Source organism: Phyllobates terribilis, unplaced genomic scaffold, assembly GCF_046119375.1.
Source record: "Phyllobates terribilis strain yellow unplaced genomic scaffold, ASM4611937v1 Scaffold_10__3_contigs__length_209671492, whole genome shotgun sequence".
Lineage (NCBI taxonomy): Eukaryota > Metazoa > Chordata > Amphibia > Anura > Dendrobatidae > Phyllobates > Phyllobates terribilis.
Window position 1 is genome coordinate 134064430 of NW_027362770.1, and position 72089 is coordinate 134136518.

At 44.9% G+C, this 72089-nt stretch overlaps 1 protein-coding gene across 4 annotated transcripts; it reads left to right on the top strand.

Annotated features, from left to right (window-relative positions):
• The first annotated feature begins 1120 nt into the window (after nucleotides 1–1120).
• Nucleotides 1121–55056, top strand: LOC141164489 (cationic amino acid transporter 2-like). Of its 4 annotated transcripts, none has more exons than XM_073649817.1 (12): nucleotides 1121–1305; nucleotides 36008–36383; nucleotides 37740–37895; nucleotides 40179–40344; nucleotides 42937–43073; nucleotides 44139–44361; nucleotides 48210–48346; nucleotides 48678–48780; nucleotides 48861–48988; nucleotides 50875–51041; nucleotides 52683–52791; nucleotides 54909–55056. In XM_073649817.1, the coding sequence occupies exons 2-12, from the start codon at nucleotides 36008–36010 to the stop codon at nucleotides 54980–54982; spliced, it is 1776 nt and encodes a 591-aa protein (XP_073505918.1). In that variant the 5' UTR covers nucleotides 1121–1305; the 3' UTR covers nucleotides 54983–55056. The 4 variants fall into 4 exon arrangements, 3 of the variants coding, with proteins under 3 accessions (XP_073505918.1, XP_073505919.1, XP_073505920.1); XM_073649818.1 differs by lacking the exon at nucleotides 1121–1305 and adding an exon at nucleotides 1312–1446; XM_073649819.1 differs by lacking the exon at nucleotides 1121–1305 and adding an exon at nucleotides 20043–20181.
• The last annotated feature ends 17033 nt before the right edge of the window (nucleotides 55057–72089 follow it).

The window sequence follows — 72089 nt, forward strand, 5'->3', positions numbered from 1 at the left end:
TTTGCAATGTGCAGTAGCCTACCACCACAATTACATCGCCGAAAAGGTGGCCGCATAGGGTCCAGGGGACTGCACGTCGCCTGACAAGACCCGAGGCTACTGGCTTGGGACACTGATTGTGAGGCGCAGGGCAGGAGGGCGAGAGCCAGCGCAGGGAAAACGACTGGGAAAGGAACATAGAACGGGATCCCGTTTAAATACTCCTAAGAGACTTGAGCGTTGCTGAACCCCTTCCCTGGTGAACACAGGACGACGTGGGAGGTTACACACTGGCCCTGGTAACCTGGAGTCTTAAACAAACTGTGAGTAAACCTTGAAGACTGCACCCCACTGTGTCCTGGAATTATTGCTGCGCCATCACCAGCCCTGCACTACACAGCACCAGCAACATCTACCTCATAACATCATCTTACACTGCCCTGGAGCTAAGCTTTGCCTGTGGAGAGCTGAACCAACTCTGCTGCATCACCATCAGCTCCAGAGGATCTGCACCGCAGTAGCAGCCCCATATAGCCACATATCACAGGTGGCATCACGAACATTATCTCTAAAAACTTTACTCCCCTTTTACTTTCCCCTTTAATTGACCGCCCTGGGTGACGGACCGGGTCACTGCCACCGTGACATTCCCCCAGCATCGACCGGCCCGTCTACCGAGTACCCCACAGCCCAGGGGGGCGCGTCAGGAGCGGTGCGCTCCTAAAAACACTAACGGGTAGGGGAGCGGTGCGCTCCTAAAAACATTAACGGACAGGAGAGCGGTGCGCGCCTAAAACTACTTTTAAGGTTTGGTATAGTTGATGACGGGATAAACAGTACAATGCACTAAACTGGAGTTTTGTCATTTAACCCAAGATCACTTTTGTTAAAATCATGAAAAAAAGTAGATACGTTTTCCATATAAAAGAGTCAAAAATATAATGTCAAAAGTTATACACATTACACAAAACATGAATTCCAAGGAAAGCAGCGCAAGTGATAGAAATTTCCTACCACGAGTCTCTTCTAAATGTTAATTACAGCCTTAACCCTAGCTGTCAGCACATCAGCCCTCTGTTACTTGTACAGAAATTGGAAAGTCTTGTGGGAAAAAGTCTTTCTAGACAGATCTGCTTGTTGGAGCTGGCAGTAGGGGCTGATTAAGGGCATCAGTAGGTGGGGGATCCAGCAGAAAAGAAATCCGTTCTCAGGGAGTCTAATTATTAAACAGGTCTGCCCTCTCTCTCCGCTCACGCTGGACCACTCCACATCTCTGTGCGTCATGACTGCAGCCTGTATTAGTCAGTCTCTCCGAGCAACTACACAGTAAGTTTTAGATAGTACTCTAAATCTAGATTATAATTTGTGTTGTCCTGCTGTATTTCCTGGAGAACCTGTGGATTTCTTTTTGGAGAATGGAACACACCTATTAGTCTATTGATTGTCTACAAGACCCGGATTGGTAAGGTAAATACTTAATACATGATATTCACAGATTTATTAGCGTCTATTAAAAGGATTTACCAAGTTAAACGACCATTAATTTAGGGGCGTGAGACAGATCCACATTAACCACCTGAGGAAGCTTAAGGCGAAACGCGCATTGACAATGATTATTGGAGTGGATATGGAATAATGATGCAGTGACTGGATAGAATTAGACATTCTCTCTTTGTAGGCCGCAGGGCTGTGATAAATGCCTATTCAGCTTGTGTGCACTTGAGTTAAATGTTGTGACTGTGGTGTTTAATATCTGTAGTTCTCAATTTTTTGGACCTCATTAGTGATGAGCGAGTATGTTCTGTTAACCCTTTCGCTGAGTATGCTCGGGCGAGCACCGAGTAGTTACAACTGCTCGGTGTTATGTTTGAATCACTCCCGTGTGCATGATTTGCGACTGTTTGACAGCTTTAATACATGTGAGGAATGTCTGCTTCTTACACATTCCTGACATGTATTAGAGCTGTCAAACAGTTGGAAATCATGCACACGGGAGCGATTCAAACATAACACCGAGCAGCTGTAAATACTCGGTGCTCGCCTGAGCATACTCGCCGAAAGGGTTGACAAAACATACTCGCTCATCACTAGTCCTCATTCTCTATGGATTGCCAAAATGTTTTTTTTTTTCATTTAATTATGATTTATTAAAAATTAGTATTTTATTAATATAAAAGTACATGACTCCAATTCCTGTGTATATCATTTTTGGTAACAAGAGAGGACTAGAGTATTGGTTAAAGTCCTAGTCCATATGTTTAGATGGTGGCTTGAGAACGTAATAGTAGTCAAATTTATCTCCGAGACTTAGGCTACGTTCCTATGATGAGGTTTTGATGAATTTTTTTATGCCGTGTATTTTCGGGGGAAAAAAATGCAAGTAACCTATTTTACTTAATGAGTGCAGAAAATGTGCAAGATCAAAAACTCACCAAAAGCTCATCGTGGGAACGGAGCATAAGTTAGGCTTGCCTTCATCCACATCAACCAGTTTGCAGTCCTAGACCTCAATTTAAATAGCTTTTCCAAAAAATGTTCTTGTGCCCCACTTGTCCCTTTAGTTCTGCCCCTGCTGGTCGGTCTTCTGCAGTTCTCTCCAGTGTCTGCTGAACAATCTGGAAGTCATAACTCAATGTAAGTCTACGAGAGAAAGAACAAGGTCTGAACGGGGCCGTCATAGACTTATACTGAGAACCTGTGACCGTTACCTCTGACTTCTGGTCAATCAGAAGTTGTGGCTACAAGATTGAGGCGCAGAACTGTAGTGGTGCTGAGAAGATCTGAAGACTGCGGCTGGGAAGTGTAATACTAGGGGCAGGGAACTTAAATTAGGTGCACCACTCCAGCGTTAAAATTAAAAAAAAAACTGGAGTGGTGCTTTAAATGTGGCTAAATGGATCCACAGTTTCTAAAATATGGAATATGCCCTTTGTCCATGGGATCCACCATTAATTCCACAGACATCATCACTGTCCCCATTGGGGCTCACAATCTAGTTTCCCTATCAGTATGGTCTTTGGTGTGTTGGAGGAAACCATGGGGAGTACAGACAACTTCTTGCAGATGTTGTCCTTGCTGGGATTTGAACCCAGGACCCCATTGCTGAAAGGCTGCAGTGCTAACCACTGAGCCATGGTGCTGCAGATATATTGCATAATCTGAGTTATCTTTCAACTTCCATACTATTTTCTACAGAAAAAGAAAGCGACTTCAAATGTGAGACACAAATAGGTGCAGTATAATTAGATCTTCTACAGGTGACGCTGATCTTCTGGATGTCCAGGAGGTGGACACCATTTGTGTTAGTTCTCTTTACTTGAAAGCTCCTAGTATAGCAGCCTGACCTCTGAGAGACAAAGGTAAGCACTAGGAATAGGATCACTCTTAACCAATAATGTGTCTTGAAGCTCATGGTTCTGGATAGTAAGCAGGTGAGCAGTTACCTGCTGATAGGCAAGTGCATGAATCCATTGTATTTCTGGATTCATGGTGGAAGGAGTTCTTAAAGTGTCACCAACATATTGATGACTTCTGCACCTTAAAGTGACCACATACAGTAGGGAGCTGCTGATAGCGGCAGACCACGTGGCCACTATGGTGCCCGGTATTATACATTCACCTGTATCTGCATCCTGAATTCAGATATAGTTGAAAGCAATGATGGAACAGGGAGTCGTCCGCTCCCTCCTCCATCATTCTCCCTGCGCGTCTTGGCTCTGGTGTCTCACAAGGGTGTCACTGCGTCGTGCCCGCTCTGCAAAATTTCGGAACACATACTGCAAAAACTGACTTTTTTTTAAAGCGCCACTCCAGCATTTTTATTTTTCAGCGCTGGAGTGGTGCTTTAAATCTAATCCCCTGCTCACCCTCCGGTGTCTTCCCAGTTTTCTCTGTGCCGCTCCGGTCCTGTGGTGACGGTAGCTCCTGAGTGGCCGGAAGTCAGAAGCTAGGTCACACGCTCTCAATACAAGTCTATGAGAGCCAGAACGAGCCTCTCATAGACTTGTATTGTAAAGTGACCGCCATGCGGCTCCATGATACACTGGGGCTTCTGACAGGTCACTTTTCGCCGGAGACCAACGGGATCGGCACTGAAAAAGGATGAAAATGCCAGAAGGTGAGTATTACACGGGGGGCAGGGGACTTACATTTTAAAGCACCACTCGATCGGTGCAATAAAAAAAAGAAACCGCTGGAGTGCTGCCTTAATTAGTGGTCACAGTTATACAATTTGAGGAAGGTGTGTGTGGGAAGGGGGGGTCAATATAATGTATAGGGGGCCATTATACCTTATGGAGGGCTGTGTGTATGGGGGGTGGGGGGGCAATATGCTGAATGGAGGGCTGTGTGTATGGGGGGGCCATTATACCGTATGGAGGGCTGTGTGTATGGGGGGGCCATTATACCGTATGGAGGGCTGTGTGTATGGGGGGGCCATTATACCGTATGGAGGGCTGTGTGTATGGGGGGGCCATTATACCGTATGGAGGGCTGTGTGTATGGGGGGGCCATTATACCGTATGGAGGGCTGTGTGTATGGGGGGGCCATTATACCGTATGGAGGGCTGTGTGTATGGGGGGGCCATTATACCGTATGGAGGGCTGTGTGTATGGGGGGGCCATTATACCGTATGGAGGGCTGTGTGTATGGGGGGGCCATTATACCGTATGGAGGGCTGTGTGTATGGGGGGGCCATTATACCGTATGGAGGGCTGTGTGTATGGGGGGGCAATATACCGTATGGAGGGCTGTGTGTATGGGGGGGCCATTATACCGTATGGAGGGCTGTGTGTATGGGGGGGCCATTATACCGTATGGAGGGCTGTGTGTATGGAGGGCCATTATATCGTATGGAGGGCTGTGTGTATGGAGGGCCATTATATCGTATGGAGGGCTGTGTGTATGGGGGACATTATACCGTATGGAGGGCTGTGTGGGTGGGGGCATTATACCTTATGGAGGGCTGTGTGCGTGTGGGCGGGGGCATTATACCGTATGGAGGGCTGTGTGTGTGGGGGCCATAGTAACTGTAATTGTAATGAAACCATTAGGGTCCAACTGTAAGCAAAGTTTTTACCTAATGTATGCGTTTTACATTAGAGCCTGTTCACACTGTTTTTCTGTAGTGCGGCCAGTGGGTTCTGTCTGAATCCTATAGAGCCATTAACTGCAATGACAGAAATGGAGTTCACATTAAGGCACCCGCTCCACTATCAGTATTTGGTCAGTATTTTTTCTCAGGAGTGGGAGCCAAAACCAGGAGGGGGTGATAAATGCAGAATTGGGGACTTGTTTCTATTACACCTTTTCTCTGATTGTTCTTCACCTGGTTTTGGCTCCCACTCCTGAGAAAAAATACTGACCGAATACTGACCAAATACTGATATTGGGGCCATGGCCTAACTGCATGTGTTCCGACAGCCACAGAATATTGGTCCGCTACATTTCTGTGGCCATCTGAACAGACTGTCACTTTCTGAATAAGAAACACAAACTGAGACTTTAAAGAAGAAGAAAAAAAATTGAATTAATTTGAACTCCGTTTGTGTGATTGCAGTGTGTGGCACCATCAGGGATTTGTCTGAATCCTATTTTAATGGGATTTAGGCAGTTGCCCCAGACACACTGCAGAAAGCCAGTGTGAACAGGGCTTTATATACTACTAGATGGTGGCCCGATTCTAACGCATCGGGTATTCTACAATATGTATGCGGCCGACCGGGCGCAATCAGCAGAGCGGTGTTTAAATTTGGCGCCAATGTCGCTGATTGGTCGCAGCTGGCGTCCGCGACCAATCAGCACAGCAGTGTGTAAATGTGGCGTCAACATCGGTGATTGGTCGCGGACGCTATTTAAATGTGGCGCCCAAATCGGTGATTGGTCGCGGGCAGCGGCCGCGACCAATCAGCACAGCGGTGTTTAAATTTTGCGCCAAGATCACTGATTGGTCGGGTGCGGAGACCGCGACCAATCAGCGAATCATATTGGTGAAGACCGGGGAGCGGCGCTGCCTGTGTGGCTACTTTCGCTGCGAGAAGCCGGGACATGAGCGACTGCTCGCAGCAGAAGTATCCCGACTCGCAGCGCCGCTCCCCGGTCCTCCCTTCACACCCTAGCCGCTGATCTCCCGACAGTAGCCGCATGGTGTTACTAAGGTCCGGACATTTGTGTTCAAAATCGCTGATTGGTCGCGGGCGCTCGCAGCAGAAGTATCCCAACCCGCAGCGCCGCTCCCCGGTCCTCCCTTGACACCCTAGCCGCATGGATGTTAGCGCCGCTGCCTGTGCGGCTACTTCCGCTGCGAGAACCCGGGACATGAGCGGGCGCTCGCAGCAGAAGTATCCCGACCCGCTCCTCCCTTGAAACCCTAGCCGCATGGAGGTCAGCGTCGCCGGCGGTCGGGAGATGAGCGCCTCGCGCCGGTCATCTCCCGGCTGCATCGCCGCTGAGCTCCGTCCCGCAGATGAGCCGCTAACGGCCGCCATCTTTTTTCAGAAATCCCGCGGCGCTGATTGGCCGCTGCCGGACCAATGAGCGACGCGGGATTTCCTAAACAGAAAGACAGACAGACAGACGGGATAAGACGATTATATATATACTAGATGGTGGCCTGATTCTAACGCATCGGGTATTCTAGAATATGTATGCGGCCGACCGGGCGCAATCAGCAAAACGGTGTTTAAATTTGGCGGCAATATCAGTGATTGGTCACGGGTGGCGGCCGCGACCAATCAGCGAACTGTGTTAGTGAGGACCGGAGAGCTTGTTTAAATTTGGCGGCAATCTCGCTGATTGGTCTCGGCCGGCCGGCAGCCGGAACCAATGAGCAGAGCGGTGTTTAAATTTGGCGCCAAAATCGCTGATTAGTCGCGGCCGCCGGTGACCGCTACCAATCAGCAGAGCGTTGTTTAAGTTTGGCGCCAATCTCGCTGATTGGTCGCAGCCGGCCACCGCGACCAATGATCAGAGCGGCGTTTAAATTTGCAGCCTATATCGCTGATTGGTCGCGGCCGGCCACCGCCACCAATGAGCAGATCAAATAAACTTTATTAAATAAAAAAGACAAAATAAAGAAAAATAAAATAAAAATACAGAATCCGACAGGTGATATAATGCGGGATACAGTGCCAAAACAAATAAATAGATAGATAAATGTACAAAATCCTGGGAAATGGACTAAATAATGTGAGTAACAAATAATACTCAAAATTAAATAAACCCAAGAGAAATGAAAAAAGATATTAATCTAATAAATGGTAGGTATAAGCGAATATAATCACAGTAGAAAAAATCTCTCAATCAGCTCAAAAAGTAGATAGGTGGATAAAACACTTATCAAAATGTACATATATCACAAAATTGTAAAATTTGTATATAAATATATATTTGTGATTATTCCCATAATAATGGAATAAAGTGACAGTGCTAATAATAGTGCAAATATGCAGCGATACGTGCAAAAAAGATAGTTCAACATTTGAAGTGTAATATCCACAGATCAAGCAGACAGTCGTTCATATAATATAAAAGGGAGCAGATATAGAGAGCAGTAGAGTGAACATGCTTACCACCAGTATATAGGCACTGAGCCCCGCATATCCCGACGAGCGTTTCGCCTTGCTGGCTTTAACGAGGGATAGTAAGGCTATGGGTACATGGTCCTTTAATAAAATCCATTGGCCAATGGAATGCGGTAGGTAATTATGGACCCCCGCGACAGGTGATCGTGCGGGGCCGTCCACAAATCACAGCGCCACCTCCGCAACACGTGACGCGACCCAGGGGTCGCGGCACAAGAGCGGACATGACGTCTGGATGCGTTGCACCGTGGGACGCACGGCGCCATCCCCACCTCATGCGGCGCAACCAAAGGTCGCGACACAGAAGCGGAAATGACGTCAAGGTGCGCTCCACCATGGAACGCAAAGTGCGCTTCACCTTGGAATGCATGTGGAAAATAACGGGGATAATAGGGAAGGATGTGATAAAACAGAAAAATATATATTCCTATAAGAATAATGAGGTATATAGATAGTCTATTACACAGAACATATTAAAGATATTATCTAATATCAAATACTCATAATCAATATTAAATCCACAGTGATCTCCCAATCACATAGTGATAACCAAAATTAACAATAATATAGAATAGTAAATATAGACATGGAATTGGGTCCAAAAGAAGAAAAAGTGCCATAGTGCGTCCTCTGTGCAAAGAAAAAATCATTCGTCCAAGTGAATAAACTCCGGCCAAAGGAATAAAGGGTAACTTGTTGGCGAAAGAACTATAGAATAAACAAAAATATACTGATTAAAATCTAATAAAATCAAAATAAAATAGATAAAACAATAGATGAGAACTAAGACCAAGTAATAAGGACAAAAGATAGAACAAAACAAGAAATAAACAACTCAAAGAAAAGGTACAAAACTTACCGTTTCGTTGAGACCTCTTGGGGTGAGGGTGTCCAAAAGAGTAATCCATTTTACTTCCTTCTGTGCAAGAATTTTCTTCCAATTTCCGCCTCTCTGATCTACATAGACTCGATCATACCTCTGATTGACAGCTTCGAACTGTCACAGTTATGGTAGTATTTAAAATGGCGTGGTATTGTTTTCAGTTCCGTTGAATCAGAACTTCCTTTCGCCACCTCAATGTCTAGCACATGTTCCCTAACACGTCTTCTGAGTTCACGTGTGGTTAAGCCCACATAATATTTATTGCAAGGACAATTAGCTAAATAAATAACGCCAATGGTTTTACAGGAGATAGTGTGGGTAATCTTATAATTTCTTGTCGTAGATGAATCTGTGAAGAATTCCGTTTTGGCAATATTTGGACAGGCGACACAGGATCCACAGGGTTTACAGCCCCATTTCGCTTTCCGGTATTAAAGATTGTTTTTTGATATAGCTATGTACTAGTAGATCCTTAAGGTTCTGCGAACGACGATAAGTAATCGCCGGATATTTTGCAATATAATTAACAAGGACAGGATCCAAGGTAAGTATGTTCCAATATTTCTTAAGACTTGCCCACATGTCTTTATTGCCAGAATTGTATGTGGATATGAATCTCACAATATCATTATCTTTCCTTGGCTTAGTGCTATATAGAAGTGTATTTCTTTTTGCACATCTTGCACGGCGATAGCCTCGTTGAATAGATTTATTTGAGTAGCCACGTTCATGAAAACGCATGGTCAAGTCCTGTGACTGTTTTTCAAAATCATAATCATTAGAACAAATCCTGCGCATGCGTAAGAATTGGCCTATCGGTATACTATCAATGAGTTTCCTCGGATGTGAAGAATCTGCGCGCAGTAAGGAGTTAGCAGCCGTTTCTTTTCTAAAGACATCTGTTTGAATTATACCCATAGTGTCAATTTCTGATCGTACATCTAGAAAATCCATATTTTTACGCCCCATCTTATAGGTTAGTTTGATGTTCAAGGTGTTGTTATTCAAAGATTGCATAAAGATAGATAGTTCTTCATCTGTGCCCTGCCATAAAAATAGAACATCATCTATGAAGCGATGCCAAGATAGAACTTTATCTAAATGAGGTAGAGAATCAGATGAAAAGATATCTTTCTCCCACAGCCCCAGGAACAGATTAGCTTGGGAGCGCGCAGGCTGCCCCCATTGCTGTACCCCGGAGCTGTAGGAAAAAAGAGCCATCAAACAGAAAAAAATTATGTGTCAAGGCAAATGCCAAGAGATCAAGAACAAAATTGATGAATGGAACATCGTATTTAGACATTTCTAAAAAATATCTGGCTGCTCGTAGGCCATCATTGTGGTTAATCGATGTATATAAAGATGTATGTGATGTAGAATCTTTATATACATCGATTAACCACAATGATGGCCTACGAGCAGCCAGATATTTTTTAGAAATGTCTAAATACGATGTTCCATTCATCAATTTTGTTCTTGATCTCTTGGCATTTGCCTTGACACATAATTTTTTTCTGTTTGATGGCTCTTTTTTCCTATAGCTCCGGGGTACAGCAATGGGGGCAGCCTGCGCGCCCTCCTATGCTAATCTGTTCCTGGGGCTGTGGGAGAAAGACATCTTTTCATCTGATTCTCTACCTCATTTAGATAAAGTTCTATCTTGGCATCGCTTCATAGATGATGTTCTATTTTTATGGCAGGGCACAGATGAAGAACTATCTATCTTTATGCAATCTTTGAATAACAACACCTTGAACATCAAACTAACCTATAAGATGGGGCGTAAAAATATGGATTTTCTAGATGTACGATCAGAAATTGACACTATGGGTATAATTCAAACAGATGTCTTTAGAAAAGAAACGGCTGCTAACTCCTTACTGCGCGCAGATTCTTCACATCCGAGGAAACTCATTGATAGTATACCGATAGGCCAATTCTTACGCATGCGCAGGATTTGTTCTAATGATTATGATTTTGAAAAACAGTCACAGGACTTGACCATGCGTTTTCATGAACGTGGCTACTCAAATAAATCTATTCAACGAGGCTATCGCCGTGCAAGATGTGCAAAAAGAAATACACTTCTATATAGCACTAAGCCAAGGAAAGATAATGATATTGTGAGATTCATATCCACATACAATTCTGGCAATAAAGACATGTGGGCAAGTCTTAAGAAATATTGGAACATACTTACCTTGGATCCTGTCCTTGTTAATTATATTGCAAAATATCCGGCGATTACTTATCGTCGTTCGCAGAACCTTAAGGATCTACTAGTACATAGCTATATCAAAAAAGATGATCAAAAAACAATCTTTAATACCGGAAAGCCGAAATGGGGCTGTAAACCCTGTGGATCCTGTGTCGCTTGTCCAAATATTGCCAAAACGGAATTCTTCACAGATTCATCTACGACAAGAAATTATAAGATTACCCACACTATCTCCTGTAAAACCATTGGCGTTATTTATTTAGCTAATTGTCCTTGCAATAAATATTATGTGGGCTTAACCACACGTGAACTCAGAAGACGTGTTAGGGAACATGTGCTAGACATTGAGGTGGCGAAAGGAAGTTCTGATTCAACGGAACTGAAAACAATACCACGCCATTTTAAATACTACCATAACTGTGACAGTTCGAAGCTGTCAATCAGAGGTATGATCGAGTCTATGTAGATCAGAGAGGCGGAAATTGGAAGAAAATTCTTGCACAGAAGGAAGTAAAATGGATTACTCTTTTGGACACCCTCACCCCAAGAGGTCTCAACGAAACGGTAAGTTTTGTACCTTTTTCTTTGAGTTGTTTATTTCTTGTTTTGTTCTATCTTTTGTCCTTATTACTTGGTCTTAGTTCTCATCTATTGTTTTATCTATTTTATTTTGATTTTATTAGATTTTAATCAGTATATTTTTGTTTATTCTATAGTTCTTTCGCCAACGAGTTACCCTTTATTCGTTTGGCCGGAGTTTATTCACTTGGACGAATGATTTTTTCTTTGCACAGAGGACGCACTATGGCACTTTTTCTTCTTTTGGACCCAATTCCATGTCTATATTTACTATTCTATATTATTGTTAATTTTGGTTATCACTATGTGATTGGGAGATCACTGTGGATTTAATATTGATTATGAGTATTTGATATTAGATAATATCTTTAATATGTTCTGTGTAATAGACTATCTATATACCTCATTATTCTTATAGGAATATATATTTTTCTGTTTTATCACATCCTTCCCTATTATCCCCGTTATTTTCCACATGCATTCCAAGGTGAAGTGCACTTTGCGTTCCATGGTGGAGCGCACCTTGACGTCATTTCCGCTTCTGTGTCGCGACCTTTGGTTGCGCCGCATGAGGTGGGGATGGCGCCGTGCGTCCCACGGTGGAACGCATCCAGACGTCATGTCTGCTCTTGTGCCGCGACCCCTGGGTCGCGTCACGTGTTGCGGAGGTGGCGCTGTGATTTGTGGACGGCCCCGCACGATCACCTGTCGCGGGGGTCCATAATTACCTACCGCATTCCATTGGCCAATGGATTTTATTAAAGGACCATGTACCCATAGCCTTACTATCCCTCGTTAAAGCCAGCAAGGCGAAACGCTCGTCGGGATATGCGGGGCTCAGTGCCTATATACTGGTGGTAAGCATGTTCACTCTACTGCTCTCTATATCTGCTCCCTTTTATATTATATGAACGACTGTCTGCTTGATCTGTGGATATTACACTTCAAATGTTGAACTATCTTTTTTGCACGTATCGCTGCATATTTGCACTATTATTAGCACTGTCACTTTATTCCATTATTATGGGAATAATCACAAATATATATTTATATACAAATTTTACAATTTTGTGATATATGTACATTTTGATAAGTGTTTTATCCACCTATCTACTTTTTGAGCTGATTGAGAGATTTTTTCTACTGTGATTATATTCGCTTATACCTACCATTTATTAGATTGATATCTTTTTTCATTTCTCTTGGGTTTATTTAATTTTGAGTATTATTTGTTACTCATATTATTTAGTCCATTTCCCAGGATTTTGTACATTTATCTATCTATTTATTTGTTTTGGCACTGTATCCCGTATTATATCACCTGTCGGATTCTGTATTTTTATTTTATTTTTCTTTATTTTGTCTTTTTTATTTAATAAAGTTTATTTGATCTTCATTACTGTGTGCTGTGCATTCTAGTTGTAGGGGATTATTATTTTGTGTCTGCACAGCCAATTTTTGCTGATTAATATTGGTGTTGACCAATGAGCAGAGCGGCGTTTAAATTTCCAGCCTATATCGCTGATTGGTCGCGGCCGGCCACCGCAACCAATGAGCAGAGCGGCGTTTAAATTTGCAGCCTATATCGCTGATTGGTCGCGGCCGGCCACCGCGACCAATCAGCAGAGCGGCGTTTAAATTTGCCGCCCATCTCGCTGATTGGTCGCGGTGGCCGGCCACGACCAATCAGCGTCGTATTAGTGTGGGCCCGGGAGCGGCGCTGCTTGTGCGGCTCCGTATTAGCGAGGACCGGGGAGCGGCGCTGCCTGTGCGGCTCCTTCTGCTGCGAGAAGCCGGGAGATGAGACCTCCGTCCGCCAGATGAGCCGCTAACGGCCGCCATCTTTTTTCAGAAATCCCGCGGCGCTGATTGGCCGCTGCCGGACCAATGAGCGACGCGGGATTTCCAGGACAGACAGACAGACTGGATAAGACAATTATATAGTAGATAGATTGTATGGAATAGTGCAGTCTACTATACTATCCCAGCATACCAGCCAAACACAGGCCAGAAAACACTTTTTTTTTAAAATTTGAAGCTTGTCAATTCTTTCAGCTTTTTTTACTTATTCAAATGAATTAGAAACGTAAATGCTGCAAATAATTAATGTAAAAAAACGTATACTATGCGCAGCACTTTTCCGGCAAACCCTCTGGTTTTTGATGCGGAACAATCCGCGGCAAAAACGGTGAGTGTGAACATATCCTAAAGGGGTTTTCAAAGAATATAAAAAAAAAAAAAAGCTTAAAAATAATAAATCCACCGGCGGCACCGATGCTCCGGCAGTCTACAGCAGTCTTGGCACTTGGCTGCAGTGATCTTATGGCTGTACCTTATCTTATAGCTGCAAAGTAAATAATGACCACAGGGCCCATCTGAGCGTCGGCAATGAAGCCACAGGGGATTTTTTTGGAAAGGGCGCCAACAGAAGGTAAAGCGCAGGGCACCCTCTAACTTCCGATCATTTCTGATCAAGTGTTGGTACATGAAGTATTTGCAGCTCTGTAGTACGGAGCTGCAATAACTGATGCGGTCTCACCCCTATTTCTATGTCAGTGCAATTTTACAAGCAGGCTTACAGCTTACTATATACGGTTAGGTTCAGATATTGGACAGTGACGAATCTTTATGATTTCAGCTCTGCAGGCCACTATTTTTTAATTAAAATGAAACAACTGAGATGCAATTGGAGTGTAGACTTTTAGGTTTAAAGGGAACCTGTCACCAGCTTTGTCCTATAAGAACTTAAACTATGACCTTATTCAGCGCCTGTGCTGCATTCCATAAATGCTTATATAACCCTCTGATTCCCCCCTATATACCTCCCAAAAACGTTTTTAAATTCTCCTGGTAATCAGGTTGGTCCAGTCTGATGGGCGAGGTTTCAGGCCTCTCCATCCCTACCACCGGCTGTTGATCACCGTCCTCCTTCTTTAACTGACGTGGATGACGCCTTGCCAGGCGAAATCTTGCTCCTGTGCACGGAAATCGCAGCTCGCGCCTGCGCACTATGCTTTGCGCTACTGCGGGCACAGCCAAAAACATAAGTGTGCATGCACCCGCAGTAGGGCAAAGCATAGCGCACAGGCGCAAGCTCTGATTTTTGTGCGCAGTGAGGCATTATCCACGTCAATTAAAGAAGGAGAATGGCGAGCAGCAGCCAGGGGAGGGATGGAGAGGCCGTAAACCACGCCGATCGGACTGGACCGACCGGATTACCATGCAGCACGGAAGAATTTAAAGATTTTTGGGGAGTCTAAAGAGGGAGTCGGGGGATTGTATGAGGATTTATGGAATACAGCACTGGCGCTGCATAATTTGATAGTTTGGGTTCATATAGGACAAAACTGGTGACAGGTTCCCTTTAATTGAAGGGGTTGAACAAGAATATCCTGATCTGGTGATGACTTGGCCATTGCACAATATTCCACTTCTTTGCTTTTGCAGCATGTTTTGGGTCATTGTCCATCTGTGCTGTAAAGCGCCGTCCAAACAACGTTGCAGAATTTGTTTGAATCTGAAGAGAAAGTATCGCCCTGTACACCTCAGAATTCATCCAGCTGCTTCTGTCTTCAGTCACACCATCAATAATCACTAGTAACTCTGTGCCATTGGAAGCCATGCATGCCCGCGCCATCACACTGCCTCCACCATGTTTTACAGGCGGTGTGCTGTGCTTTGGATCATGAGCCATTTCAAGCTTTCTCCATACTTCTTGCCATCATTCTGGTACAGGTTGATCTTAGTTTTGCTTTTCCAGAACTGGGCTGGCTTCTTTAGATGCTTTTTGGCAAAGTCTAATCTGGCGTTTCTATTTTTAAGGCTGATTAATGGTTTGTACCTTACCATGAACCCTCTGTATTTGTTCTTATGAAGCCTTCTCTTTATGGTAGACTTAGATATTGAGACACCTACTTCCTGGAGAGTGTTCTTCACTTGGGTGAATATTGTGAAGGGGTTTTTCTTCACCACGGAAAGGATTCTGGGGTCTTCCGTGGACGTCCAGGCCTTTTTGAGTTCCCAAGCTCAGCAGTGCATTTTTTTTTTTCAGTATATGACAAACTGTTTTGGCCACTCCTAACATTTCTGATTTCTTCTTTTTTTCACCATAATGACAGTCTGTTTCTCCTCTATTGAGAGTTCCTTTGACCACATGTTTTCGGTTCACAGCAACAGCTTCCAAATGCAAATGCCACACCTGGAATCGGCTCCAGACCTTTTACCTGCTGAATTGATGATGGATTAAAAAGAGAATAGCCATGCAGCCCATTAACCCCTTAAGAACATTTGACGTACTAATACGCGTCTGTGCCCTGGGACTTAAGAGCCAGACCCGTATTAGTACGTCATGGCGATCGCGCGCGCACACAGGCTGTGCGGGCGCGATCGCCGCCGGGTGTCAGCTGATTGTCACAGCTGACACCCGGTACTATGTGCAGGGAGCGGTCCTGCACCGCTCCCAGCACATTAACCCCCGCTATGCTGCGATCGAAGTCGATCGAAATCGATCGCGGCATTGCGGGGGCAAGGGGAGGTGATCGGCGATACTCACCTCCTCTTCCGGCTTCCAGCGCAGACTGCAGCGGCTTTCCGGGTGTTGCCATGATGACCCGATGTCGTCATGACAACATCCGGGTCACCAGAGAGCAGGAAGATTGCTTGGACATGCGCAGTGCATCTCCAAGCAATCTTAACACTGTGCACTTCTGACAGCCTGCATGGCATAGGGATGGTGCTCCTTTCCTATGCCATGCAGGCGATCAGAAAAAAAAAAGTGAAAGTCCCAGAGTGGGACAAAGTAATAAGGTGTACAAACTGTCTGAAAGTGGAAAAAAAAAAATGTGCAAAAATATTATAAAAAAATGAAAAAAAATAATACACCAAAAATAAAAATATAATGTACCCATCAATAAATATTATTATAAAAAAAATAAAAAAAAAACAATAAAAGTACACATATTTGGTATCGCCGCGTCCGGAACAGCCTGACCTATAAAACTGTCCCACTAGTTAACCCCTTCAGTGAACACGGTAAAAAAAAAAAAAAAGCAGCAAAAAACAATGCTTTATCACCATACCGCCAAACAAAAAGTGGAATAACACGCGATCAAAAAGACGCATATAAATAAAAATGATACCGCTGAAAACGTCATCTCGTCCCACAAAAAACAAGCCGCCATACAGCTCCATCAGCCGAAAAATAAAAAAGTTTCAGCTCTCAGAATAAAGCGATGCTAAAAAATATTTTTTTCTATAAAATAGCTTTTATTGTGTATAAGCGCCAAAACATAGAAAAATTATACAAATGTGGTACCGCTGTAAACGTACTGACCCGAAGAATAAAGCTACCTCATCAATTTTACCACACGCGGAACAGAATAATAAAAAAAAACCCTGAATTGTTGGTTTTTGTTTATTCTGCCTCCCAAAAATCGGAATAGAAAGCGATCAAAAAATGTCACGTGCCTGAAAATGGCACCAATAACAACGTCAAGTCATCCCGCAAAAAACGAGCCGTCACATGACTGTCTGCCAAAATCTGGAAAAATTATAGCTCTCAAAATATGGCGATGCAAAAACTAGATTTTACAAAAAATGCGTCTTTTAGTGTGTGACAGCTGTCAGTCATAAAAACCCCATATGATTCTGGCATTGCTGTAATCACACCGACCCGAAGAATAAAGTCGTCTAATCACTTATACCGCACAAGGAACGGCGTCAAAAATAAACTCTTGGGTTAGGATTGGGCTAGGGTTAGGGCTGGGTTTGGGGCTAGGGTTGTGCTGGGGCTAGGGTTGTGCTGGGGCTAGGGTTGTGCTGGGGCTAGGGTTGTGCTGGGGCTAGGGTTGTGCTAGGGCTAGGGTTGTGCTAGGGCTAGGGTTGTGCTAGGTCTAGGGCTGGGGTTGGGATTTTTTTCAAAAGTAAGAAAAAAAGATGACGATATGGTGACTAGTGTTGAGAGCAAGTGCTCGCTACTTGAGTTTGCATCGGGTGCTCTGGTATGCATTGAGTATCGTGGGTATTTGAGTGACATGCTCGAGTCTCTGCCCCATATGCTTCGCGGCCAAAAAACTTTACGGGGATTGCCTGCCATGCACGAGCGATCCCCGCATTTTTTTTTTGGGTGCCTAATAACCGTGAAACATGCGGAGCAGGGACTCGAGCATGTCACTCAAGCACACGCTGTACATGGTGCATACTTGAGTACCCGATGTAAACTCAAGTAGCGAGGACTTGCGCTCAAGAATAATGACAACTTATTCAATATGATGACCTAATGTAAACAAATTCTGTGCCGTACCTCTGGGTTCAAAATGTTCACTATACACCTTAATAAAATCCTTGAGGGGTATAGTTTCCAAAATGGGGACACTTGTGGGGGAGTTCCACTGTTTAGGCACATCACGGGCTCTCCAAACGCGACATGGTGTCCGCTAACAAATTGAATGGAAAATCGGCTCAAATTGTTAGCGGACGCCATGTTGCGTTTGGAGAGCCCCTGTGTGCCCAAACATTGGAGCTCCCCCACAAGTGACCCCATTTTGGAAACTAGACCCCCCAAGGCACCTATCTAGATGCATAGTAAGCACTTGGAACCCCCAGGTGCTTCACAAATTGATTCGTAAAAATGAAAAAGTGAAAAAAAAAACACTTTTTCATTTTTATGAATCAATTTGTGAAGCACCTGGGGTTCCAAGTGCTCACTATGCATCTAGAAAGGTGCCTTGGGGGGTCTAGTTTCCAAAATGGGGTCACTTGTGGGGGAGCTCCAATGTTTGGGCACACAGGGACTCTCTAAATGCAACATGGTATCCGCTAACAAATTGAATGGAAAATCGGCTCAAATTGTTAGCGGACACCACATTGCGTTTGGAGAGCCCCTCTGTGCCCAAACTTTGGAGCTCCCCCACAAGTGACCCCATTTTGGAAACTAGACCCCCCAAGGCACCTATCTAGATGCATAGTGAGCACTTGGAACCCCCAGGTGCTTCACAAATTGATTCATAAAAATGAAAAAGTGTTTTTTTTTTCACTTTTTCATTTTTACGAATCAATTTGTGAAGCACCTGGGGGTTCCAAGTGCTCACTATGCATCTAGAAAGGTGCCTTGGGGGGTCTAGTTTCCAAAATGGGGTCACTTGTGGGGGAGCTCCAAAGTTTGGGCACACAGGGGCTCTCCAAACAGAACATGGTGTCCGCTAATTATTCAAGCAAATTTTACAATCAAAAAGTCAAATGGTGCTCCTTCCCTTCCGAGCCCTGCCGTGCGCCCAAACAGTGTTTCTTCCCCAAATATTGGGTATCTGCGTGCCCAGGGGAAATTGCACAACAAATTTTGGGGTCCATTTTTTCTTGTTACCCCTGTGAAAATAAAAAAAATTGGGTCTAAAGTAACATTTTTGTGAAAAAAGTTAAATGTTCATTTTTTTCTTCCACATTCAAAAAATTCCTGTGAAGCACCTGAAGGGTTAATAAAGTTCTTGAATGTGGTTTTGAGCACCTTGAGGGGTGCAGTTTTTAGAATGGTGTCACTTTTGGGTATTTTCTGTCATAAAGACCTCTCCAAGTGACTTCAAATATGATGTGGTCCCTAAAAAAATGGTTTTATAAATTTTGTTGGAAAAATGAGAAATCGCTGGTCAACTTTTAACCCTTATAGCTCCCTAACAAAAAAAAATTTTGGTTCCAAAATTGTGCTGATGTAAAGTAGACATGTGGGAAATGTTATTTATTAACTCTTTTGTGTGACATATCGCTCTGATTTCAGGGCTTAAAAATTCAAATTTTGAAAATCGCAAAATTTTCAAAATTTTCGCCAAATTTCCGTTTTTTTCACAAATAAACGCAAGTGATATCGAAGAAATTTTTCCACAATCATGAAGTACAATATGTCACGAAAAAACAATCTCAGAATCAGGGGGATCCGTTGAAGCGTTCCAGAGTAATTACCTCATAAAGTGACAGTGGTCAGAATTGTAAAAATTGGCCCGGTCATTAACGTGCAAACCACCTGCGGGGCTTAAGGGGTTAAAGATCTTTAGACAATTATCTCAAATTACCTTTGGTTACTTGAAAAAGAGGCAGCTACATATTAAAGAGCTGTAATTCCTAAACCCTTACTCCAATTAGGATGTGAATACCCTCAAATAAAAGCTGATTATATAACTGTATCTTGAATATGTTCTGGGAACCCGCTAAAATGCCAAAACCTGTGTCACTGTCCAAATATTTCTGGACCTAGCTGTATTTCAGTGCAGAGTGGGTACAAAAGTTTGGCATCTGGAGCCAACAGCAACTGATATTGTAACACTGATAAAAGCCAGCAGAAAACTGCTGTTTAATCAGACTAGGAATATGAATGAGGGCTTTGTACATTGCAGAATATGTAGAAAGGACAATAAGCCATTTTGTCCAATTGATGGAAATTTACATCCATGAATCAGATGTTGTCAAACTTTTTAATTGTTGTTTCCTTAACTTTACTTCTGTTCTTCCCTCTCGTACCCGGTGCCAACAGAAAGGGTCCAAATCAACAATTTGCTGACTAGTGCTACTTATTACAAGTGGAGGCGAGACCTGCAGCACATTCCCAGAGAAAGGAGATTATGAGATTTGAGAAATACATAGCAAACGTTGAATAGTTCTTTAGTATCGGACTGGGCTGGCTTCTTAGGCGTCTTTAACCCCTTCTTTTCTATCTCATTCATTGGTTTCCAGCAGCGAATTTGGATATCATGCCGGGAACAGGACTTATATTTGGTGTTATAGTGGTCATGGTATGATGTAATGTTGCGCCATCATTCTTTACTGGTAAAATAAGGGTTAAAATAATAGGCTTAAACAGATGGGGGGGGAGGCTTTTCAGAATTAATTTAGAAATACTTTTCTGGAGGAACGGACCAGCGGCGTTGTCAGGTGCTGGAAGCGCAACTCTCTGAAGGTACGTTTTTCTGTTGTTTTTTAAAGTTTCTTTTTAAGTTTTCTGCTACTAAATGTTGGCTTTTTTTTCCGAATTATTGATTTGTATGGGGATAATGTAAATCGAAGGTCAAAGGCAGGATGATAAGGTTACCACTGATACCTGCTCTAACAGGACAAGAAAGGATTAGGCTCTTGTCTACACCATTGTGGTTTGGTCCTGATGAAGAGGTTTGGAAACCTTGAAACGCGTTGACACAATAAACCACATTAATGCTTTAACCTTTTGAACCTTGGGAAGCGTGGACTCTTATCCACCTTATTCCTCATTTTCTACACCAGTCCTTCGACCTATAATAAAAGCCATGGGGCTTTGTTGAGTCTGCCATGCTATGGATGCCGATAGTGCTCGATAGACCCCCATAACTTACAATGGCGTCAGTCAAGATCAATGTTTTTCCCATCAAACTGTGGAACCCCCAACCGAAAAGGAAAGGCTGCAATCACATCAGGTTTGGAGTGCATGCTCAGCCTATATGCCAGGAAATAACCCTATAGACCCAATGGATGCTGAAAAAAAAGTTTCCTCTGGGTCTTAGCCGGACATATATATGAGAGAGAAAACTATATTGTAGAATTTACTAATATATACTCAAATTTTCTAATATGCCCTAATCTCAAGAAATTGGCATTGGTTTGGGGCCCCAACAGCTCCACTTGGGTTTGACTGGCTCATTTCGATAAGCTAAGCCAGCCCCCTTCTCTATCATGGCCAATGTAATGACAGAGAGTGGGGGGGGAGGACAGCTTATGGTTTCAAAAAGGCTCAGATGTTTTTCTAGAAGAAAACATGTTAAAAAACACTCGGGATCAGGAGAGAAAAACTCGCACTTTAGGGATGTATCTTTAGGCTATGTGCCCACAATGCAGAAATGCTGCATATTTTTCCGCTTCTCCCTGGCAGGAAAAACGCATGCGGATTGTACATGCGGATTGTACATGCGGATTGTACATGCGGATTGTACATGCGGATTGTACATGCGGATTGTACATGCGTTTCTCCTGCCAGGTAGAAGCGTTTGTGAAGCGTTCTTCACTTGCATTTCCGCATGCGGGTTATCAAGCACTTTCCAGGTGATTTTAGCATCACTTGGAAAGTGCTTGACAACTTGGTCACACTATATAAATCCATGCAGCCGGCATGGATTTATATAGTGTGACCAAGTAATAGTTAAAAAAAAAAAAAAAAGAATAAAATGGTAAAAAATAAACATTATACTTACCTTCTGATGGCCCCCGGTGTTTTCTCCACTCCGTCCGGTCTGTTGTATGGGTCGCGGTGGTGTGAAAGGACCTGCGATGACGTCATTGAGTCATGTGACAGGTCACGCCACCGCCGAAGTCAGCGGTCGCGTGACCTGTCACATGACTAAATGACGTCATGGCAGGTCCTTTCACACCACCGCGACCCATACAACAGACCGGACGCATCGCTGAGGAGACCGGGGGCCATCAGAAGGTAAGTATAATCTTTATTTGTTATTTTTAATTCTTTTTTTTTTACTGGTGCTATGGTACCCGGGTCTGGATGAGAGTCTCCTCTTCTCCAGACCCGGGTACCATCCGCACATAGAAACGCATATTATCCGTGTGTGCAAATGTACTGACACGGATATTATGCTTTTCAATGCAAGTCAATGGCGGTGATTACGCTGCATGTCCACAAAATTAATGGACATGCTGCGTATTTTTCCGCAATGATAATCCGCAGCGGAAATTTCCATAGCATGTGCACAGCACATGCGGATTATCATTGGGGAACATGGGGCATGTATTACCAACCGTTGATTAAGCGTTTTTGCTGCGGAAATTCCGCAGCAAAAACGCTTGAAAAATGCATAGTGGGCACACAGGGTAAGGCTATTTCCATTATCCTTTCCCATCCTTTGGGTGAACTTAATGGTTATGTATCTTTTTTTCATCTGTACTATATAACACTCCTCAACATTGAAATTGCAACACCAAGAAGGAAAAATTTCAAAATTATAGGAATAACAGGATCGATAAACATGTTAATGATCTGCAACGCTGAAAACAAGGTTTTTAAAATGTATAAAAACAGCATTTTTTGTTGTTTGGTTAATGGAATCCAAAAAGCAAATTTTCAGTTAAAAGTGAAGGGTGGAGTTGGGGCGGCGCTCACTACTCCACAAATATTACTCCAGCAGGAACTAAAGTAGGATTTGTGTCTGAAAATACACAGAGGAGCGCGTATGACATGGCTATTTTTCATTTTTTCCTCCCCTTATTCCTAGAGCCATAACGCTTTTATTTTTCCGTCCCCATAGCCTTATGAGGGCTTGTTTTGTTTTTTTTAGGAGAAATTGTACTTTTGAATGACACCATTCATTTTATCATGTGATGCAAGGGAAAAACTGGAAAAAAATATTCCAACTGCGCTGAAATTACAAAAGAAGTGCAACTCCACATTTCTTTTTTTTTTCTTTTTTACCATGTTTTACCATATGGTAAAACTGACCTGCCAATATGATTCTCCAGGTTAGTATAGGTTGTCTGATGCCAAACATGTATAGGTTTTTTTTTTTTTTAAGTGGTGAAAAAAATGTGGAAATTTGTACTAAAAAAAAAAATAAATAAATAAATAAATTTTTGCTTGTGTTGCCATTTTCCGTGACCCATAAGTTTCATTTTTCATATAGGGCTTATTTTTTTGCGCCCTGAGCTGACGTTTTTACTGATACCATTCTGGGGTAGATACGATGTTTTGATTGCATTTTATTGCAATGATGTGGTGGCCAAAAAAAATCGTTATCCTGGCCTTTTGATTTTTTTTTTTTTCTCGTTATGCTGTTTACCGATCAGATTAATTTACCTTTTATATTTTGATCAGAATTTTATGAAAACAGCGATACCAAATACGTTTTTTTGTTTGTTTGTTTTATTTTTAATGGGGCAAAAGAGGGGTGATTTTGAACTTTTGTGTTTTTCTTAAAATATTTTATAAAACCCTTTTTTTTTTTCTGTACAGCTGACATGTGCCACGGCTGTGATCATGTTAAATGCCGCTCTCAATCTCTGGAAGCGCGTCACTAATCCCGCCCATCGGCGCCCGTGTCACATGACCGCGGGTCGCCGATTGATTGGCATGACAACCCTGGGTCTGCAGGAGATATACATATATACACATATTTGGTATCGCCGCTTCCAGAATCGCCCGATCTATCAATATAAAAAGAATTAATCCGATCGGTAATTTTGGTCTCCCCAACATTGCAATAAAATGCAATAACAGACAATCAAAAGATTGTATCTAACCCAAAATCGTATCAATAAAAGCATAATTTCGGTGTGCAAACATAAGCCCTCACTCTGCCCCAGATCCTGAAAAATGGAGACGCTACGGGTCTCGGAAAATGGCTCCTTTTTTTTTTTTGCAAACTTTGGATTTTTTTTTCATATTTTAAATAAAAAAGAACCTATACATGTTTGGTATCTGTGAACTCGCAATGACCTGGATAATCATAATAGCAGGTCAGTTTTAGGATTTAGTAAATATGATAAAAATTGTGAAATTGCACTTCATTTTGCAATTTCACCACACTTTGAATTTTTTTCCCGTTTTCCAGTATAATATATGGTAAAACTAATGGTGTCGTTCAAAAGTCCATCTCGTCCTGCAAAAAACAAGCCTTCACACGGCCATATTGACGGAAAAATAAGAAGGGGAGGAAAAAAAAAACTGCGAAAACAGAAAAACCCAAGGTGGTGAAGGGGTGAAAAATATGACATTTTTTTAATGGTATATAATGTGAAAAATAATTTTAAAAGGTTTGAAATTTTTCATTTGTAAACACTAGGGGGAGCAGCTGCTGAAATTTGCCATGAAAACCTAGTGTGCTGCTAGCTCGCATTACGACTGCTGTAAATGTGGGCGGGGTCTGCTCACATGTGTCTGATGTCTCCTCTCCTTTTGGGCGTTTGCAAAAGGATAAGGGAGGATGAAGTTTAGGATCACAGTGAGGAGACATTACTGGTGACTGCAAAGTGATACTGAGACGTGGATGGCAGCACTGATTCTATTAGTTGGTGCTGCTCGCCGTATTACACTCTGGGGTTAGCTACGCTGACTGTATCACTTGCTGGGATTAAATACAGGGCTCAGTGTAGTGTATCACACATGATGGGATTAGATACAGGGCTTAGTGGAATGTATCACAAAGGGTGGGATCAGATACACAGATTGTACCGCACGGGATGGGGTTAGATACACAGAATTGGGTTAGATACACAGAGGTGTACCACACTGGATGGGGTTTGATACACAAGTCGGCAGTCACATAAAGGAATGTAGACTTGTAGTTTGGGGTCACACAGCCCCTCTGATCCTCTGCTGCTGACTCCATGGCTCTGTGTCTGCACTGTTAACCATTTCCTTGCCACAGTCGAGGAGCATTTACTAGGTCCTTCCTTGCATACATTGACGAGTGGCTCCGGCCGCACGCAGGGAACTACATCTTCACTGTGCGCGCGCGGTCAGCCAATCGTCGCAGCGCATGCGCGGCTCCCCTGGCGCTGCAAGCTTTGCTGTCAGGCCATGACATACTGCGCAAGCACACTCGCCGGGAGCAGAATTCAAATACGTGGGTGGCGCCACCCCTGACTGAATGCAAGGATCATACCCCTATGACTGAATGAGCAGGTAGGATATAAACATATAAAATGCTGTATACTCATGATTTGAGCGCTAAATTTAATGAAAAAAAGCATGTTAGTGATGCACATTGCATCACTAACAACACAATGGGGGCAGTGTACATTGTAGATAATACATGACAGGTTCCCTTTAATTCCTGTGAAGCGCCTGAAGGGTTAATAAACCTCTTGAATGTGGTTTTGAGCACCTTGAGGGGTGCAGTTTTTAGAATGGTGTCACTATTTTGGGTATTTTCTGTCACATAGGCCCCTCAAAGTCACTTCAAATGGGAAAAAAAATTGGTAAATTTTGTTGGAAAAATGAGAAATCGCTGGTCAACTTTTAACCCTTATAGCTTCCTAACAAAAATTCAAAAAAATTGTACTGATGTAAAAAGTAGTCATATGGGAAGTGTTCTTTACGATTTTGTGTGGTATAATTGGTTTAAGGGTATAAAAATGAAAAGTTTGAAAATAACGAAAATTTTCAAAATTTTCGCCAAATTTCCGATATTTTAACCCCTTAATAACATCTGACGTACTAATACGCGTCTGTGCCCTGGGACTTAAGAGCCAGACCCGTATTAGTACGTCATGGCGATCGCGCGCGCACACAGGCTGTGCGGGCGCGATCGCCGCCGGGTGTCAGCTGATTGTCATAGCTGACACCCGGTACTATGTGCAGGGAGCGGTCACGCACCGCTCCCAGCACATTAACCCCCGCGATGCCGCGATCGAAGTCGATCGAAGTCGATCGCGGCATTGCGGGGGCAAGGGGAGGTGATCGCCGATACTCACCTCCTCTTCCGGCTTCCAGCGCAGTCTGCAAAGGCTTCCCGGGTGTTGCCATGACGACCCGATGTCGTCATGACAACATCCGGGTCACCAGAGAGCAGGAAGATTGCTTGGACATGCGCAGTGCATCTCCAAGCAATCTTCACACTGTGCACTTCTGACAGCCTTCATGGCATAGGGATGGTGCTCCATTCCTGTGCCATGCAGGCGATCAGAAAAAAAAAAGTGAAAGTCCCAGAGTGGGACAAAGTAATAAAGTGTATAAACTGTGTGAAAGTGGAAAAAAAAAAAAAAAAAAAATGTGCAAAAATATTATAAAAAAATAAAAAAAATAATACACCAAAAATAAAAATATAATGTACCCATCAATAAATATTATTATAAAAAAAATAAAAAAAAAACAATAAAAGTACACATATTTGGTATCGCCGCGTCCGGAACAACCTGACCTATAAAACTGTCCCACTAGTTAACCCCTTCAGTGAACACGATAAAAAAAAAAAAAAAAAAACAAGCAAAAAACAATGCTTTATCACCATACTGCCAAACAAAAAGTGGAATAACACGCGATCAAAAAGACGCATATAAATAAAAATGATACCGCTGAAAACGTCATCTCGTCCCGCAAAAAACAAGCCGCCATATAGCTCCATCAGCCGAAAAATAAAAAAGTTATAGCTCTCAGAATAAAGCGATACTAAAAAATATTTTTTTCTATAAAATAGCTTTTATTGTGTATAAGCGCCAAAACATAGAAAAATTATACAAATGTGGTACCGCTGTAAACGTACTGACCCGAAGAGTAAAGCTGCCTCATCAATTTTACCACACGCGGAACAGAATAAAAAAAAAAAAAAAAAAACAATTCCTGAATTGTTGGTTTTTGTTTATTCTGCCTCCCAAAAATCGGAATAGAAAGCGATCAAAAAATGTCACGTGCCTGAAAATGGCACCAATAACAACGTCAAGTCATCCCGCAAAAAACGAGCCGTCACATGACTGTCTGCCAAAATTTGGAAAAATTATAGCTCTCAAAATATGGCGATGCAAAAACTAGATTTTACAAAAAATGCGTCTTTTAGTGTGTGACAGCTGTCAGTCATAAAAACCCCATATGATTCTGGCATTGCTGTAATCACACCGACCCGAAGAATAAAGTCGTCTAATCACTTATACCGCACAAGGAACGGCGTCAAAAATAAACTCTTGAGTTAGGATTGGGCTAGGGTTAGGGCTGGGTTTGGGGCTAGGGTTGTGCTGGGGCTAGGGTTGTGCTGGGGCTAGGGTTGTGCTGGGGCTAGGGTTGTGCTGGGGCTAGGGTTGTGCTAGGGTTAGGGCTGGGGTTGGGATTTTTTTCAAAAGTAAGAAAAAAAGATGACGATATGGCGACTAGTGTTGAGAGCAAGTGCTCGCTACTTGAGTTTGCATCGGGTGCTCTGGTATGCATTTAGTATCGTGGGTATTTGAGTGACATGCTCGAGTCTCTGCCCCATATGCTTCGCGGCCAAAAAACTTTACGGGGATTGCCTGCCATGCACGAGCGATCCCCGCATGTTTTTTTTTGGGTGTCTAATAACCGTGAAACATGCGGAGCAGGGACTCGAGCATGTCACTCGAGCACACGCTGTACATGGTGCATACCTGAGTACCCGATGCAAACTCAAGTAGCGAGCACTTGCGCTCAAGAATAATGAAAACTTATTCAATATGATGACCTAATGTAAACAAATAATGTGCCGTACCTCTGGGTTCAAAATGTTCACTATACACCTTAATAAAATCTTTGAGGGGTATAGTTTCCAAAATGGGGACACTTGTGGGGGAGCTCCACTGTTTAGGCACATCACGGGCTCTCCAAACGCGACATGGTGTCCGCTAACAAATTGAATGGAAAATCGGCTCAAATTGTTAGCGGACACCACATTGCGTTTGGAGAGCCCCTCTGTGCCCAAACTTTGGAGCTCCCCCACAAGTGACCCCATTTTGGAAACTAGACCCCCCAAGGCACCTTTCTAGATGCATAGTGAGCACTTGGAACCCCCAGGTGCTTCACAAATTGATTCGTAAAAATGAAAAAGTGAAAAAAAAAACACTTTTTCATTTTTATGAATCAATTTGTGAAGCACCTGGGGTTCCAAGTGCTCACTATGAATCTAGATAGGTGCCTTGGGGGGTCTAGTTTCCAAAATGGGGTCACTTGTGGGGGAGCTCCAATGTTTGGGCACACAGGGACTCTCTAAATGCAACATGGTATCCGCTAACAAATTAAATGGAAAATCGGCTCAAATTGTTAGCGGACACCACATTGCGTTTGGAGAGCCCCTCTGTGCCCAAACTTTGGAGCTCCCCCACAAGTGACCCCATTTTGGAAACTAGACCCCTCAAGGCACCTTTCTAGATGCATAGTGAGCACTTGGAACCCCCAGGTGCTTCACAAATTGATTCGTAAAAATGAAAAAGTGAAAAAAAAAACACTTTTTCATTTTTATGAATCAATTTGTGAAGCACCTGGGGTTCCAAGTGCTCACTATGAATCTAGATAGGTGCCTTGGGGGGTCTAGTTTCCAAAATGGGGTCACTTGTGGGGGAGCTCCAATGTTTGGGCACACAGGGACTCTCCAAATGCAACATGATATCCGCTAACAAATTGTCGGCTCAAATTGTTAGCGGATATCATGTTGCATTTGGAGAGTCCCTGTGTGCCCAAACATTGGAGCTCCTCCACAAGTGACCCCATTTTGGAAACTAGACCCCCCAAGGCACCTATCTAGATGCATAGTGAGCACTTGGAACCCCTAGGTGCTTCACAAATTAATTCGTAAAAATGAAAAAGTGTTTTTTTTTTCACTTTTTCATTATTACGAATCAATTTGTGAAGCACCTGGGGGTTCCAAGTGCTCACTATGCATCTAGAAAGGTGCCTTGGGGGGTCTAGTTTCCAAAATGGGGTCACTTGTGGGGGAGCTCCAAAGTTTGGGCACAGAGAAGCTCTCCAAACGCAATGTGGTGTCCGCTAACAATTTGAGCCGATTTTCCATTCAATTTGTTAGCGGATACCATGTTGCATTTAGAGAGTCCCTGTGTGCCCAAACATTGGAGCTCTCCCACAAGTGACCCCATTTTGGAAACTAGACCCCCCAAGGCACCTATCTAGATGCATAGTGAGCAGTTGGAACCCCCAGGTGCTTCACAAATTGATTCATAAAAATGAAAAAGTGTTTTTTTTTTCACTTTTTCATTGTTACGAATCAATTTGTGAAGCACCTGGGGGTTCCAAGTGCTCACTATGCATCTAGATAGGTGCCTTGGGGGGTCTAGTTTCCAAAATGGGGTCACTTGTGGGGGAGCTCCAATGTTTGGGCACACAGCAGCTCTCCAAACGCAACATGGTGTCGCTAACAATTTGAGCCAATTTTGCGTTAAATTTGTTAGCGGACACCATGTTGCATTTAGAGAGCCGCTGTGTGCCCAAATATTGGAGCTCCGCCACAAGTGACCCCATTTTGGAAACTAGACCACCCAAGGCACCTATCTAGATGCATAGTGAGCACTTGGAACCCTCAGGTGCTTCACAAATTGATTCATACAAATGAAAAAGTGTTTTTTTTTTCACTTTTTCATTGTTACGAATCAATTTGTGAAGCACCTGGGGGTTCCAAGTGCTCACTATGCATCTAGATAGGTGCCTTGGGGGGTCTAGTTTCCAAAATGGGGTCACTTGTGGGGGAGCTCCAATGTTTGGGCACACAGGGACTCTCTAAATGCAACATGGTGTCCTCTAACAAATTTAACGGAAAATCGGCTCAAATTGTTAGCGACACCATGTTGCGTTTGGAGAGCCGCTGTGTGCCCAAACATTGGAGCTCCCCCACAAGTGACCCCATTTTGGAAACTAGACCCCCCAAGGCACCTATCTAGATGCATTGTGAGCACTTGGAACACTCAGGTGCTTCACAAATTGATTCATAAAAATGAAAAAGTGTTTTTTTTTTCACTTTTTCATTGTTACGAATCAATTTGTGAAGCACCTGGGGGTTCCAAGTGCTCACTATGCATCTAGAAAGGTGCCTTGGGGGGTCTAGTTTCCAAAATGGGGTCACTTGTGGGGGAGCTCCAAAGTTTGGGCACACATGGGCTCTCCAAACACAACATGGCGTCCACTAATTATTCAAGCAAATTTTACAATCAAAAAGTCAAATAGCGCTCCTTCCCTTCCGAGCCCTGCCGTGCGCCCAAACAGTATTTTTTCCCCAAATATTGGGTATCTGCGTGCCCAGGGGAAATTGCACAACAAATTTTGGGGTCCATTTTTTCTTGTTACCCCTGTGAAAATAAAAAAAATTGGGTCTAAATTAACATTTTTGTGAAAAAAGTTAAATGTTCATTTTTTTCTTCCACATTCAAAAAATTCCTGTGAAGCACCTGAAGGGTTAATAAAGTTCTTGAATGTGGTTTTGAGCACCTTGAGGGGTGCAGTTTTTAGAATGGTGTCACTTTTGGGTATTTTCTGTCATAAAGACCTCTCAAAGTGACTTCAAATGTGATGTGGTCCCTAAAAAAATGGTTTTGTAAATTTTGTTGGAAAAATGAGAAATCGCTGGTCAACTTTTAACCCTTATAGCTCCCTAACAAAAAAAAATTTTGGTTCCAAAATTGTGCTGATGTAAAGTAGACATGTGGGAAATGTTATTTATTAACTCTTTTGTGTGACATATCGCTCTGATTTCAGGGCTTAAAAATTCAAATTTTGAAAATTGCAAAATTTTCAAAATTTTCACCAAATTTCTGTTTTTTTCACAAATAAACGCAAGTGATATCGAAGAAATTTTTCCACAATCATGAAGTACAATATGTCACGAAAAAACAATCTCAGAATCAGGGGGATCCGTTGAAGCGTTCGAGAGTAATTACCTCATAAAGTGACAGTGGTCAGAATTGTAAAAATTGGCCCGGTCATTAACGTGCAAACCACCCGCGGGGCTTAAGGGGTTAATGAACGCAAAAAATATCGTCCTGAATTTATCACTAACTTGCACTACAAAGTATCGCAAAAAACGATCTCAGAATCACTTGGATAGGTTGAAGCGTTCCAGAGTTATAACCTCATAAAGTGACACTGGTGAGGAAGGTGAAAACAGGCAGTGGGGGTGAAGGAGTTAATAGGAATCTCAATTGCATCTTTGCAATTTCTTTGTGTCAGTCCTCACTGTTGGTCTGGTATTCTATTTATCAACCAGGATGCACTAAATTAATATCAAAATGTGGTGTTTTTTTTTTTTTATATATATATATCATCAAGTTGTATCTCAATGATGAACTAGGTCATAAAACAGTAGCGGGGAGGGGTTTCAACCACTTGGACCCCCAAAAATTGTGACGAAAGGCTTAGTTTAGATCCATTTACAATGAGAGTGCAAGAAGCAGAACCCTTTTTAAGGCCACGTTCACACATTCAGTATTCGGGAGTGGAGCAATCAAAAGTATAATAGAACCCCGTCACCACTTCTGTATTTATCACCCACTCCTGGTTTTGGCTTACAAAAACTGATGTAAAATACTGACCAAATACTGAACGTGTGAACGTGGCCTAAGACATGGTCTTCCAAAACACAAGAACAGCTCTTCATAATTGATCTCTGCTTTTAATCCAGGATTTTCTAGTAGTAGGTCATAGGTCGTTAATGGGGTTGCCTGATTTATAAAACGTTTTCAAAACACTACGTCATAAGTAGTCTCCCTGCCTTTAATACGGGCTCTCAAGGTGCAATCGCGGGACGCTGATGGGTTGCAATGACAGCCAGGGGGTCTGCTGAAGACCCCCGTGTCTGATATCATGTTACTACTGTGGAAATCCACTCATGACTGGCGTTCATAGGAGACCGTGATTTCTCACATGGCATGCTATCGTAGTTGTGGAGTCAGACTCTGTGTCCATTTTGGTGGAGTCGGTATAAATGGACCGACTCCTAAAATATATAGTAAATTGGATTCAGTAGTACAATGCAGGATGTGCTGAATATTTTTTCATAAGAATTTGTGAACGTTATAAAATGTCCTATAAATGTCTGTTCTGTTCCTGATCTTAGGATCTCGGCTTTTAGTTGAGATGAATCTTTATGGCACTTTATGTACACGCTCAGTAGTGAGGCCGTGCTGTGGAGTTGGAGTCGGAGGTTTGGCTTACTGACTTCATAGCCCTGCCTGATGCCTGACTCGAATGATCACAGGTTCAAGTTTCCTAAGTTCCCTACAGTAAAAAAAATGTTTTAAAAAATAAAAGCTCAAATCACCCTCTTTTTACTACATAAAAAATTAAAACAATACACATGTTTGGTAGACCTTTTCTGAGGAAGCGACAACGCGAAACGCGCGTTAGGGGGAACAGGTTCTGGTAATTGCATTATGCTTTATTGATCCGTTGTGCTTTCACCTTGAAATGATGGTTGATTCACTGTATATACTGTACTGAATATGTTGAGATGATGGCTCCTTAGGGTCTATTTTACATATACCTATGTGTATTTTGTACTTTTCATATATTTGTCCACCCTGATTTAGCACAATTTGTATCTCAATTCAATTACATATAGCATAGATGCAGCATTAGCTCTGTTTGTGAATAATCTATACTCCTTTGAGACATTCAAGTGTTCCATATGGCCCCACTAGGGGGAGACATCTTAAATGAATTGATATTTTTCACAGACTTGTGATCTTCATACTTGGGTTTATTTATTCATGCACTATGCACTTTATAATGTGTGTATATGTATGAAGTAACCATGTAGTCTGTGTTTAATTAATATTTCTTCATATGGATTTACATGTGTTTTCACATCCGGCATAGATTGGAAGTTTAACTCCCTTTACGTAGTACCTGTTTACTTGCAGTAGATTACCCTTTTTTTAATGTTGTTTTAAATTGTTGTTTTTTTTAAATATATGCTCAATAAAATATTACATTTTATTAAATTAGTCATTTTCTTCTTGTTAAATGGGAGTTTCCTCTTTTTTGGCTAATTAGTTTTGCATACTCCCATTAACTCATAGTACCTTCTTGGGCTAACATATTTGGTATTGTTGCATTCGTAAAAGTCCGATCTATCAAAAGAGTAAATAAATTAATCCGTCAGGTAAATGGCGTAAATCCTGGTATGGATGGCACCCCTCATCCCCAATCCTGGTATGCATGGCACCCCCTCATCCCCAATCCTGGTATGCATGGCACCCCTCATCCCTAATCCTGACATGCATGGCACCCCTCATCCCTAATCCTGGCATGCATGGCACCCCTCATCCCTAATCCTGACATGCATGGCCTCCTCATCCCCCAATCCTGGTATGCATGGCACCCCTCATCCCCCAATCCTGGTATGCATGGACTCCCTATCCTGGTATACATGGCCCCCCATCACTCCACACATTAAAAAAAAAAAACATTTCTACTCACCTTCCTTCCCTCTACTCCAGCGCTGCGTCCTGTCTGCCAGCAATTCGCCTCCACATCTGAGCAGCGCATGACGTCACTGCCATGTGCCCTCAGGCGCCGAGGTGAGCTGCGGGGATATTCACTCCTCTCCACGCCAGGACTATGGTAGTGGAGAAGAGTGAATATCCCTGTTATTTAATAGCGGGCGCACAGTGTCAGCAGCACCGCAGCTCCTGCTGCGGCTCAGCGATCCTCCGTGCCCGGTATATATATAATATAATTTGTTTTTGTTTTTATGTTGTTGTTTTTTTAACAAATTTCTGAATTGTTTTTCACCATTTAAATAAAATAAAAAACTTTTGTTTATTTGATATCTCCTTAACTGTATTTACCTGGAGAATCGTGTTGCCAGGTCGTTTTTATGGTAAAATGAACACTGTAAACTAAAAACCCCAATAATTGCACTTTTTTTTGCTATTTCACCACACTTGAAATTTTTTTCCCACTTTGTTTCCATTATATGATATGATAAGTTGGATTGTTTCTTTAAAAAGTAAAACTCATCCTGCAAAAAACAAGCTCTCACACGGCTATGTCGACGGAAAAATAAAAAAATTATGGCTCTTGGAATAAGGGGAGGAAAAAACGAAAGCACAAAAATGAAAAATCGGCAGATGGTTAAGGGTATTTTACCACCTAAGACATACATGCTAAGCTCCGGCCCGTGGACAAAATCTGGCCCGCGACACCAGAACCACCACCCCTATGTGGGGCCCATTATACTGTATGGAGGATTATGTGGGGCCCATTATTCTGTGTGGAGGACTATGTGGGGCCCATTATTCTGTGTGGAGGACTATGAGGGGCCCATTATTCTGTGTGGAGGACTATGTGGGGCCCATTATTCTGTGTGGAGGACTATGTGGGGCCCATTATTCTGTGTGGAGGACTATGTGGGGCCCATTATTCTGTGTGGAGGACTATGTGGGGCCCATTATTCTGTGTGGAGGACTATGTGGGGCCCATTATTCTGTGGGGAGGACTATGTGGGGACCATTTTACTGTATAATGGTTGGCCCGCCACTTTGTCCAAGTTTTTTATTTTGGCCCTCTGTGTGTTTGACATCTCTGACCTAAGATATTTACCACCAATCCACAGGAAGGATATTATATGTCTCATTGATGGAGGCCCCACCAGAGCTACGTCTGTCAGATCGATAGACCATTAGTGGAGCAGCGTTGCACATGTACAACCGCACTGCTCCATTTATACCTGGAAGAACGCTGAAAGAATAGAGACTCGGGACACCTAGTCTAGTGATCTGTGGATGTCCCAGACATTGGTTGCCCAATGATCAGACGTTTATCTTCTATCCCAAGGTTATCTCCGAGTTTGGTCTGGATAACACTTCATTGGTCTGAGTGCCATCTGATGTTTTACGGTCATCCACACAAGCCCAAAGGATAGGCGATAAATGTCTTTGGTGGTAAAACCTCTTTAATGGAGATCAACTTTACCTACAGCAAGTTGAGCTGAGCCTAAGTGTCTGTGACGCGCCCCCTGGGCCGTGGGGTACTCGGTAGCTGGGCCGGTCAGTGCTGGGGATGTCACGGTGGCAGTGACCCGGTCCGTGACCCAGGGTGGTCAATAAAAGGGGAATAAAGTAATAGGGGAATGAAGTTTTTATAGAGATAATGTTCGTGATGCTACCTCTTGTATGCGGCTATATGGGGCCGCCGCTGCGGAGCAGATCCACTGGAGCTGATGATAACGAAGCAGAGTTGGTTCAGCTCTCCACAGGCAGAGCTAAGCTCCAGGGCAGTATATAGTGATGTTATGATGTAAATGTTGTAGGTGCTGTGTAATGCAGGGCTGGTGATGGCGCAGCAATTATTCAAGGACACAGTGGGGTTCAGTCTTCAAGGTTTTACTCACAGTTATCACGCTGCTCCTGGTTACAACTGCCACATTATAACCACCCACGTCGTCCTGCATTCACCGAGGAAGGGGTTCAGCAACTCTCAGATATTTCAGGAGTACTTAAACGGGACTCCGTACTATGTTCCTTCCTCGGTTGTCTTCCTGCATTAGCTCTCGCCCTCCTGCCCTGCGCCTCACAATCAGTGTCCCAATCCGGTAGCCTCAGATCTTGTCGGGCGACTTGCAGTCCCCTGGACCCTATGCGACCACCTTTTCGGCGATATAATTGTGGTTGTGGGCAGCTGCACCTTGAAAGTACAGTAGCCTCCGGTTATCTAGCTGAGCCTTGTAGTTCTGCACTAGTTAGGGGCCGGTCCCCTCTGCAACCTGATCCCTCCACGTCCGTGTAGATTCGGGCGCTCGGGTGGCTTCCTGCACTTCCCGTGCCCCTGGGATCCCCTCTGTCTCTCTGGAGCCTTCCCTCTGCTCCCGTCCTCTGTCTGTCCTCCTGGGCCTCTCAGTCTAGGCCCACTCCTTCCTCCTCTCCTCCTGAGCAGAGCTCCTGCTCCCAACACTCTCACTCTCTTCTGACTCTCTTCTCAGACTGAACTCTTCCAGAACCTTCCACCCTCTCTTTTATACTGCTACCCTCTGTGCTCCACTGAACTTCTTCATCCACCCACACCCACTACATGGTTCCACCCTCCAGCTAGGGACCAGGGACTGTGTTCTCCCTTAGGAGCAATCTCGCCCTTCCCTACTGAAGTGGAGTGTATTGGATGCAAGTGTGTGGGTTCCGGGTAGTGCTCCCTCCTTACCTGAGAGTGGGGTACCACACCTCTCGGTGAGATGCAGTACCTCTGTGACGAATGAACCTGCAGGGGCGCCACATCTGCACATCTTTATTGTTCAGAAGCAATATCCAAATTCATTCAAAAATGTTCAAAAAAGTATATTTCATTGATTATGTTCCATACTTGTTCTTTCCAGATGCCTTCCTGTGAAGCCTTACATTACTTTTACCAAAGTCTAACCAGAACAAAAAAAATTAATGCCGAGGACACAGAGGGATCTGGCTTATGCCGTTGTCTGACATCAGTGGACCTGGTGGCACTGGGTGTAGGAAGCACCTTGGGGGCCGGAGTTTATGTCCTAGCAGGAGAGGTGGCAAAAGTGGATTCGGGTCCAAGCATTATCATATCCTTCTTGATTGCGGCTCTGGCCTCAGTGCTGGCTGGACTGTGCTATGCCGAGTTTGGTGCTCGGGTACCCCTGACTGGATCTGCCTACCTGTATAGCTACGTAACAGTTGGAGAGATCTGGGCATTTATTGCCGGGTGGAACCTGATTCTTTCCTACGTCATAGGCAAGTGCTAAGTTTCCCCGTCATCACTTATTTTACTGATGAATATATGTATATTTCTAAATATATCTCTTTTTAAATTGGCACTATTTTCTAAATTTTCCATATTATCTGTAGTAAGTAAATCCTGAAATCTTATTTTTTTTTACTCTTAATATAATTAGTATTTTGATACCGTTTTGTAGACGTCCCTTATCAGCAGTCAAGTCATTCTCATCCAAGGGAGGGTTACAATAAAAGCCTATTACCAGATGATCACAGTTGGTCTCCTCCACCTCCCTGTACAGTGACTTCTACACAGATCACAAAGCATGCCCACAACTCTCTTCTTTAAGGCTATGTTCACACATCATGGTTATTTCAGTGTTTTCTTTCTGCAGCAAAACCTGATCTCTTGCCAGGAGGTTGTTCAGGATTTTTCTTGCTTTTTGCTTGTTTTTTGCTTAGTTTTTCAGCTTTTCTTCATTGTCCTTTTTGTCTCTTTTATGCATATACATAACCTTCAGTGAAAAAAAATCTCATTCTGGTTTTGGCATAACAGTGGGGGAGACAAATTGTTCAGGAATAGTTTACCTAAGACACTGGCAGTGCAATGAGTTTGTATGACACTATTTACTTTCACACTATGGGGTCTGCCATTCAGTTGCACAGGCATTGTTGAATTTCACACCTGCCTGGGCCACAGGTATTGTTCAATCTCACACGTAGCTCAGCCAATGTTTAAAATTTAATTTAATTAAATACTCCTTATACAAACTTCCATCTCAGTGACCAAGACAGGATGGTAAAATCACAAAAATAAATGTTTCACATACTGTTGTACTTGCTTATCTTCACTAAACCCCCGCCCCCCCCAAAACCGCATGATAGCTATGGTCACACTAGGCGTTTTTTCACTACCCATTACTTCCAAGTGGTGAAAAACGCTGAAAGAAGTGACATGCTCTATTTTGCAAAAAAACATGCAAAGCACAAAATCCTGAACAAAAAAAACATGATGTGTCCATGAGATTCCTGGAATCTCAACGACTTGGCTGGTACTGTAAAACGCAGCTGAAAATTTGCATCAAAAAACACTGAAAAAAACATGATGTGTGAACATAACCTAAGAATCAGTAAACATCTACAGGTTCCTATGTCCATGTGACTGCTGTAAGTATATCTCTGAATGCAGTCCAGGCAAGAAAACTGGCCCAAAATCGTGTACAAAAAAAAACTTACAAAAAAATCAGAAAATAAGAATATTCATCAGTATCTGGTTTAAATTAGTGAAATAAATTGTTGATACATTCCCTTTAAATGTATTTGAAGCACATATTGAAAGATGGTATATATCAGTAATTCGGTATTGTCTTGTAGGCACTTCCAGTGTTGCCCGGGCTTGGAGCGCTACGTTTGATGAACTTGTTGGGAAAGCAATAGGAACGTTCTTCAGTAGTACAATGCCTATGAATATGCCAGGGCTGGCAGAATACCCTGATATTTTTGCCGTGTGCCTTATTCTCATTCTTTCAGGTATTTAAAGTTCTATCATTTTGCACTTGAAATTCAACTTTTCGCTCCTTTTGTCACTTCACATTATCTGTTGGTCGACTGGGGAAGACAAGATACGCTCTAGATCAGATCTGGGCAACGTGCGGCCCGCGGGCCACATCTGGCCCTCTGGCTGTTCCAGTCCGGCCCGCGGACCGAGACAGCCGAAGGGCTGATAACAGTGGCCCACGGGCCGCACTGCACCGCACGCCGTCACCGCTCGCCGTCACTGCCCGCCTGCACACCGTCACCGCTGTCTCAATCCGTGGTCTCAATCCGCGGTGAATGCATTGGTGGAGGAGGGGCCGCCACTTCCCTCTTCCACCAATCAGCGTTAGAAACAGCTGACACAATGGCATCAGCCTGCACACTGCGGAGAGTCAGTGCATCAGAGACAGGAGCGTAGGGAAACGGGGAGTGAAGTAAGTATATGCTGGACACAGGGGGGGCTTTAATGCTGGACACAGGGACGGCTTTGCTTTGATGCTGGACACAGGGGGGCTTTAATGCTGGACACAAGAGATGCTTTAATGCTGGACACGGGGGGCTCTCATGCTGGACACAGGGGGGGGCTCTCATGCTGGACACAGGGGGGCTCTCATGCTGGACACAGGGGGGCTCTCATGCTGTACATAGTGGGGCTCTCATGCTGGACATAGTGGGGGGCTCTCATGCTGGACACAGGGAGGGCTGTCATGCTGGACACGGGGGTCTCATGCTGGACACAGGGGGGGCTCATGCTGGACACAGGGGGCTCTCATGCTGGACACAGGGGGGGCTCTCATGCTGGACACAGGGGGGTCTCATGCTGGACACAGGGGGGACTCTCATGCTGGACACAGGGAGGGCTGTCATGCTGGACACAGGGAGGGCTGTCATGCTGGACACGGGGGGTCTCATGCTGGACGCAGGGGGGGCTCTCATGCTGGACGCAGGGGGGCTCTCATGCTGGACACAGGGGGGGCTCTCATGCTGGACACTAGGGAGGGCTGTCAGGCTGGACACAGGGGGGGCTCTCATGCTGGACATGGGGGGCTTTAATGCTAGACACTGGGGGGCTTTAATGCTGGACACTGGGGGGCTTTAATGCTGGACACTGGGGGGCTGTCATGCTGGACACTTGGAAGGGCTGTCATGCTGGACATGAGGAGGCTCTCGAGCTCTCATACTGGACATGGGGGGGTGGGTGGTGCACATGCTGGACTTGGGAGGGCTGTGTGGGGCTCATGCTGGACACGGGAGGACTCTGTGGGGCACATACTGGACATGGGAGGGCTGTGTGGGGCTCATGCTGGACATGGGAGGCTGTGTGGGGCTGATGCTAGACATGGGGGGCTGTGTATGGCTCATGCTGGACACCGGAGGGCTGTGTGGGGCTCATGCTGGACATGGGGGGCTGTGTGGAGCTCATGGTGGACACAGGAGAGCTGTGTGGTGCTCATGCTGGACACGGGAGGACTGTGTGTGGCTCATACTGGACATGGGGGGGGCTGTGTGGGGCTCATGCTGGACTTGGGGGCTGTGTGGGGCTCATGCTGGACATGGGGGGCTGTGTGGGGCTCATGCTGGACATGGGGGGGCTGTGTGGGGCTCATGCTGGACATGGGGGGCTTTGTGGGGCTCATGCTGGACATGGGGAGGCTGTGTGGGGCTCATGCTCATGTTAATATTAATATTGAGCAGAATTAATTTCAGCCTATTGGTTCGGCCCTCCCCAACAGTCACGGTCTCTCATGTGGCCCCTCGGGAAAATTAATTGCCCACCCCTGCTCTAGATCCATGGCCCATCCCATCAAAATCGGCCACTTAAATCTAATTTGTATGGGGGCCTTAGAGCAGTCTTTTCACTATATTTTTAAATTTAAACATAGTTTCTCCTCCAATTGCTGTTGTTCCACTGATTCTGGAACAGTCTTTCTTTTTCTTCTGTGCCCCTCCATTCCAAAGTTATGTCCCCTGGTAGTATAGATGCAAATTTTTCCAGCTGCACATATAGCACAGACCTTCTCTGTGGGCGTTTACTATTTATCCTCCGGTGGCCAATCAAAACACAGCCTCGCCCACTGAGAAGTTCTGTTGTACACGCCCACTTGCTTAAAGAGAAAGCGTTCATCTTTATTACTTTGGGGCATAACTTTGGAACGGAGGGACAGAGAAGAAAAAGAAAAACTGTTCCAGAATCAGTAGATCGGCTACTCTGTTCGAACTCCGATACATAGATCAATTTTATTTTTTTTTTATATATTATCTATTTTTCCATTCCAGGGCTTCTTTCCTTTGGCGTGAAGGAGTCAACCACAGTAAATAAAGTCTTCACAACCATCAACATGATTGTCTTGGTGTTTGTTATAGTGAGTGGATTTGTTAAGGGCAACCGAAAGAACTGGGAGATCACAGAAAAAGAGCTAGATGATGCCATTCAGAGCATGAGGTATTCTTTTCTCCTGTATTTGGGCACATATGCTGAGACCTATAGTGTAATATAAAATACAGTACCCTGGTGGGTGTACAGAATTAAAGGGAACGTGTCAGCATGGAAACGCAGTGCAATCTGCAGGCATCTTGTTATAGAGCAGGAGGAGCTGAACAGATTGATATATAGTTTTGTTGGGAAAAATTCAGTATAACTCGTATTATTTGCAATAAGACTCCTGCCTATTCTGTGCACTCAGGTCCAGTGGGCGGTCCTAAGCGGTAATTGACAGATCTCTATATTTACACATATAGAGATCTGTCAATCACTGATTAAATCCGCCCACTGGACCTGAGTGCCCCAAAAGAATACGGATTCCATTACATAAAGTATAAGTTAGGGCTTGTGCACACAACTGATTTTCTCGTACGAGTACTATCTGTGGAGAGCGCTCATACCTATAATACTCTATGGGGCTGGGCGCGTCCAATTTTTTTACATTTTTTTTCCCGCAGAGTTATCCAAATATTTTTTTTTTTAGAATTAATAATTATGATTCATAAGTTGGTCTTACCAATACGAACCTAGGAAAAGTGAACTACATAGCAATAAAAAAATATATATTTTAATAATGAATATTATATTTAATTGTTATATAATGAATAATATAATTATATTATATGGAGATATATATTAACTATTATTTAAATAAAAAAAAAAAAAATATATATATATATATATACAGTACAGACCAAAAGTTTGGACACACCTTCTCATTTAAAGATTTTTCTGTACTTTCATGACTATGAAAATTGTACATTCACTCTGAAGGCATCAAAACTATGAATTAACACATGTGGAATTATATACTTAACAAAAAAGTGTGAAACAACTGAAAATATGTCTTATATTCTAGGTTCTACAAAGTAGCCACCTTTTGCTTTGATGACTGCTTTGCACACTCTTGGCATTCTCTTGATGAGCTTCAAGAGGTAGTCACCGGAAATGGTCTTCCAACAATCTTGAAGGAGTTCCCCGAGATGCTTATCACTTGTTGGCCCTTTTGCCTTCACTCTGCGGTCCAGCTCACCCCAAACCATCTCGATTGGGTTCAGGTCTGGTGACTGTGGAGGCCAGGTCATCTGGCGTAGCACCCCATCACTCTCCTTCTTGGTCAAATAGCCCTTACACAGCCTGGAGGTGTGTTTGGGGTCATTGTCCTGTTGAAAAATAAATGATGGTCCAACTAAACGCAAACCGGATGGAATAGCATGCCGCTGCAAGATGCTGGGGTAGCCATGCTGGTTCAGTATGCCTTCAATTTTGAATAAATCTCCAACAGTGTCACCAGCAAAGCACCCCCACACCATCACACCTCCTCCTCCATGCTTCACGGTGGGAACCAGGCATGTAGAGTCCATCTGTTCACCTTTTCTGCGTCGCACAAAGACACGGTGGTTGGAACCAAAGATCTCAAGATTTCCACTGGTCTAATGTCCATTCCTTGTGTTCTTTAGCCCAAACAAGTCTCTTCTGCTTGTTGCCTGTCCTTAGCAGTGGTTTCCTAGCAGCTATTTTACCATGAAGGCCTGCTGCACAAAGTCTCCTCTTAACAGTTGTTGAAGAGATTTGTCTGCTGCTAGAACTCTGTGTGGCATTGACCTGGTTTCTAATCTGAGCTGCTGTTAACCTGCGATTTCTGAGGCTGGTGACTCGGATAAACTTATCCTCAGAAGCAGAGGTGACTCTTGGTCTTCCTTTCCTGGGGCGGTCCTCATGTGAGCCAGTTTCTTTGTAGCGCTTGATGGTTTTTGCAACTGCACTTGGGGACACTTTCAAAGTTTGCCCAATTTTTCGGACTGACTGACCTTCATTTCTTAAAGGAATGATGGCCACTCGTTTTTCTTTACTTAGCTGTTTTTTTCTTGCCATAATACAAATTCTAACAGTCTATTCAGTAGGATTATCAGCTGTGTATCCACCTGACTTCTGCACAACGCAACTGATGGTCCCAACTCCATTTCTAAGGCAAGAAATCCTACTTATTAAACCTGACAGGGCACACCAGTGAAGTGAAAACCATTTCTGGTGACTACCTCTTGAAGCTCATCAAGAGAATGCCAAGAGTGTGCAAAGCAGTCATCAAAGCAAAAGGTGGCTACTTTGAAGAACCTAGAATATAAGACATATTTTCAGTTGTTTCACACTTTTTTGTTAAGTATATAATTCCACATGTGTTAATTCATAGTTTTGATGCCTTCAGTGTGAATGTACAATTTTCAAAGTCATGAAAATACAGAAAAATCTTTAAATGAGAAGGTGTCTCCAAAGTTTTGGTCTGTACTGTGTATATATATATATATATATCTATATCAGTATTTTTTTTTTGTAGTTTACTTTTCCTAGGTTTGATAAGACCGACTTATGAATTATTAACATTAAGGAATATTGTGATAAACTTTATCCGAATGCTATCAGGCATGAAAAAACACATAAATGATACCGATAATGCTTTGTAATCTTAGTGCACTCTCTCGCTTGCTCTCTATACAACTTTGATATAACATGATTGTACTAAGATTTTTATTTTTTTAACCATCATATCAACAGTAACCATTCAGTGGGTGGCAACAAAACCGGCATGTACGGAGTTGGTGGGTTCATGCCATTCGGTTTTAGCGGCACGTTGGCAGGAGCGGCTACTTGTTTCTATGCCTTTGTTGGGTTTGACTGCATCGCCACTACAGGTATGGATGTATGTACTATGCATTGCCACAAGGGAGGGATTTAAAGCTGATCTGTCACAATGGAAACTGAATAGATCTTTTAGACCCAATGAGGCTTTTGTACTTACTTTGAAAATTTGTTAGAGAGGCAGTAGAATCCTGAAATAAAAATGAGCTTTTTAAAGCTAGAAAAAAAAAAATAATTCAAATACATGGCAGGGAAAGATTTTAAAAGGAATATATAGCAATTTGGACGTTGATTTTTTGTCAGATCTGTTCTGTAATTTGTATTGTGAAATCTGGTGACAGATCCACTTCAGGGGAAACTGTTTTACTCTATTTTCGATATCCCACAACCCGACATACATTTTCAACGTTATTGTCAGCCTTTTTTTATCAGCGATAACTTTGCATCCAAGTAGTTCGGCAGGGTAAAATGTAATCTCTCATTTAGGTTTTTGCTGTGTAGTCTGAGAGCAGCATAATGTAGGGGCAGAGAGGCTAATTTCAGGAATGTGTCACTTACTCAGCAGCTCATACAATCAGTGTTTTATTAGCAGGAGATTATCACTGCCGGACTAGGTGTCACATGCCAGGCAGTCCAGCTAGTCTGTGTAACCCCTCCCCCACCACTGATTGGCTGCTTACTGACAGTGTACACAGGAAGCTGCCAATCAGGGGTGTGGGCGGAGTTGTACACAGCTCCTCATCAGACCACTGCTACATCTACAGCACAAAAAACAGGAATTTTTATAATACTGCACCAAGAAGCCCAGTAAGTGACACATCGCTGGAATTGGGCTCTCTTGCCCTATATTATGCTGCTCTCAGATTACAAAGCAAAATCTTACTGACAGATTCCCTTTAAGAAGCTTCCTCTGACACCACATCACCCCCAACCACATGATTATTATTGGGTGTGGATGGGATTTTATGGCTAACCTCACCGACTTATTGGACAAGTATTGAAGTGCATTATATGAGCAAACATTCTCATAATGTGTAAAAAAAAAAAAAAAAAAAGGAGGAAAAAAAAGTTCAGTAAAATGTTTCAAAATAATAAGAAAGCCAAAACTCTATTTTCAGGAGAGGAGGTAAAAAACCCACAGAGAGCAATACCTCTCGGAATAGTGGTCTCCCTGTCCATTTGCTTCCTGGCATATTTTGGAGTCTCTGCGTCTCTCACTCTCATGATGCCATATTACCTCCTGGACTCTCGGAGTCCATTGCCGGCTGCTTTTGAATACGTGGGGTGGAGTGTGGCCAAATACGTTGTAGCTGCTGGTTCCTTGTGTGCCTTGACCACAAGGTAAGGTGAATTATGATTTTTTTTCTTTTATTTTATGGCTTTTTTATCATTAACACAGACTAAAAACACTAACACTTTCCTGTAAAGTGCATGAGATGTGTGAGCGAAACTCCGCAAAACTCCCCAACATATGTGAAAGTTTTCACTCTATAAACCCTTAATGAAACTTGTCAAATTATTGAGGTTTTTTGTTTTTTTTTATATATATACATGTATACTGTATATAATCTCTCATAAAAAATAATCTATATATCTCACAGATCTAAGAGGGTTCTGTTTCTCTTTGTGGATACTGGCAACTTTTATAAGATATGTACACACTCTGTCTTCTTTTTCAGGCAGTTTCCACCTGAAATCCTCCTGAAAAAGCGCTTAGAAAATGCTTAAAAGAATGATAATGAGCATTGCTGTGTTTAAAACGATTTTCTGTGCACATTTTCAGACTTTAGAGAATTTTTTTAACCACTTCAGGTTTTAAAAAAAAAAAAAAAAAAAGTGATCTAAAGAAATGACACGTCCATTCTTCTGGTGATTTCCGCTCAGACGACACTCAAGGTCAATGGGAAGCATCAAAAGACACCTGAAGGCACCTCGGCAAATTTTTAAGTGTTTTCCCAGTGTTTTTGCATCAGAAGCCAATGATGGTTATTTCATTGTTAAATGAAGAGAGAAAAACGACTGGAAAATACCACATAGAAAAAGACAACTCAAAAACAATGGAAAAACACAAAAAAATTGCAAGCTGTCAAAAACGTCCACAAGGAGAATCCCAGTCCTAAGCCTCTCACCCAGCCAAATCAGTTCTCACAATTTGTACTGATGAGGGGCAACACCCCGAAACACTTTCTGCAAATTGAGATTCTGGTTTGGCTTTTATCCTTAGTCATGTGACAAGGCTTGTTAAAGGGTCGATATTGACTTTTAGGATTGCTGCTTCCAATAGGTGGCACTAGAGTTCTAGTCCTCTCTCTGAAGAGGCAATTTGCATATTTAATTTCCCAGAGGATCATGCATGGCTTGTAAGTCTCATGACTCTGGCATGCCAGGCCTGGCTTGTCACTCTCCACAAGGAAAAACGTTTCCACTTGGAATACACAGTAGATTAACAGACATTGTGTGCACATACCCTTTGGGAGCCTTATAGGCAGGACAATGCCCATGGTTGGTTAATAAGCAATGCAAAATGAAAACCTTTTTTTCTTTTCCGCAGGGGACATTACCTGGCCTATAAGACCCCCTATGCGAGGTTTCCACAGGAAAAAATAGTAAATCTCTAGGCTCGCATTAAAGGTCTCTCATCCAGCCAATCAGTCCGTTGCAATGTTCGGAGTTCCGGGGGGAAGAGAGAGACCATTTTATTTCCAGCTCCAGAGTTCAGGTGTCCATTGTTTTCAATGGAGTTCGGGTTCAGGTACTATTCTGGTACCCAACCCGAACTTTAGTCCAACGGGTCTACTCATCCCTAGTTGTAAGGTTGCCAGATCAGAGACTCGTCTACAGGAAGCCTGTTTCAGGGTGTTTGCCCCTCATCAGTGTAGGACAGAGTCAGCTGATCTTTTAATGGTGTTGCACTCAGTCAAACCCTGCTCTGCCCTGATGAGGGGCAAACACCCCAAAATAGACTTCAACATGAGTTTTTAGCTTGACGTTTAACTCTGGTCCTATTGAAAGGCTTGCTAAATAGTTTGATATATGATAGCCGCCTCTCCTACATGGAACTTGTGAGGTGGCTAATTTGCATATTTTTTTCCCATGGAGCACTTCCAATAAAACTCTATGCTCAGTTAATCTCTTTAAAGAGGACCAGTCACAGGGTCAAAGGAGTACCATTTTTGCTCTTATTTCATTCTCCCGTTACTCCTGAGTATGCCACTTTTTATAAATCTGCCATAGGGTTCCAGAGATATATGGCCTTTTTTTAATGCTAATATTTATGGTCTTTACAAGTGGGTGTGGATCACAGGATCCTCAGGGGCATGTCCTTAGGCTGCTCTGACATTGATTTATTGGTGGCATTTGTGTCGCGCCCCCGGGGCCGTGGGGTACTCGGCACCGGGCCTTCAGAAGCTTGGGGGGTATCACGGTGGCTGGCCCGGCCCGTGGCCCAGGGCGGACAACTGAAAAGAGGGGAATGTCTATTGGGATAATAGGTTTGTAAATGTTCGTGACACCACCTGTGGTGTCTGGTGAGGATCACCAGCGCTGCAGCAGTCCACTGAGGCCGGTGTTGTGGCAGCTTAGATGGTATCACTCCCCACAGGTAGAGCAGGGCCTCAGGGCAGCGTAGGAGGGGGGATGCAGGACAGAGGGGACCCAGCCGGGTCAGAGCAAGAATAGGAGCACACACGAAAGTCACTTCAGTACCTTTAACTGATGGAAATTCAGGCACATCCCGGAGCACTGTAGGGTGAGGGGTGCACGTCCGGATTCTCCCCAGTGAGTGGGTGTAGGGCCTCATGTTTCTTGCCTCTCTGTAGTAAGTTTCTGACCTGCCTGGAGCTAGGCCTAACTTGGTTTCTGTTCTGCACCTGCTGACTTGGTGATAGGGCCTTCTGTTGGAGATCACTCTCCCTATTCTCTGGGGTCTCCGTGATTCCTGACCCTGGTATGTATCAGCTTTTGGTGATCCTGGGACATGTAGTTCGCCAGGGGTTCCGGTTGTTTTCTACTGGTCATGAAGATCCACGTAGACTCGGACTCGGTGTCCGGTATATGCTTCTGGGGTGAGCTTGTAAAGCTCCTCTGCCCCCTATGTTACTCTCTTCCACTTGCCTTCGGCCCCGCTCGGGCCCTCACTAGGCTACACACACTGCAGCCAGGACGCTGCTCTTCTTCGCCGCTCTGAGTGTCGGCACACTCCTAGCTCTCTATCCTGAGCTCTGTGAGTTCTAGTCTGGACTTACTCTACAGACTATACTGAACTCTTTCTGCAGGAACTGCTAGTCTCTGGCTCGACTGCACTGACTCCTGTGTCTGAGCAGGAACTGCTGAATCACTCTCTGCCTAGCTCCACCTTCTCTATTTATATCCCTATCGGGCTCCCTCTGGTGGTCTGAGGTGGAAGGTGGAGGTGTATGTATGCTGTGGGGGCTTCTTGTGGAGAAATCCAGTAATGCACCCCTCTAGGATCTGTGGTACCAAGCGCAGCTGGGCGCCACATTTGCATGATGACTCCTACAAAAATCCAGCACAGGACCAATAATAAAATATTAAAATAATATTTATTGAAAGCAAAGTAGATGAGACCATTTAATTAAAATCACATATGACAAAACAGACGAGATAAAATAAATGAAAGTAGAATAATACAGTGCAAAAGTTATGATGATTATGTATAGTAAGGAGTGACCCCGAGATCAGGACAAAATAATCAAATTGAATATCCTACAGACCTTGTAAATGATCAAAAAGTGTTTGGTTTTTGCTATCCTTATCTAGGAATATAATAGTAAAATAAGGTGCAGAGTGCAAAAGTCTAAATGTATAAATGCAACAAATAAAGTGCCAGTGAACAATAAAAAAATGTAACTCCTAATTCATAATAGAATAAATAATATAGAGTTCAATTCTTAGTGAATGGTGGTGTACCAAGAATAAATAGCCTGAAAGTATACGAAGTTCATAGATAAAAGGGTCACATCAATGTAATAATAATAAAAGGACTACAAACCCATACTTTCTAAGTGCACTGTTTGTCCTCCACCTCACCCTCCAATGCATGTTTCGCAATGCTCCCCCAGGGAGTGGTGTGGCATTTCCGAGATGTCTCCTTTGTACTCCCTTTTCATCCCATGTCTTGCAACTTTCACTCTTTCTTTTTTTAATCTTGCAAATAATCCCTTGTTAAGCCTTCTAGGGTCTATTTTCCCGATGCCTCGGATTCTCTTCGCCATGGCTAGAGATGGATTACTTTTTCAGCCATTATCACGAGTAAGCAGCCGGCAGAGTCCAGTAATTGCTACCATGTCATCTGGAGTAGTGGCAGGTAACGTTTTCTCCTCTCTAGCCATTAATCATGTTCACTTCATCATAAATACCTCCGAAAAACCCCTTTTTAGAGCTCCATGGATAATACCATAAATCTCATTACCAACCTTCCACAGCTCAGTGTTATATACTGGGCATAGGATTGTATTATTTGGGCAAGACTATGGTTGTTTTTTCAAAATATGTGGATACTAAATAGCGGCATTATTTGGTCACCATGTGGTGGCATTATTTGGTCACCATGTGGTGGCATTATGTGGGTGCTACTTTATAGTATTACAAAGGCACATTAATTTCACCCTTGTATAACGATAAGTTCTGCTTGACAGCTCTCATGGCGTTCCTGTTTGATCTGAAAGCCTTGGTCGATATGATGTCTATCGGAACCTTATTTGCATACACCTTAGTGTCTACTTGTGTCCTGTTACTAAGGTAAGGTCACATAATATTATAAAACATGTTATATTATTATTTACATTATTTATTAAGCTTTTTGATTTTTTTAACTCCAGGTACCAATTACAAACCGAAATTAGCCCAACCAGCAATGGAAACATCCAAGAACTTAGCGGTAACGGATCTTCAGCCATGAGGCCGGCACGTTCTTCTACACTGGTGATACGGAGCGTAGTAGCAATAAGTTAGTGTCTGTTGTGTTCTTTTTACTGATAAGTCTACAGACCCTTGTGGTTGTAGGGTACAAAGAAACACTGAAGTCCTACTCCCTTCAATCCACCCACTAAAGCAAAACCGAAAGAAATGAACTGGTGTGTAAGTTGGTATACATGCAACGTGTACGAGCATGTTCACACTGGCCATTAAACAAACAAAAACCTAAGATAGGAACAAAATAAAAATTTACTTTTTACTTACAGCAGGGTATTTGTGCATATACATAACATAAGGTACTTAGTAACACTGTTTTTGATTTAAAAAAAAGTGTAAAGGCCATCCCACCAGCACCAAGGTGTACCCAATCGAGACGGTCCTAACCTCTAGTATTAAAACCAGCGGAGGACGATCTCATGAACCTGGCATTGCCACTAGAAATATTTGGTGTGACCTCCCTCTGTCTCCAAAACTGCATCAATTCTATGTACACTTCCACACAGTTTTTGAAGGAACTCTGCAGGGAGGTTGTTCCAAACATCTTGGAGAACTAACCACCGATCTTCTGTGTATGTTGCTTGTGCAAATCCTTCTGACTCTTCATGTAATCCAAGACACTCTGTGTTGAGATGGGCCACATCATTGCTTCCAGGACTACTTGTCCTTCTTTACACTGAAGATGGTTCTTAATGACATTGGCTGTATGTTTGAGGTCATTGTCCTATTGCACAGTAAATTTGGAGCCAATCAGACGACTCCTTGATTGGTATTGCATGATGGATACATATCTGCTTGTATTTCTCAGATTTGAGGACCTCATTAAGATTGACCAAATCCTCAACTCTTGTTTTCTGAAATACAGCCCCAAACTTACAAGAAACCTCCACCATGCTTCACTGTTCCTGCAGACACTCATTTTTATACTGCTTTCTTGCCCTTTGGCAAACAAACTGCCTTCTATAGCAGCCAAATATTTCACATTTTGACTTTGGTTTTGTTTAGTGCACCTGCTGCAATTTTTCTGCACCCCAGTTCCTATGTTTTTGAGCATAATTGAATCACTTCTTTTCATGTGGAAAATTTGTTTTTTGGACGCAATTCTTCCATGAAGACCACTTTTTGCCAGACTTATCTAAACAGTAGATGAGTGTAGCTGGATCCCAATAGTTGCTTCCACTGCTGAGCTGATGGCACTGCTGGACATCTTCCAAATTTGAAGAGAAGTAAGCATGATGTGTCTTTCATCTGCTGCACTAAGCTTCCACTGAATCTACGGTTCTCAATGCTGCCCATTACTTGATGGCCTCAATGCTGAGATCTCCTTGATCTCCTCATCATTCAGTCTGTCTGGGATTACATGGAGACAGAAAGATTTGCACAAGCGACATCCATGGAAGATCTGTGGTTAGTTCTTCAAGATGTTTATAACAACCTCCCTGCCGAATTCCTTAAAAAACTGTGTACAAGTGTACTTAGACGAATTGATACTTTCATGCGGTTTTAAAGATAAAGCACGGTCACACCAAATTTTGATTTTAGATTTGTTAATTCACTTAGTTTATTTTTATCAGTTAACAAAATACAATTAATACTTGTTTTTCTAAAGCAACATTTTTTCCGCACCTGACTTTTGCACAGTACAGTACATCTATAAGATTCTGTATTTTCCCCTAGAAGCATTGCTACTAAAAGAGACTATCCCAATAATATACAGTTGTTTGTATATGTATTTATGTATTTAAAAGGCACTGTATGAGTTCATACATTTTTATGGCTGATGTATTTTGGATCATTTTAGCTTCCCGTCTAACTGCATAGTGGGGGATGGTGGTGCCCATAGAAATTCATATTAGTGTAAAAGCTGATGGGAAGCAAACATTGGAACAACTAACTACATACAAGAATATGTCCCCACAGCCATTCTAATCTGCGTAACGAGTGTGATGTCTACAGCAGGATCACAGTATTTGCTGTCTGGTACAGTTTGGTACATTATTCCGCTGGCTCTGGCTCTTTTTGGAATAGCAGCTCTTACCATATTCATCTGGAGACAGCCACAGAATCCGAATAAAGCGGCGTTCATGGTAAGGGATACTAGTCACACTTTGTGCCCTCAGCATTTGGAAAGGGCCAGGCCCACGTACAGGTGCTATAAAAAATGAGAGTTCTAGACCAGAGATACCATGCAATATTAATAGGTGGTGATAGGAGACACCATGTGCAGGAGGTCCAATACTGAGAGCTGAGGACAGGAGACCACAAGAGGTCCGATACTGAGGGCACTGATTACAGGAGATACAACGTGCAGGAGGTCCAATAATGAGAGCTCTTCAGAAGAGACGCCATGTGCAGGAGGTCCAAAATTATGAAATGATGATGGAGACAACAAGAGGTCCGATACTTAGAGCACCGATGACCGGAGACACCGTGTGCAGGAGGTCCAATACTGAGAGCTGATGACATTAGACAACTAGGGGTCTGATACTGAGGGCACTGATGACAGGAGATACAACGTGCAGGAGGTCCAATAATGAGAGCTCTTCAGAGGAGACGCCATATGCAGGAGGTCCAATACTGAGAGCTGAGGACAGGAGACAACAAGAGGTCCGATACTGAGGGCACTGATTACAGGAGATGCAACGTGCAGGAGGTCCAATAATGAGAGCTCTTCAGAAGAGACGCCATGTGCAGGAGGTCCAAAATTATGAAATGATGATGGAGACAACAAGAGGTCCGATACTTAGAGCACTGCTGACCGGAGACACCGTGTGCAGGAGGTCCAACACTGAGAGCTGATGACAGGAGACTCCATGTGCAGTAGGTCCAATACTGAGAGCTGATGACTGGAGACACCATATGCAGGAGGTCCAATACTAAGAGCTGAAGACATTGGACAACAAGAGGTCTGATACTGAGAGCACTGAGGACAGGAGACACAATGTGCAGAAGGTGCAACACTGAGAGCTGATGACAGGAGACACCATGTGCAGGAGGTCCAATACTAAGAGCTGAAGACATTGGACAACAAGAGGTCTGATACTGAGAGCACTGAGGACAGGAGACACAATGTGCAGAAGGTCCAACACTGAGAGCTGATGACAGGAGACACGATGTGCTGGAGGTCCAATACTGATAGCGGATGACAGGAGACACCATGTGCTGGAGGTCCAATACTGATAGCTTATGACAGGAGACACCATGTGCATGAGGGCAAATACTGAGAGCCGATGACAGGAGACACCATATGCAGGAGGTCCAATACGGAGAGCTGATGACATTGGACAACAAGAGATACTGAGAGCACTGATGTCCGGAGACACAAGGTGCAGAAGGTCCAACACTGAGCGCTAATGACAGGAAGCACCATGTGCTGAAGGTCCAATACTGAGAGCTGATGACAGGGGACACCATTCTCAGAAGACACCACAGGAAGAGTAGGTGATCTTTCATAAGCCAAAGTACAATAGTGGAAGCCTCTTTTCTCCTTGCTCCCTTTCAAGAGCAGCTTTCAACATCATATACTGCAGTTCGCCAAATATGTCTCCTGCCTTCACCCATGACTCCTTTTTGTAGCTGCGGTATTTAGGATACTGTTTTTAGGTTAATTGTGTAAAAACACCAGGTTACTAAGATCTACATCAGCTTAGGTCCAACAAAGATATAGTTCTTAAAGAATTTGTCTTTAGGAATCTTTTACATTAGAGTTCCATGTTTTCTTTCTATAGGTTCCATGTCTACCATTTCTACCAGTACTTAGCATCTTTGTTAATGTATACCTGATGGTCCAACTAAGTCCTGACACATGGCTTCGATACATGGTGTGGATGGCATTTGGTAAGTGGAAAGGCCAATAAGCAGCAAGAGTTTACATTCCCTAAAAAGTTTAAAGAGGTTGTCCACTATTTGGACCACCCCTTCTTAATCCCTACATTTCTCCCTTGTACAATTATAACACATACAGTGCCTACAAGTAGTATTCAACCCCCTGCAGATTTAGCTGGTTTGATAAGATGCAAATAAGTTAGAGCCTTCAAACTGCGAATGAGAGTAGGTTTTATGAACAGAAGCATAAATCTTACAAACCAAAAAGTTATGTTGCTCAGTTGAATTTTATTAAATTTTAAACATAAAAGTGTGGGTCAATTATTATTCAACCCCTATGTTTAATATTTTGTGGAATAACCCTTGTTTGCAATTACAGCTAATAATCGTCTTTTAGAAGACCTGATCAGGCCGGCACAGGTCTGTGGAGTTATCTTGGCCCACTCCTCCATGCAGATCTTCTCCAAGTTATCTAGGTTCTTTGGGTGTCTCATGTGGACTTTATTCTTGAGCTCCTTCCACAAGTTTTCAATTGGGTTAAGGTCAGGAGACTGACTAGGCCACTCCAACACCTTGACTTTTTCCCTCTTGAACCAGGCCTTGGTTTTCTTGGCTGTGTGCTTTGGGTCGTTGTCTTGTTGGAAGATGAAATTACGACCCATCTTAAGATCCTTGATGGAGGAGCGGAGGTTCTTGGCCAAAATCTCCAGGTAGGCCGTGCTATCCATCTTCCCATGGATGCGGACCAGATGGCCAGGCCCCTTGGCAGAGAAACAGCCCCACAGCATGATGCTGCCACCACCATGCTTGACTGTAGGGATGGTATTCTTGGGGTCGTATGCAGTGCCATCCAGTCTCCAAACGTCACGTGAGTGGTTGGCACCAAAGATCTCGATCTTGGTCTCATCAGACCATAGAACCTTGAACCAGTCTGTCTCAGAGTCCTCCAAGTGATCATGAGCAAACTGTAGACGAGCCTTGACATGACGCTTTGAAAGTAAAGGTACCTTACAGGCTCGTCTGGAACGGAGACCATTGCGGTGGAGTACGTTACTTATGGTATTGACTGAAACCAATGTCCCCACTGCCATGAGATCTTCCCGGAGCTCCTTCCTTGTTGTCCTTGGGTTAGCCTTGACTCTTCGGTCAAGCCTGGCCTCGGCACGGGAGGACACTTTCAAAGGTTGTCCAGGCCGTGGAAGGCTAACAGTAGTTCCATAAGCCTTCCACTTACGCATGTTGCTCCCAACAGTGGAGACAGGTAGGCCCAACTCCTTGGAAAGGGTTTTGTACCCCTTGCCAGCCTTGTGACCCTCCACGATCTTGTCTCTGATGGCCTTGGAATGCTCCTTTGTCTTTCCCATGTTGACCATGTCTGAGTGCTGTTCACAAGTTTGGGGAGGGTCTTAAATAGTCAGAAAAGGCTGGAAAAAGAGATCTTTAATCCACACATGTGAAGCTCATTATTCTTGGTGCCTGAACTACTTCTTAATACTTTAGGGGGACCAAACAGAATTCTTGTGGTTTGAGGGGTTGAATAATAAATGACACTCTGAATTAACTTTTAACGTTTTAAAAAAAAAAAAATAAAAAAAAAAAAAAAAAATTTGCTGCAGTGCATTTCCCACTTCCAGGCTGATCTACAGTACAAATGTCACAATGCCAAGTTAATTCCGCATGTGTTAACCAGCTAAATCTGCAGGGGGTTGAATAGTACTTGTAGGCACTGTATACTCACCTTTGGTGCCGGTGCTACTCCTGTGCTGTCGGCACTGGCTCTCCCGTTGATCACATGACATTATGTCACGCAATTCCTGTGGCTAATCAGCGGCCGCTTCACTCTCTCCTCCAGACAAATCCTGTACATCCGGAAGAAGTGAGAGCTGCTGCTGTTTCACTTCCGCCAGATGTATGTGATTTTGTCTGAAGGAGAGAGTGAAGCAGCTGATTGGCCGCAGGGATCGTGTGACATGTCAGGTGAGCCAGTGCCGACACCACTGAAACGGCGCTGGATGTGAATATAAATGTTTTACAAGGGAAAACCTATTGATTGAGAAGGGGTTGTGGACAGCCTCTTTGACTTATCATTTCCTCCCCATTACTATACACTTTTTTTTTTTTTTTTGCAGGTTTCGCTATTTATTTTGGATATGGAATCCACCACAGTGTTGAGAGAGTGAACATACCGATTACAGTGTTATAAAAGACAGAAGTCAACACAGAAGAAATGTGATCAAAAGTCCAGTTTTTCAATGTTTAGTTAACTCAATCCACCCACGTTGGAAAATAATCTTCAATTGTGGAGACTTCCTTTTAAAGTTTTAAAGTTTTTTTTAATAAATTTTGTTAATAACTACAGCAATCATTTATTCAACCTCTCAAGCACTAAAATTCAAGCTTAACAATACCCAATTGCCCCTTCTTACTAATGAGCTTATCGTTTGGTACATCCCAGTTGACTGGAAGATTTAGGAAAGTAATATGTAAGTTTGATTACCAGGCAGCAAAGTGTTGGTTGGATTTGATATTGTTGAGGCCCTCATAGTCGTGAGATTAAAGTTCACCAAATCTGCCAATGTTGGCCAACCATGAAATGTTTATGGAGGCCTCTTGACTCTTCCTGACTGATGAGTGGGAGAGGGATCTGCCCTTAGAGGCAATGTTCATCCTGGATTGGTTCAGTCCTTGACTGAGGGTGTAGGACCCTCCAGCAGCTGCAACATCTCAATCTAGCACGGGACAGCACAGCAAAACTGGGGGGTAGGTTTGGGGCTAAACAACTTCAGTCATCCATGCTTAACAACATGAGGGAAATCCTGGATACATGTGGGTCCTAGACCCGCTGGACCGTGGACCTCAGGAACCTAAAACTGCTCCTACTATTGGGTGCAACTAGCTCAACGCTGCCTCCTCCAGCTTCCGTCTCCATTTTCTTTCCTTCCACAGGTCTTCCTCCAACCTTCATCAGACCCAGGTTTTCTTCCTTGCCCCAGACTCCTGCACATATACTGCTGGGTGTGTGCCCTGGGCCCCATAAACGATGGATGGATTCGTTGCTATTATTGTGAGTCCTGTGGGCACCTCGCCCGCGATTCCTAACTCCTCCGTGTAACCGTGGATACTCGAGACTGTTTCCCTGGCTTCCTCCTTTACACGAGCTCCTGGGAATGGGGGAATCAAGACTCTTGAGCCAGGCACCTCCACTCGTGGCTGCACTGTTGCAGACAGTCCTTCAGTCCCTGGTCCCATCTTCACCCTGGAGACAGCCATCACGTACCTCCCATCAAACAGTCTTCCTTAAGAAACCGAACCCACTCTCTGGGCAGAAAACTTTAGGCTTGGGAGGGAAGGGGACCACACCGGACGGAATGAGCATTCACATATACAGTGTGTTTGGTGCACGCCTCTTCCAGGAAGCCATACCCCCTTTCTCGGTCAAACAGGACCATTGCCTTCATCATACGTTGGATCAAGTCCTCACCTCAAGGGTCGTCCAGCAGGGCCTGCACCCGTTCCTCCCTCTTCTTCTTGTTCCAGATCACGTCCACGATCCAGCACACCTTGGTGGTAGGGAGTGACATCTCTGGGGGTGAGGACTATTCTTTGGGTGAGTGGGCAACCCACTGGCGTCTGAGCCCATAAGGCCTCCAGCTGTTTGGCTCTATTGCGTGCCATGAACCAGGCCAAGGTCAGAGGTTAAATCTCCAGCTTGCACCTAATCTCTGGCTCTTCTTCATAGGACCTAGTGGCCCTCTCTGCCAGGCCACCTTGCCTTACACCTTTCTCAATCAGTGCCATTTTCTGCTGTAACTGACCATATCCTATCTTCTTATCTGGCAAGGCCTCCTCTCGCCAACATGACATCCCACTCCGCCATAATATAACACTGCTCTCTCCTCAACTACCAGCAGACAAATAGCGCCGTCTCTCTCGCTGCCCTACGTCATCGCTCTGCCTTTTGCTGGGCGGGGTTCTCTTCAGATCACCATCCCATTCGGTCAAGTTTTCCACCAGTTTTCCTGGATAACATCTTACTGGGCAGGCTTTTTTCTTCCACCTTGGTTAACTGAAGCATCCACTCCCCACTTGGGTTGGCCAGGACCAGATGTTGAACAGTTCAATGAGGGAGACCAGTCAAAAATAAACATTTTACTGAACGATAACTTGTTGGGGATTATGTACAACATGTAGCGGGTACACAAGTTGGTGAACATTTCCTTCACAAGACGGAACATTTTCACACAGTTTCAGTTTCTCCCTCTTTACTCATTTGTTCTTTATCTCCAGTTTAACCTTCCTTCACTACAACCCAGCTCAGCACTACAGTCCAGTTAGTGAGTGTCCAATTCTCAACCCGTGGTTCCACATTTTCTTTCCCCTCAATGGAACTAGTTTGTCATTTTGGCTGGTACTTGGCTTCTCTGCTACTCCCACCCGGGACATCCTCCCCACCCCACGCTCTGTCCCGGCCCACTACCTCTGAGCTACAAACTTGGAGTTGCATTGTTGGGCGTCCTCTCCCAGTACCTTTCTTCGGCTGACCACCCTGTCCTTCTGTCAGTTCTCCTTCCCGTTTACGCCAACCTCCGCTCACCTCGGACACATGAGGCACTGCATACCATCCAGACCATAGATCTGCTCCAGACACACACTGAACCCCATCCGATGTCCCGACAACAAACTGCCTCAGTCCTCTCATCCTAGCCTCTCCAACTCTGGGCCAGTCCTAAACATCAACTCTCTCCACTATCGGGCAGAACACACCACACGCATGCTCTTCAAGGGGGAATATGTCCACCCCCCTACAGTTGCAGTAGCCTATGCATTAGATAAGGGCATGAGCTAGAATTTTTGTTGATTTAAAGAAAAGGAAAGAATGGGCTTGAGAAATATTTTCGAGTTCAAGGTGACAAAAGGTGGTAAGAGTGCGATTTGAAAGACAGGGCTGAATGAAAAGGATACATAAAAGCAGTGTAAGATTAAATTGAATGCAGAGCCATTAACAGTGATAGGGCGTGAGATGGTGGAAACATAATGTATTTTTGTCCTTTTTCATGTTGAGTTTAGAAAGTTGAAATTCTGCATGCGCCATTAAAGAATTTGGTGCAAAAATACTTGTACCACCAGTAGTGTAAAAAAACAAATTACAATCAGGCCCTAAATATTCAGTTAGTGAGTTGAGGAAACTCAAGAGAAAGTTTGAATACCAAAGACAGTAAGAGTACGGTCAAAGGCAGAGGACAGGTTTAGGAGGAGCACAGTTATGTCCTAAAGCTTCAGCAATTCACTGATTAAGTGGCTTTGGCTTTCTGTTTCAGTACAGTGTTGTCAAAAATAAGATTAACCAGTTGAAAAGTGTATTTGATTAGGAGGTGAAAAGAAGGTTCAAGGTGCATGTGGCGACCCAGCGGGTCCAGTTGACACAGAGGTATTGCATCTCAGCCAGAGGTGTGGTACCCCACTCTTGGGTAAGGAGGGAGCACTACCCGGGACCCACACACTCACATCCAACACTACACCACTCCATTAGGAAAGGTCCAGATTGCTCCTAAGGGACAGCACAGTTTGGAAGGTGGAACTAGGTAGAGGAGGTGGGTGGAGGAAGTGGTTTAGGGGAGCACTGAAGGTAGAAGGGACCACGTAGAGTGACAATCAGTGACGTGGGTCACATGACAGAGTATAAAAGGAAGGGTAGAAACATCTAAAGGGGTTCAGTAAGTGAGGACCGTGGAGGAGTAGGGTCCAGACTGAATGGGGGCCCACTCAGAGGGGCCCAGTAGGAGATAGAAGACAGCAGTGAGAGAGGCTCCAGATTGAGGGAGAAAGGATCCTAGGGGCACGGGAAGTGCGGAGACCACCCGTGCGCCTGAGTTCACGCTGACTGTGAAGGGATCAGATCGCAGTAGGGGACCGGCCCCAGACTAGTGGAGGACTGCAAGACTCAGCTAGCAAACCGGAGGTTGCGGTATCTTCAAGTGTCGTAGCCAAAACCACACACATTCACTGAAAAGGTGACCAAGGGGACAAAGAGGACATCGCCCGACAAGGCCCGCGGCCACTGGCTCGGGACACTGTGTGTGAGGTGAAGGACAGGAGGGCGAGAGCCAGCACCGAGAGACGACCCGGAAAGGTACACAAAAAGGGGGTCCCGTTCAAGTGCACCCAAGTTATCTGAGAGTTGGCAGGATCACTTCCCCGGAGGACACCGGACTCGGTGGGCTGTTATAACCTGCTGGCAGTTGTAACCTGGAACCTCATAAGAACTGTGAGTAAACACTTGAAGACTGCTCCCCACTGTGTCCTTGACTTAATTGCTGCATCACCTGCCTTGCACAACACCAACATTCAAAATCTCTTATTTAACTGCCCTGAAGCCTAGCTCTACCTGTGGAGGGCTAAACCATCTCTGCTGTGTCACCAACAGCTCCAATGGATCTGAACAGCCACCTATAGCCGCATACCACGGGTGGCGTCACGAAACATTATTCCCCAATTGTCTTTTGCTATTGACCGCCCTGGGCCACGGACCGGGTCACTGCCACCGTGTCTACCCCAAAAAGGACCGGCCAAGCTACCGAGTACCCCACGCCCCAGGGGGCGCGTCATGCACATGCTCAACATTTTTTTTAAGTGGGTGTAACACAGGGGTGGGCAATTCAGTTTTCCTGAGGGGCCACATGAGACCTTGACTGTTGTGGAGGGCCAAACCAAATAGGCTGAAATTCTTCTCAATATTGACTTTATATTATGACTTAATATTGATCAGAATGAAGTATGCTGACATCCCCCTATATACAGTATGAACCCCCACATAGCACCCTATATACATGCAAATATCCCACATACAAAAAACCCGCACTCCCTTTGACTCGATGCTCTGACTGTACAGCAGACGCGATGTAATGATGTCATCTCATCTGCTGTCTCAACACGCTGATTGGTGGAAGAAGGAGCTGGCGACCCCTTCTCCACCAATGTATTCACCCCATCTGCATCCCGAGGATGTGGATAGCGGTGGCATCGAAGTGGGTGATAGGAGAGGGCATGGTGCGGCCAGTGGGCCACTGTTTTCAGCCTCTTGTCTATCTTGCTCCACAGACCAGTCTGGAACAGCTGGATGTGGCCTGCACTCTGCCCAGTTCTGGTGTAGTGAGAATGGGGAAGAGTGGGGAGTAGTGATGAGAGAGCACTAAAATGCTCGGGTCGAGCAAATTGGAATGCTCGACTGCTCAATCTGAGCAACGAGCACAATGTAAGTCTATGGGAAATGCGAGCATTTTTCCGGCGGTCTGCAGAGGGCCTAAAAATTGGGAACAGTGCTCAAATGACATGGGAACAACTTCGGGAAGACCCCTGGAAGCATTTCTGACTCCCAGGTCACTGCTGTCAACAATGTTGTCAGAGGTATTACGCCACTTTTACCGATTTACAATAAAACATACAAAAACTAATCCAAAATGGATTTTCCTGAAAAAAATGTTAGGTAACATCCGTTCCAGGGTAATGTTGTATATAAGGCAAAATAAATGTAGAAAAACAAAAATGCTCCTCCACACCTTGGGCTATGTTCACACGTAGCATTTTTGCACTTTTGCATTGCTTTCAACGCTGAAAAATACATTCACCAGTAAATGTCATTTTAACATTTTACTACCTTATCTGGCCATATGGTGTGTGACACATCATCAGACACATCCTGTTTCATTTATGAAGGAGGGACTCTGAAAGTCACAAAGCCTATTATTATAGGGCCATCAGTTACTGTACTTAAAGGGCCAGCAGTTGGCCCTCACTATTGTTAGAGGACCATCAGCTGGCTATGCTTTGTTGTTCCCATTATTAAAGAGTGGGTCTCCTATACTGTTATTGCGTATGCAGTGACTGCAAGGGCTGCCAAAAATTTGGACGCAGCCCGATACCCGTTTAAAAAGACATAGAGGGAGGGCCTCAGTGAAAAAAAAAGGTTCTCATTATAAAGGAGTGGGTCTCCTATAGTGGCATTGCCCATGCAGTGACTGCAAGGGATGCCAAAATTTGGGGAAAACCCCAATAACAATTTAAAGACACATAGAGGTGGGCCTCAGTAACGACATGTTCCCATTAGAAAGGAGCTGGTCTGCTATCCAGTTATAGGGTATGCAGTGATTACAACGGCTGCCAAAATTTAAGAAAAACCCCAATAACAATTTAAAGACACATAGAGGTGGCCACAGTAACGACATGTTCCTAGAAAGGAGCTGGTCTGCTATACAGTTGTAAGGTATGCAGTAAATACATGGCTCCCAAAAAATTGGAGGCACTCCAATGCCCCTTGCAAGATACATAGAGGAGGGCCTCCTGAAAAAAATGTTCCGATTATTAAGAAGTGGGTCTCCCATACTGTTTGCCTATGCAGTGAATGCAACGGCTGCCCAAAAATTGGAGACACTCCAATACCCCTTGCAATAGATGTAGATATGGTGGTGGAAGATCAGGAGAAGTAGGAGGACAAGAGCAAATAGACAAATCCAGTAAGCGTATACCCATGTCTGGGTGTGAAGACAGGTGCATGGGAATAGAGTTAGACCTCCCAAAAAAAAGACACGGTATTTGAGTTTGTTACGCTGCTATTCGGTGGTGTTGAGAAGCCTGGCATTTTCAGTTGACAAGCGGATGCACCTATGGATTATAATTTCACCAGCGGCACTAAAAACTCGCTCTGACAAAACGCTAGCGGCAGGGCAGGCCAGGACCACCAAGGTGTAGAGAGCCTATTTATGCCACTTGTCCAGCTTGTATACTCAATAATTATAAGGCACAGAGGAATCACGGAGGACGTTGGTACGGTCAGCAAAGTACTCCCTCAACATTTTCCGAAACTTTTCCCTCCTTGTGAGAGTACCCCTCGCCTCAGGGCCTGTGCAATGGGAGGGTCTGAGCAAACTGTCCCAGAACTTTGACAGTGTTCCCCTGCCTCTGTTGGATTGGATTTGTGTCTCTCTCACCTGTACCCCTTGGTTGTCCAATGAATTGTGACCTCTGCCGCCAGCGTTTTCAGATGAGAATTTTTTTAATAATTCCGCAACAAGGTCCTTCTGGTACTGCCCATTTTATTAGGCCTGTCCTGCTCGGAAATAAGAGACAGAAAGTTCTCCTTGTAGCATGGGTCTAGAAGTGTCACCAACCAGTAATGACTGTCACCCAAAATTTGGACAACGTGAGGGTCACAGGAAAGGCAGCATAACATAAACTCAGCCATGTGTGCCAGACTGCTAACAGGCAAGACTTCCGTGTTCTCACCATGAGGATGACTGACCATGCTGCTCTCCTCCTCGTCCTCAGGCCATCCATGCTGAACAGATGGTATGACAGTTGTGCAGCTAGTACATCTATAGCGCAGGAAACTAGCTCCTGTTCTTCCTCCTCTTCCTCATTGTCACCCAATCCATGTTGGAATGAGATGAGACAGGGCTGTGTGGAATCACCCTGTATTGTTCCTTGCTCCATCTCATCATGCTCCGACTGCAATGCATCCTCTTTAATTGTGAGCAGAGAGCGTTTCAGAAGACAGAGAAGCGGGATGGTGATGCTAATTATGGCGTCATTGCCGCTCACCATGTTGGTGGAGTCCTCAAAGTTTTGGAGGATGATACAGATGTCTGACATCCATGTCCACTCCTGAGGTTTTAGGTGTGGAGTCTGACCTGAATACCGACGGCTGTGTTGATGCTGGTAGTCAACAACTGCCCTCTTCTGCTTACAAATCCTTCCCAACATCTGCAATGTAGAGTACCAATGCATGGGGACATCGCACACCAGTCGGTGAGCTGGAAGCTGCAAATGCTGTTGAAGCACAGCAAGGGCGGCGGAAGCTGTAGCTGACTTTCTAAAATGAGCACACGCAGTGTATTTTGACAAGCAGATCCGGCCGATTTGGGTAAGTTTTGAGAAACCACTGAACCACAAAGTTAAGCACATGGGCCAGGTACGTGTGTCAGCTCACCTCGCTTCTGAGTCGCCACCAGGTTCCTGCCATTGTCACACATGACCATGCCTGGCGGTAGGGTCAACTGTGTCAACCACAGATCTGCCTGCTCTTTCGGAGCTGTCCACAACTCTTCAGCATTGTGCGGTTTGTCACCTAAGCATATTAGCTTCAGCACAGCCTGTTGCCACTTGGCCGAGGCAGTGCTGCAGCGCTTCCAGCTTGTGACTGATGTCATTTCGGAAATGGAGGCTGAAGAGGAGGAGGAGATGCAGGAGCTGTAGAATGTGGGGGCAACCCTGATTGACCCAGGGCCCACAATTCTCGGCGTCGGGAGGACACGTTCCGTCCCAAGGTCCGACTGGGTCCCAGCTTCCACTATATTAACCCAGTGTGATGTAAACGAGATGTACTGTCCTTGCCCACAAGCACTTGTCCACGTGTCTGTGGTTAGGTGGACTTTCCTAGTAATTGCATTGTTGAGGGCACGGCTAATGTTGTGGGACACGTACTTGTGTAATGCGGGGACGGCACACTGGGAGAAATAGTGGCGGCTGGAGACCGAGTACCGAGGGATGGCCACTTTAATCAGGTTGCGGAAAGCTTCAGTCTCCACGAGCCTAAAAGGCAACATTTCGAGCGCAATCATTCGCGAAATGTTTGAATTTAGTAGTGTGACCTGTGGGGCGATGGCTGCGTATTTGCACTTGCATTCCACGGCCTGGGGTAGGGACAACTGGACGCTGCAGTGGGACAAGGACGTGCTTGCTGATGAGTGTGCAATGACAGTTGCAGGGCGGGAGGCATCTTCGCATGCGCCATGGACAGGAGATTGGCGTGCACGCACAATAGTGGAAGAAGCAGTGGTGTCACCCGCAGACACTGTTTCTGGACCCTGGGGTATAGCCCACTTAGTCGGGTGCTTTGCGGCCATGTGCCTGATCATGCTGGTGGTGGTCCGGCTGCTAGTTTTGCTACCCTTGCTGATGTTGGCCTGGCAGGTGCTGCAAATGGCCTTTTTGGGGTTATCTGCAGAGTCTTTAAAAAACAACCTGACTCTGGAAGACCTAACAGTTGTACTGGCAACGTCCGTCCTGTTGGTGTTACGGGGAACGCTTTCCCGCCTTGTGTCTGTGAACACCACACTGCTTCTGTGGCGCCCCTGAGAGTTCAGTCGCCACAGGGGTACTGCACCTCAGATAGAGGTGTGGTATCTCCTCTTCCAGGTAAGGATGGAGCATCTCACAGGACCCCACTTCGCCACTCAACACTACACCACTCCTGTCCTGAAGGGGGTCTAAATGCACCAGGGTGCTGCCCCAGCCCGGGATAGAGGAGATGGGGGGAACCAGGTAGTGGGTGAGGGTGGAGGAAACGCTTACAGGAAACACATACAGAATCATATATAATTCACGGCCATCTTAAGTTCAAGGTCTTTTGATTGTGGTCTTCTGTCAGGGTCCAGCAAGAGTCTGCAGCTGGCTGAAGATACACGGTCCTCGTTCTCTGGCCTTGAGACGAGGAGAGGGTCTGAGTTAACCATTGTCTCTACCCGGTCATGGTCCTGTTCTAAGAAGGCCTTGGAGGGAAGCAGAGGAGATAGGCTCCACAGGCAAAAGGATCCCAGGGGGATACGGACGGAGCGGAGTCGCCACCTGTATTCTTTACTCTGGCTTAGCCAGAGGGATTTCTGCTGCAAGAGGGGTGACCGGCCCCCGATATCTGACTGTGTACTTCACGTCACTGTTGGAAAAGCCCGGCGGCTTAGTGGATCCCAGGGAGGAACACAAGCGGGAGGAGATAAGAAGGAGAGGAACACACCAGCGGGGTCTTGACAGGTGCTCCTGATCTACCTGGGAAGTGCTGAACCCCCTACCCGGTGGCCGCAGTACGCCGTGTGTAGCAGAGAGAAGCTTTGCGGCTGAAAGTTCATCTAAAGTGAGTAAAGTACTCGGATGACTTCATTCACCGTCTCCGCTTGTTTATTCCTGCGCGACACTGCACCCACCATTCCTCCACTCAGTTCATCCATCACTGCCCTGAGGCCTACTCCGCCTGTGGGGAGTAGTACCAACCGAGCTGCCAGAACACCAGCCTCAGAAGACTGTCGCAGCGCTGGTGGCCTTCACCAGAAACCACAGTTGGCGTAGTCGAACAACCACTCATCCAGAAGCCCAATTTTTATGCGACAGCCCTGGGCACGGAACGGGTCTAGGCCACGACTGCATCCCCGCAACATCCGCAAGGACCCGGCTCCGAGTATCCCCCATTTGCTCAGGGAGGGAGTCACACTTCTTCCTGCCTGTTGTGGTGCTACGCCTCGCTCCCCCTGTGTGCTGCTCTCCTCGCTCAGCATGTCCCCCTGCCTGGTTGGGTTAGTTACTATATCATCCACCTCCACTTCCGCACCCTGGTCCTCCTCCTGACTTTCTGGCAATTGTGTCTCAACATCATCCACCTTTTGCGACAGTAATTGCACTTTCCCAGCGTTGCCTTCGTTTGACAGTGGCTGCTCCAATATTGCTACACGCGTTCTCCTCTTGACTTGCTTGAAGCTGACCAGGCAAGAGGCCTGAATCTATAAATGGAAAAGTGAAGACCTCTTCTGAGTGTCAAAGTGTGGGATCAGTTGTCTCCGGGCACTCGGCCTGGTGGGAGGAAGGAGGATCAGGGTGAGGAATATGCGGTCAAGACTGACAGTTACTGAGACTTGACCGTGTGGAAGACTGTGGTGGTGGCAAAGTGACTGGAAGCATTATCTGCTATCCATCCAACAACGTTTTGACACTGCTCTGTGTTCAATAGTGGTGTTCTGCGGTCCCCTAGTAATTGGGACAGGAAGGTCGAGCGAAAAGATGTGGGTGTTTGTTGTGGCAATTTCAGCTCGGCCTCTGCATGAACCATCATGTCCACTTCCCCGTCCCTTGCCACACACCTTGCCCATTTTTAATGGAGGACACAATATTTTCCACGTTCACTACAAAAGGCTGGATTTGAACCGCATTTATATATGATACGTCTGACGAACAACCACGGTTTTAAATAGCAGGCCTTTCGTTTACTAATATTATTCTTCACAGCAACCTCATGTGAATAGCTTCACTGACATTGCAACAAAATGGAGGCCAATATTTTCCACGTTTACTACAAATTTCTGTATTATCACTGCAATATGGAAAAGATCTGGCTGTATTCTGCAGTGCTAACAAGCAGGTGGAGCAGAAAAATAGTGTACTCTGGATTCCTTTAAGCAAATCAGGATTAAGAAAAAAAAATTGCCCTGGCCCCTGCTATCTGGGGCTGTCTACAAATATCTGTAATAGCAGTTGTCAGAACCTGCAATGGACCCTCTTGTGCTATATGCACTGCCGCCTGCCACAAACCCTGCCTGTCTCCTGCTATCACCACAGAATAGATGCAGCTGGATTAGTCCTCACTGGACGGTTAGTTCAGATGGATATACAGTAGATATATGTGGAATACCTATACTAACTATGAACAAGCAAATATCTCCCTATCTCAGCAGCAGCTCTCCCTACTCTGCCTGGTACCAGAGTAGACTGTGACGAGTCTGATATACAGTACAGACCAAAAGTTTGGACACACCTTCTCATTTAAAGATTTTTCTGTATTTTCATGACTATGAAAATTGTACATTCACACTGAAGGCATCAAAACTATGAATTAACACATGTGGAATTATATACTTAACAAAAAAGTGTGAAACAACTGAAAATATGTCTTATATTCTAGGTTCTTCAAAGTAGCGACCTTTTGCTTTGATGACTGCTTTGCACACTCTTGGCATTCTCTTGATGAGCTTCAAGAGGTAGTCACCGGAAATGGTTTTCACTTCACAGGTGTGCCCTGTCAGGTTTAATAAGTGGGATTTCTTGCCTTAGAAATGGGGTTGGGAACATCAGTTGTGTTGTGCAGAAGTCTGGTGGATACACAGCTGATAGTCCTACTGAATAGACTGTTAGAATTTGTATTATGGCAAGAAAAAAGCAGCTAAGTAAAGAAAAATGAGTGGCCATCATTACTTTAAGAAATGAAGGTCAGTCAGTCCGAAAAATTGGGCAAACTTTGAAAGTGTCCCCAAGTGCAGTTGCAAAAACCATCAAGCGCTACAAAGAAACTGGCTCACATGAGGACCTCCCCAGGAACGGAAGACCAAGAGTCACCTCTGCTTCTGAGGATAAGTTTATCCGAGTCACCAGCCTCAGAAATCGCAGGTTAACAGCAGCTCAGATTAGAGACCAGGTCAATGCCACACAGAGTTCTAGCAGCAGACACATCTCTACAACAACTGTTAAGAGGAGACTTTGTGCAGCAGGACTTCATGGTAAAATAGCTGCTAGGAAACCACTGCTAAGGACAGGCAACAAGAAGAGACTTGTTTGGGCTAAAGAACACAAGGAATGGACATTAGAGCAGTGGAAATCTGTGCTTTGGTCTGATGAGTCTAAATTTGAGATCTTTGGTTCCAACCACCGTGTCTTTGTGCGACGCAGAAAAGGTGAACGGATGGACTCTACATGGCTGGTTCCCACCGTGAAGCATGGAGGAGGAGGTGTGATAGTGTGGGGGTGCTTTGCTGGTGACACTGTTGGGGATTTATTCAAAATTGAAGGCATACTGAACCAGCATGGCTACCACAGCATCTTGCAGCGGCATGCTATTCCATACGGTTTGCGTTTAGTTAGACCATCATTTATTTTTCAACAGGACAATGACCCCAAACACACCTCCAGGCTGTGTAAGGGCTATTTGACCAAGAAGGTGAGTGCTGGGGTGCTGTGGCGCCCTGCTGCGCATTGGTGCCACAGATCCCAGAGGGGTGCATGGACGGACTTCTGCACAAGAGGCCCTCATAGCATTCACACACCTCCACCTTCCACCTCAGACCAGCAGAGGGAGCCCGTTAGGGATATAAAAAGGGAAGGTGGAGCTAGGCAGCTCAGTGAAGTCTGGAGTCTACAGAGAGTGAAGACTGAGTCTAGTTTCAGTCTGTAGTCTGTTGAGAGGAGCTCCTGCAGAAGCTAGCCTGCAGTGGAGCTCAGTCAGTTCAGTCCAGACTCAGAGAGCTCGAGTTAGTGAGCCTAGGGCGTGCCGACGCCAAAAGAGCGGTGAAGAGTAGCGAGGCCTACTGAGGGCCCCGAGCGTGGCCGAAGGCGAGTGGAGTAAGCAAACAACATAGGGGGCAGATGAGCTTAACCAGCTCACCCCAAAACCATTTGCCAGACACCGGGTCCGCGTCTGCAGGGATTCCTTACATCCAGCAGAAATAACCGGAACCAGTGGCGAACTATATGTCCCAGGAACACGAAAAAGCTGACTGTTATACCAGGGTCAGGAGTCACGGAGGCCCAAGAGACCAGGGAGTGTGATCTCCAACAGAAGGCCCTACCACCAGGTCAGCAGGTGCAAGACAGAGACCAAGTTAGGCCTAACTCCAGGCAGGTCAGAAACTTATCGAGGAAAGGCAAGAAACAGGAGGCCCCACACCCGCTCACTGGGGAGAATCCTGATATGCACCCTTCACCCTGAAGTACCCTGGACCGTGCCAGAAACACCACCAGTAAAGGTACTGAAGTGAACTGTCATGTGTGTGCCTATTCTTCCTCTGACCCGGCTGGGTCCCCTCTGTCCTGCATCCCTACACTTACGCTGCCCTGAGGCCCCGCTCCACCTGTGGGGAGCCGCACCAACTAAGCTGGACACCGGCCTCAGAGGACTGTCGCAGCACTGGTGATCCTCACCAGACACCACAGGTGGCGTCACGAACATTCCCCTATCCCATATAACTTTCCCCTTCTTTTAAGAGTGACCCCAGGGTATGGGCCCGGGAGCCGGCCACCGCGACATCCCCCAAGGTCAGGCAACAACAAGGCCCGGGCGCCGAGTCGTCCCCATCCCCTGGGCGCGTCAGTGCTACGCCAGATGACCTGGCCTCCACAGTCACCAGACCAGAACCCAATTGAGATGGTTTGGGGAGAGCTGGACCGCAGAGTGAAGGCAAAAGGGCCAACAAGTGCTAAGCATCTCTGGGAACTCCTTCAAGATTGTTGGAAGACCAGTTCTGGTGACTACCTCTTGAAGCTCAGCAAGAGAATGCCAAGAGTGTGCAAAGCAGTCATCAAAGCAAAAGGTGGCTACTTTGAAGAACCTAGAATATAAGACATATTTTCAGTTGTTTCACACTTTTTTGTCAAGTATATAATTCCACAAGTGTTAACTCATAGTTTTGATGCCTTCAGTGTGAATGTACAATTTTCCTACATGAAAATACAGAAAAATCTTTAAATGAGAAGGTGTGCGCAAACTTTTGGTCTGTACTGTAGACCTGATGACACTGTGCGGCCATCCAATCACTGTAATGCCACAACCAACATGGCTACGGCATTACAGTGCATGGCTGGCAATCCCTGCATGTTCATTGGCTCTGTAAAGAGCAACAAACATGCAGGGAGGAGACCCGAGCTTGCGCCGAGCAACCCCGGAAATATTCGCCGAGCACTGTAATGCTCGGGTGAGTACCAAGTAGTGGCAAGCACGCTCGTTTATCACTAGTGGGGAGGTAATAGCTGGATCAATGAAATTTATAGCATACAAAAGCCAAATCATTTAAAGTGTTGACTTGCGTAAAACAGTCAAGTGAGAGGAGGAGAGATTGCCAATGAAAGGTTACACATTTTATCCAATTGTGAAATAGCCCTGATCTACAGCTAGGCTTTACTTTCCCAAAGCAAGGGAGAAATTTAGTTCTACCCTTACCCTGTATTTAAATGCCTTGGACAGGGAAAGTAGCTTTTAGACATCCTTCATAAGGCACACATGTAACGAACTTCATTAAAAGCGAGCAATCTGCGTACTTCAAATTCACCATATTTTCCCATTGGCAACTTTATCCTGTATTATGGTGCTGAAGGGGAACACTTGATGTTAAGCATAATAGAAAAAGCAGCTTGTTATATATATATATATATATATATATATATATATATATATATATATATATATATATATATATATATATATATATATATATTGGAGGTGCTTAATCCACTGGGGCTGATGGTGGCACAGCAGAGTTGGTTCAGCTCTCCACGGGCAGAGCTTAGCTCCAGGGCAGTATATGGTGGATTTTAGAGGTAGATGTTGCTGGTGTAGTGCAAGGCAGGTGATGGCGCAGCAATTATTCAAGGTGCAGTCTTCAGGTATTTACTCACAGTTGTCAAGCTGCTCCAGGTTACTGTGGCGCCCCTGAGGGTTCGACCGCCACAGGAATGCTGCACTTTTCCAATGGAGTGTGGTGTTCCTCCTCTGAGGTAAGGCCAGTGTGATGGTTGTGACCTAACCTTTTGCATCCAACACCACATTTCCAGCAGAGGGAGCTAGTATGCACTAGGTGGGTGTGGGTGGAGGAACAACTAGTTGGTGACACTTCAAATCTAATATATAATAGTATGCCATCTTTGATCTTGGTCCTTTTTTTGTTCAAAGTTCTTCTTCTGGTCCTTTTGTCTAGCCTTTGCTAGTCTGTCGGCTGTCTCTGTGCTGTCAAACTACTGTGTGTAATGTGACTTCCCTCCGGGAGCGCAGACCCTGTGTGGGCCTGCACCGGCAAGGGACACAGCCCTCGTACCCTGATTTTGGGAGGAGAGGTAGGTTGCAGACAAAGAATGTCTCAACCCGGCCAAGGACCAGGATCAAGAAGGCCCGGGAGCTTTAGAGTGTGGCTCCCTAGCAAATGGGTCCCGGGGAGGATGCAGACGGAGCGGAGCACGCCACCTGTCCTCGCCTACCTGATCTATTCAGAGGGATTCCAGCTGCAAGAGGGGTACCGACCCCCGACCTTGTACTCCACGTCCAGGACGGGAAAGCCCGGTTAGGCCCTGAGGATCCCACCGGGTGTCGGATGGAGAGGAATTGCCACCCAAGCCCTACACCTGAGAGGAGCTCAGAGGGAGACCCGGCCTATCTACACACGCACAGACGGGAAAGGGTGAAGTCTGTAGTGCAGGAACACTCTGGTGTAGGGTCGCTACCGAACACTGGACTTCCTCGGAGGTAGTCGGACCCCCGTCCCTGGTGGCCGCAGGACTCCGCGAGGAGCAGGGAGTCGCCTTCCCGCTAACATCTCTGAGGGGGTATAGCCTTGGAAGTTCACCCCTATGGCCTCCGGACTGTTCATTATGCGCCATACCACGCGACGCGGTGCCCGTACGCCCCGCGCTACTACTACCCCCCCCCCTTCATCCTGTTTGCCTGCCCTGAGGCCTTGCTCCGCCTGTGGGGAGCAGTGAGAACGTTGGCCGCCATGACACCGGGCCTCAGCGGACTGCTAGCAGCGCTGGTGGCCCTTCACCAGACACCACAGGTGGCGTAATTGTTAATCAGCCACTCAACCCGGACCAGCCCACACCATCTCTTTCTAATGTGACGGCCCTGAGCACGGGATGGGCCCGGGCCACGGCTGCATCCCATCTCTTCAACACAGGGCCCGACGCAGAGTCCCCCAACACCCAGGGTAAAACACGGGCTTTTCGAGTCGAGGCGTCACATTACAATGGCCAGATTATAATCGCCCACGTCGTCCTGTGTCCTCTGGGGAAGTGATCCCGCCAACTCAGATAGCTTAGAAGCACTTGTACGGGACCACTTTTTTTATGCCGCTCCAGGTCGTCTTCCTCTGCGCTGGCTCTCGCCCTGTGTCTCACACAGTGTCTTGAGCCAGTGGCCACGGGCCTTGTCGGGCAACGTCTGGTCTGTCCCCTTGGTCGTATTTAGCCACATTTTCAGCGATTATGTGTGGATTTTGGCTATGGCACATAAAGATACCGCAACCTCCGGTTTGCTAGCTGAGCCTTAAAGTACTCCACTAGTCTGGGGTCTGTCCCCTTCTGCGGCCTTGATCCCTACACGGTCATCGTTAATTCGGGCGCACGGGTGGCTTCCAGCACTCGCCATGCCCCTAGGATCCCTTCTGTCTCTGGAGCCCCTCTCACTGCTCTGGTGTTCTCTCCTCCTGCTAGGCCCCTTTGCTGTCAGGACCATACTATCCACGGTCCTCACTCACTCCTCAGAACCCAACTCCTTCTAGATGTTTCTACCCTTTTTATACTGTTCTTTCAGTGCTCCCCTAAACTACTTCCTCCACCCACCTCCTCTACTTAGCTCCTGTCAGGAGGGTGGAACTATCTGGACCTTCCCTCAGGAGTGGTGTAGTGTTGGATGTGAGTGTGTGGGTCCTGGGTAGTGCTCCCCCCTTACCCGAGTGGAGTACCACACCTCTGGCTGAGATGCAGTACCTCTATGGCAACTGGACCCGCAGGGGTGCCAC

Coding starts and splice junctions, on each gene's coding strand:
- LOC141164489 (XM_073649817.1), top strand. CDS start 36,008: ATGCCTTCCTGTGAAGCCTTACATTACTTTTACCAAAGTCTAACCAGA. Junction 40,345..42,936: donor GATGCCATTCAGAGCATGAG/GTATTCTTTTCT, acceptor TCATATCAACAG/TAACCATTCAGTGGGTGGCA. Junction 48,989..50,874: donor ACGGAGCGTAGTAGCAATAA/GTTAGTGTCTGT, acceptor ATGTCCCCACAG/CCATTCTAATCTGCGTAACG.